At 42.9% G+C, this 72,089-nt stretch overlaps 1 long non-coding RNA gene across 2 annotated transcripts; it reads left to right on the top strand.

The window, feature by feature from the left end:
• Positions 1-34,492: 34,492 nt before the first annotated feature.
• On the top strand, positions 34,493-71,195 carry LOC308578342. Of its 2 annotated transcripts, XR_014003887.1 has the most exons (5): positions 34,493-34,784; positions 62,884-62,986; positions 63,302-63,375; positions 67,453-67,586; positions 70,685-71,195. It is a non-coding gene; the product is annotated as an uncharacterized lncRNA (long non-coding RNA). The 2 variants fall into 2 exon arrangements; XR_014003888.1 differs by lacking the exons at positions 34,493-34,784; positions 62,884-62,986 and adding an exon at positions 63,097-63,200.
• The last annotated feature ends 894 nt before the right edge of the window (positions 71,196-72,089 follow it).

Here is a 72,089-nt window from a genome sequence, read left to right as displayed (position 1 = left end):
CCGAAAGGTCGTCATTGCTCCCTCCTGCGGCGGCGTTACGGGGGCGGCCATCTCTGCTTGAACATATGTTCTCCAGAGCCGGCCCATCCCCCCCACACACACTGGATAACCCTGATGCTCCCTAGGTCCCCGGCTGGGGACCGGGGAGGGAGAACGCCCAATGCCTGAGCCAAGGTCAACCCACATTTGAAATTTAATAAAGTTGTGGCCAATTTAATCCCATAGCACGTTGTCTTGAGTCGTTATTCACATGACGGGGGGACCGTGCAGGATCTGGGGACTCCGCCTGTCCACGCAATGACCGCTCCCCGCTTAAAATGGGGGGCGCCCTTTGCGTGGACGCGTGCAGCCCCTAGATCTGGAGCGGCTCCAACAGCATAGGCTTGGCTTTGCCTTCCCTCAGGTGGGATACCTGGAGGTCTCCACCTACCTCAGTCAGTTGTCCAATCCCACCTGGGGGAAGCGTTGCCAAGGAGACCAGGCCAGGTAGGGGAGGGATTACCTGCCCACACAATAGAGGGAGGATCTTACCTAGGAATCCACACTTGGCTCCAGAGCTTCTCCCACCCTACCCACCCTCAGTTAAGGTCTTATTTTGCAGGTTAACTTTTCTTCACAGGTTTTGCAGGTTAACTTTTCTTCACAGGTATGCGGGCGCTGCTACGTTAAGGTCGCTGTTAAAGGGCCGGAAAGGAATTTCCCTGCATTGGCAGGTTTCGCCTTTCCCGTAGCAAAACGTCACAACTTTGGCGGTATCAGGCCTTGGGCGGAATCCTTTTGTCCATCTTCCTCTTGCGGCGGCGATACCAGGGTTCCCCGTTAAAGGGGTTTTCTGGAGGGAGGCTTTGGCCGTACACCGAAAGGTCGTCATTGCTCCCTCCTGCGGCGGCGGCGTTATGGGGGCGGCCATCTCTGCTTGAACATATGTTCTCCAGAGCCGGCCCATCCCCCACACACACACTGGATAACCCTGATGCTCCCTAGGTCCCCGGCTGGGGACCGGGGAGGGAGAACGCCCAATGCCTGAGCCAAGGTCTACCCACATTTGAAATTTAATAAAGTTGTGGCCAATTTAATCCCATAGCACGTTGTCTTGAGTCGTTATTCACATGACGGGGGGACCGTGCAGGATCTGGGGACTCCGCCTGTCCACGCAATTAACAATACTTTAACGGAAAGAATTGAGATAACGAAGGGGACAAGGCAGGGCTGCCTGCTATTGCCATTATTATTCATAACAACACTAGATGTTCTGCTGGAAAAAAAACTGAAACAAAAAGAGTAAAAGGTATAGAAATTGGTTTAAAAGAATACAAATATAAAGCTTTTGCAGATGATGTAGTGTTGACGTTGGAACAACTAATAAATAGTTCAATTGAGGCAATGGAAAAAATAGAAGAATATTGTCATCTTGCTGGATTTAAATTTAATAAGAGCAAAACAAAACTACTAACAGAAAACATGGATAGTAAAGAAATAGAAGAGTTACAAATGAAAACAGGACTGACAATTGCAAAAAAAAGTAAAATACTTGGGGGTATGGCTAATGACAAAAAACATCAACTTATATAAAGATAATTACGAAAAGGTGTGGACAGAGATTAAACAAGACCTGGAAATTTGGACCAGAATGAAATTATCGTTGATGGACAGAATTGCTGATATTAAAATGAACATGCTTCCGAAACTGTTAATCTTATTCCAGACCATTCCTATTATATGTGGAACGAAACAATTTGACATCTGACGAAAACTTATTTCTAAATATATCTGGCTGGGAAAGAAACCTAGGATCAAATATAAAATCCTGACTGATGCAAAAGAAAGAGGTGGATTCTCCCAGCCAGATCTAAAAATTTATTATGAAGCATCTTGTTTTTGTTGGTTGCGTGATTGGATAGCATGAGACAATGAGGAGGTACTAGATTTAGAGGGATTCGATAATAGATACGGGTGGCACGCCTACCTGTGGTATGGAAAGACAAAAGTTCACAGAGGGTTTCTGCACCACATCATTAGAAAATCCTTGTATGAGGTATGGACTAGACATAAAAATCTCTTAGAACGTAAAACTCCGTGAGGTCTGACCAGAGCAGAATACAGTAGCACTATTACTTCCCTTGATCTAGATGCTATACTCCTATTGATGCAGCCCAGAATTGCATTGGCTTTTTTAGCTGCCGCGTCACACTGTTGGCTCATGTCAAGTTTGTGGTCAACCAAGACTCCTAGATCCTTTTCACATGTACTGCTCTCAAGCCAGGTGTCCCCCATCTTGTATTTGTGCCTCTCATTTTTTTTGCCCAAGTACAATACTTTACATTTCTCCCTGTTAAAATTCATCTTGTTTGTTTTTGCCCAGTTCTCTAATCTGTCAAGGTCGTTTTGAAGTGTGATCCTGTCCTCTGGGGTGTTAGCCACCCCTCCCAGTTTGGTGTCATCTGCAAATTTGATCAGGATGCCCTTGAGTCCATCATCCAAGTCGTTGATAAAGATGTTGAATAAGACCGGGCCCAAGACAGAACCCTGTGGCACCCCACTAGTCACTCTTCTCCAGGATGAAGAGGAACCATTGATGAGCACCCTTTGGGTTCGGTCAGTCAGCCAGTTACAAATCCACTGAGTGGTAGCATAGTCAAGACCGCATTTTACCAGCTTCTTTACAAGAATATCATGGGGCACCTTGTCAAATGCCTTGCTGAAATCAAGGTAGGCTACATCCACTGCGTTCCCTTCATCTACCAGGCTTGTAATTCTGTCAAAAAACGAGATCAGGTTAGTCTGACATGACTTATTTTTGAGAAATCCATGCTGACTATTGGTGATCACAGCATTCCTTTCTAGGTGCTCATAGACTGTTTGCTTAATGATCTGCTCCAGAATCTTCCCTGGTATTGATGTCAGACTGACTGGGCGGTAATTATTTGGGTCCTCTCTTTTCCCCTTTTTGAAAATAGGGACAACATTTTCCCTCCTCCAGTCTGCCGGGACTTCGCCTGTTCTCCAGGAATTCTCAAAGATGACTGCCAGTGGTTCTGAGATCACATCTGCCAGTTCTTTTAATACTCTTGGATGCAGTTCATCTGGCCCTGGAGACTTGAATACATCTAAACTAGCCAAGTATTCTTGTACTATCTCCTTAGTTATTCTGGGCTGTGTTTCCTTTGCTGAATCATTTGCTCCAAATTCTTCAGGTCGGGCATTGTTTTCTTTATTGGAGAAGACTGAGGCAAAGAAGGCATTGAGGAGTTCAGCCCTTTCTGTGTCCCCTGTTTGCATTTCACCATCTTCTCCTCTGAGTGACCCCACTGTTTCTTTGTTCTTCCTTTTGCTACAAACATACCCATAAAAGCCTTTTTTGTTGCTTTTAACCTCTCTAGCAAGCCTGAGTTCATTCTGTGCTTTAGCTTTTCTGACTTTGTGTCTACACGTGCTGGCTATTTGCTTGAATTCCTCTTTGGTGGTTTCCCCCCTTTTCCATTTTTTGTACACATCCTTTTTTAATCTTAATGAGGTCTCTGTTATTCTTCTCTCCCTTAATTTTGACCCAAATGCTCTCACTTTGGCTTTGAGGTTCTAAATCTTGGATCTCTTCACAGGTATACACATCCCTGACATATAACGCCACTCCTCCTCCTTTCTTGTCTGGTCTGTTTCTCTGAAATAGATTGTATCCCCCCATTATTACATTCCAATTGTGGGACTTATCCCACCAGGTTTCAGTGATGCCTATTATGTCATATTTAGTTTGCTGTACCAAGAGCTCAAGCTCATCTTGTTTATTTCCCATGCTTTGCGCATTAGTGTACAGACATTGAAGTCCATTAATCATTCCCCCGTGTCTCTTATTTAAGGATTTTTTCCTCCCACCACTAGGTCTGCGTGCTGTTTGCTCCATTTGGTCTATGACATGTTACTGGAGGGGGATGGTAAAGTAAAGTTAAAATCATTCAAAGAATTGAGAGGATAATTAACCGATTGGTTACAATACCACCAATTACAAGATATCTTTAAGAAAGACAATAAAAGCAATGGTTTTAGTAACATCCAATCAGAGATTAAGACAGAACTGCTGGGTAGTAATAAGAAAATGATATCAAAAATGTATAAGGTACTACTAGAGTGCAAAACAAAGGATGAGGAGGTAAAGAGTGTGATGATAAGATGGGCACAGGATCTGGGGCATAATATTGATTTTGAGAGGTGGCAGGTAATGTGGAATAAAACAATCAAATTTACGGCATGTGTGGCACTTAAAGAAAACTGAATGAAAATGATGTACCGTTGGTACATCACACCAAGTAAATTAGCCAAAATGTATAGAAGCCAAGATAAATTATGTTGGAAATGTAGGGAAGAAGAAGGGAATTTCCTACATATGTGGTGGACTTGTATCAAAGTTAAAATCTTCTGGGATACTATTTATAATGAATTTAAAAAGGTCAATACCTTTTAAAATTCATTATAAATAGTAAAAAGCCAGAAGTATTTGTATTAGGATTAATTGACGAGGAAATCCACCAAAAAGATGTTAACCTATTCATGTACTCCACAACGGCGGCAAGAATCCTTCTGGCCCAAAAATGGAAACAGCAAGAGCTCCCCACTCTAGACGACTGGCAGATAAAGATGGTAGAGTACGTGGAACTGGCAAAGTTGACGGAGAAAATTAGGAACCGACCCGCTGAAAGATTTCAAAGGGACTGGAGCAAATTTATAAATTATTTGAAAGAAAGTTGTAAACACCTAAAAACGTTTGTAACATTAATGTGAAATGTTTTGTAATGTGGAAAGAAGGAGCTAATTTACAAATGAAAGGGTGATTGTTAAATGATTATATATGGTAAAGAAGTGATTATAGAAATGTGACAAATATGTTAAACTAATAGGAAAGTCAGAAAGAATGATGGAAGGAAGTCGATGCTCGCTTGGAGCAGTAATATAAGCTTGGGATATGTATTATAAAATGAAATGAAATATGGAAAACTCAATAAAAACCATGATTTAAAAAACAACAACAACAGAATATCTGTCCGCATAGCCCTGATGGGGTCTCAGGGAGTGACAATTCTTCCCTAGTTCTTATTTAATCAGAGATGCCAGGGAAGGGACCTGGGACCTTCTGCATGCCACCGAGCTACAATGTTTCCCCCTCAAATACATAAATATGTGGTGAAGAGATTAGTCATTTGAAGAGAGAATTTTCCATGTTTGTGTCCTGATAATCTGATCAAGTGACCAGAGCCTGATTTCATGATGGCTCAAGATAGACTCAGCAGACCATTGGGGGTTGGGGTGTAGCATGAGGACACAGCCCAGGAAAGCCTGTTACTGTGGTTTCAGCTGACAATGACAGTCAAGGCCAAAGAAACGGATGCTCAGACTGATACAAAGTAATGTGACCATGGCATGTGTTGCCTCACCACTTGTACCATGTATCTCAGAAACAAAAGAAGCCGACACCATTCTATGTGGCCAAAGAATGGAAATGGAGATAAGCACAGCTGTGGTCACCTTGTCAAATATCAACGCAGCAGTCTGTTTGTCTTATGCCCACTCTAGCTGTCAGCTGAAATGTCCCGTGCTGCTATTATGTCATCCTGGCCACCCCAAAAGGTAGCCTGAGCTTGTGGGGACTCGCGAAGCGGGCAGTTCAGTTCAAGGGTGGCTCGGGGGCCGGTTAAACGACCCCCATGGGCTGCTTAGAAGCCACCCAGAGTGGCTGGAGAAACCCAGCCAGATGGGCGGGGTACAAAGAATAAATCATACAATGTTTTTAAACAAATAAAAAAAACCCCCTAGTTTAATCCATGGTAACATTAGCACTGTATACAGCAATGGGCTCCTTGAATATCTTTATGTATTTATTTAAAATATTTTTACTTTTGCTCTTGTTACCGGAGAATCCGAGGGCTCCCTTGGGCAGAAATCAAGACACCAACCAAAGCAATTTGGAGCAAATCAGCAGCCTGTAGGCTCGGTCTTTATTGAAGAAAGACTGTCGCGACAGGACTCCCACCGCCCACGAGGTGAAGCAAGATGGAAGCCCAGAACAAAAGAAGACCCCAACTTTTATTAGCTTCTAATCCCCTGAGTTACACCCCTAGAAATACATCGTAACTACATCATGACTACATTAAAAACAGGAGGAGTCAGGGGAGGGGTTGCTCAGGTAATCTGAGTACCATGACACCTGGCCAGAGCCCCTTTCCCCCCTCCCCATGAGTCATTTCCAGAAGACAAAAGGATAGGCGCAGTTTCCTGCCCCCTGAGGGGAATCCGATCACTGTCCCTTTGTCATAGTCCGTGTTGAATCCACTAGTGTATGCAGTTCGTTGTGTTCTTGATAGTCTTCTGTCTGAGCCCATCAGGATGACTATCAAGGTTGCCATGCCAACTGGGAAGGGCTGTAGTGTACGTGCCTCCTTGCTTGAGGGATTATGGCCACCCCCCTTTGATAGTCCTTGTGATATGAAGCAGAATAAAAGTGGTCCGGTGAAGATCCGATGTACGGCTGATTTATAGTGAATTTATGAAGAAAACTGTCCTAGAAGATCAAAGCGCTTTCGCTTTTCCGGAAGCTGGTTGCAACATTTTGATTAGATCAGTCACAGTCAATTGAACTCGGAAACTTTGTATTTGAGAGCTGTCAAAGTATAGGGAAGCGCGCCTTTGCCTGCAGTACCTGCGTGGCCGCCACAAGGGGCGCTGTTCGGTAGCACTGATTGGTTGAAGCGGCAGCCGATTGACCTCGAGTTCGGAGAGTTGGTCAACCCATAAGAATAGGGCGAGGTAGAGTTTCACGGTCTACTCAGGGAAAAGATATGAAAATAACAGGGGCAAGCTGCCAAGAGATGTTTTTTCTGTCAGAAAACGGGGCACTTTGCCAGAGTGTGTCCAGAGCGTCGTAACTGGCAGGGTGTGATGGCCTGGGAATCTGATTCAGAGACTGAACCGGAGGAATCCCAGCCTGCACAGGAGTCCCCGCCTCCAAGGCCGGCTGAGCCGGGGCAGGGCCTTGAGTCTGAAGCGCCTGCACCTGTGTCGGATCCTCAGGAGCAGACACCAGATGAATCCACTCTGGCTCCGGAGGTGATTGAGGACCAATTGCCTACAGGTGCGCCTCTCCCAGCCCTGTCAGGGGAAGGTGAGCCTCCCCCTGGGTCCAGTAACCCTCCAGCCTCTCCTGAGCTGCAGAGGCTCAGGGCAGAGAGGCGGAGGGAACTGGGTTCTCTCAGGAGGAGTGCTCGCCTTAAGGCCAGGAGAGGCGGGTCACCTGTGGGCCGGGACCGCCCCTGGCCTCAGAGAAGATAAAGGCCAGGTTGCGGGAGCAACGTCGTTGGAAACCTGTTTCTGCCAGCACCCAGACCTGTTCTTCCAGAGCTCCCGACCTTGCCCGGCCCCTCGCTTTGGACCCCGCTTCACCCTTGGGTGGACAGTCTCCAGACCCTCAACCCAGGACCGGACTCTGACCACGCCTCACTGTAACCTCCCCCTGGGACCAGCACACAGGGAATGGTTGGGGCCACCCAGCAGGCAGAGGCAGAGGAACCCCAGACTTCAGGAAACGGGGAAGCCTGGCTGGTGGTGAACCGAGGCAACAGCCAGGCGGGAGCAACAGCGAAAGTCCTCGGCTCGGACACCCCAAAGCAAGCATAATGTTGAAGGTGGTCTTAGAGCTCCCGAATGGCCACGCGGTGGAGGAGTTGGCTTTGGTTGATTCCGGAGCTTCGGCGTCATTTTTGGAGAGCCACTGTGGTGTAATGGTTAAGAGCGGTAGTCACGTAATCTGGGGAACGGGGTTCGCGTCTCCGCTCCTCCACATGCAGCTGCTGGGTGACCTTGGGCCAGTCACACTTCTCTCTGAAGTCTCTCAGCCCCACTCACCTCACAGAGTGTTTGTTGTGGGGGAGGAAGGGAAAGGAGATTGTTAGCCGCTTTGAGACTCCTGAAGGGGAGTGAAAGGCGGGATATCAAATCCAAACAACTCTTCTTCTTCAAGGAGTTTGCAGAGCAGCACCAACTGAACCTGAGGCCTTTGGATTTTCCGCTGCAAGTCACTACAATTGCTGGGAGAGAACTGTTGGGAGGTGAAGTGACCCATCAAACGCCTCCCATGAGGATGCGGGTGTCTACCCACTCCGAGGTCATCGCCTTTCACGTGGCCACATTGGCGGGTCCGCCTATCATACTGGGCATGAGCTGGTTGGCCTTTCACGATCCGGTGGTCTCCTGGCATCAACGGTCACTGATTTTTTTTTTTCTTCTGAAAAGATCAAGGCAGTTAACAAAAAATACAAAAATCAAGCCATAATTTAGCAATTTAAAATATTTGTTGGGAAAGCAGAAGCAGGAAAAGAAACCTACCCCGTACCTCTCCTAGCAGAGAAGCTCCTATGACAGCAAGGACCCCTTGCAAACAAAAAGATACAAGAAAGATCCTTCTTCTGGGGCCTGCCTGGTGTTAGCCTGTGTGTAGTTCAGATTCGGAAGTTTGATTGCATTTCCTGCCATTTTGGGTGCAGAGTGCTCTGTGTCAGAGCTGGCCCACACCTCCTTGCAGGCATGTCTTAAGCAACTGTCCAACTGCAGCAGCCCCATTTCCTTTGTAAAAGACGATGAGGAACCCAACAGAGGATGAAGTACCAAGGCACTGATGCCCCTGCTATTTGCAGAATTCTAATGATCCCAGCAGAGCTGATTCTCTACTGAGGACTTGTTGCCTCAGTTGGCCGGAATGACTGACTGCAGGTACAAGGCAGGGCAGACCTCGTAGATACCCAGGGCTTTAGCCCCCTCAATATTTCTAGGAAGGGTGCTCAGTCCCCCCAGTATTGAGGGGACCGCCATCCCCCACCACCAGGCTGTTGCTGTGGCCACAAATGACTGTCCCCAGCAGCCGTGGGAGGCCAAGGGCCCTGTTAGCCACGAGGGACATGCGAGAAATATGAATGGCCACGCCTGGCAGGGGAGGCGAAGATGGAGGAGAGGAGAGGGGAGGGGGAAAATTTGATTTAATCCATTTGCATTCTGCAGGGTATCATAACAGGTTTCCAAACAAATAAACAACTTTTAACCAAGACGAAGGAACCAGAATGATTGGCAACTCAAACTAGAGCAAAATCCTTAGTTTTTCACCCCATCTTAATGCAGCCTATGGGACCAAACAATTCATTTGGCGCCGGGCGTAGGTACCTGAGCGGGACGTACGACAGGTGTGGATGAACACATCTAGGTCACATTGAGTAATTTGACCACACAGATGGGCCAGTGAGTGAAAGATGAAGGAGAATTTGGAATGTTAATAACTCCTCCCACCCATCTCAGGCAAACTGGTGGGGCAGCTACATGCATTCTCGGAAAACACAAGATTATTAAATCCATTCCCAGCTGGATTAAATCCTGGCCATGGGGGCTCAGCCCGCCCCCCCCCCCACTATCCCCCATCGCCAGGTTGTAGTTATGGGGCTGCAAATGACAGTCACCTACAGCTGCAGGAGGCACACACCATAGGTAGCCGAGTGGGACATGAGAGAATCAGAACAGGTGGAGTCTTCACCATCTATCTCCTATGAGAGAAGCAACTGTGACAGTAAGGACCCCTTTCTAAACCAAAAGATACAAGAAAGCAGGGGTAACGGGTATATGGGGCTTCAGCCCCCTCAATATTTCTAGGCAGGGGGATCAGTCCCTCCGATACCGAAGGGGCCGCCACTGGCCACCGCTGGGTTGTTATGGGACTGCAAGTGGCCGTCTTGAGCAGCCACAGGAGGCATGGGATGTAGGTAGCCAAGTAGGACATGCGATGGACGTGGATGGACACGCCTGGGTCACATCCAAGGAATTTGACTGCAATTTGGCAAAAAGCTGATTACAGAATAGCAGCTGCCTCTTGAATTGTGCCCGCCATCCCTTCTCCTGCCTGTGAGTAGCTGCTTGGTCTGCCTATGCAGCTTCAGTCAAGTTAGCCTTGAAAAGTTTGTGCATTCTGGCCCCACCATTCTCCCCCCACCGCCGCCACTGCTTACCTATTCGCCTACTTTTCACCTTTGAATCCCTGGATTAGTACATGTGGAATGTGCACATAAGCACAGAGAGTGAAATTATGTGAACAGTCAAGTCCACAGTAATTTGAAATGAAGCATTTCCAGGTACAGGAGGTAATTATCCCTCAGGTGAGAGACAAATTTCTTTCAAGAGGAATTTCTTGGTAGGCTGAAGCAGTATTTGCCTTACAGCGCCTGTCACCAATATCTCCTGGAACTGAATCATAGGCCTTCTAAGCACCGATCATTGCAGGAAATTGTCAAGATCTAGTGGTGACCTGATGCTTAACAATGTAGCAGAAAATGTGATTTATTGTTTTTCATACCTCATTATCTACCACAAGATTCTCTGCGGGTCATTATGCCATCCACATCCTTCTTTGGAGGTCCTTTAAGCAGAGGCTTGACAACCATATGTCAGGAGTGCTCTCATGGTGTTTCCTGCTTGGCAGGGGGTTGGACTCGATGGCCCTTGTGGTCTCTTCCAACTCTATGATTCTATGGAGCCTGGCAACCCAACAAAGCAAGATGCATACGCGAGGGCACTAACAATGAGCAAAAAAAAGAGGCGAGAGCACAGTTTAGCCTTTTGAGAAGCAGAGGGGCTTATGGAATCTGTGTGTCAAGTTTTGCAACCTCTGGGGAACTTGCTTGTGATGCTGCAGTTACTTGGCACAGAGAAACGAAACATCACATCTCTCTTAACTGAACCATCCTACAGACTGGAAGTACTGTACATTACGAGTGCATGGCGAGTTGCTGCCAAATGTTTGCCTGCTTGATTTCCCTCGCACATAAGCAGACTTCAGCTGAAATCACATGTGGGCATGTAAGCATGAACTGAACTACTGACTGAAACACTGGCAGGCATTTCTGTGGACACAGATGTAATTTTCTTCCAGCTATGATCATGGGGACAGCTGTACCTGACTCTGTTTACAGTCCAAATTGCATTAACATTTCCCTGGTTGGAAAGACAGACACAGCCGAAGAGGGTACATCTGGTCAAGTGTAGAAGGAAGTCAGAAAATGGGTGATTGATACCCAAGTCATTTCTTTCCCCTGGGATGTAAACAGGTTTTGCCTTCTCACCCACGCCCCACCACTTTCATGTGACAAAGAGTGTTCTCCTTAATGGAGAGCGCTGGTTGCGGTGGGGTCTATCAGGCCACACACCCCCTCCTTGGTTGCCAGGCATGATTGAAAAGTTGGCCTGTGGCAATGATTAGTTGGTTGAGTTGCTGGGGCAATTTATGTGTTGCAATTTGGTGGGAGGGATCTAATGCTTTATACTCTGTGCACGCAGCTTGGAAACTTTCTCTTTGCTGTGTGCATCGGAACACCCGCCCGCCCTAAATTTAAGGGTTTTCTGCGTCGACCTTGCTATGCCTGTCATGGGGTCATCTGCTGTTGTGGCAGGGGACTGGTAGGAATTTTGTCCATCTGGCTGATTTGTTTTTTGCCTACTGCAAATCGTCACAACTTGTAAGTTGCGGTTAGGCATTGGTTATCAAATTGTTTGGAACAGGGGCAAGGATTGGCTGGGCCTGCCCCTCCAACGCTGCTGCGGAAAGGGAATTCCGTTAAAGGAACCCAGGGGCTTGCCATGTTTTCGTCCGAATCCCTGGAATGGGGCTAGGACCGGCAAGCCCTAGGGAGCATGCGGGGAGAAGTGAGGGCCTGTCGCTCAGCTCCATTTCTCCCCAATATTGTTTTCCCTTACTGGCTTTCGGTGGAATCCGGAAGTAAGTTCTGTCCCCAGGCGGGGGGCGGGGGGGGAACAGATAGTCTTAACCAATGCCGCACGTAGACAGGATTGGAATGAGTGGCACAGGGAAAGCAAGATTGGCTAAAACGAAAGCTAAACAACTGGTACAAACAACCTTGACTTCTCCGCCACGCAGATCATCTGTCCCAGCTGTTTTAGGGACACAAGAAGGGGTAGCTGAGCAAACACCATTAGAGGATATGGCTTCAGGAGGATCTGCAGCAGTCTTAGATCAAATTTTGGGACAATTGGAAATTTTAAATAAGAAGGCGGATGAGCATTCGTCCAAAATTGACCAAGCCACAGCCACTATAAGCAAACTGACTGACCAAGTTGCTCAACATACACAAGCAATTGGGAATCTCCAGGAAGCAACTGCAGAAAATCGCAAATTGGCTGAGGAAGCTAACCAAAAAGCCGTGGAAGCCAATCAGAAGCTTGAGGCAATAAAGGTGGAGGTAAAGCCCTTGCACAAACAGATTGGTGAACAGCAGGCCTACCTGTCTATGGTTGAACTGAGAAATAGGGAAAACAACCTTAGATTGAGAGCAATCCCAGAACTTGAACAGGGAGATTTGATCGGCTATTTGACATCGGAATTCTCAAAGTTCTGGGGGATAGAAGAAGATAAGGATTTTAAAATTGTAAGTGCTTTTAGATTGGGAAGAGTGGTGAGGAAGGACAGATCCAGAGACTGTTTGATCATTTTGAGATCCAAGCAAGAGAGAGATAAAATACTAGGCCTTCATTTTGGAAAATCACTTGACATTCAAGGCAACAGAGCAGAAACTTACAAAGATATTCTGAAACAACTCTTGGACCTTAGAGCTACATATACGGAATTAACAAAACTACTGAAAGGCAACTCAATTCCCTTTAGGTGGGAATTTCCTCAAGGATTATCCTTCAACTTCAAAGGAAAGAAAGTTAAAATTAAGACAGCAGAAGACCAACAAAAGTTTTTGAACGACCACAAAGAGGACCTTCAGAAAGGAGCAATAGCATCCTGGCCACCACCTCCGCCGGTACCTGCACCTACACCTGCACCCTGGGGACCAGAGGATTCAAAGGAAGAGACGCCACCACCAAAGGAATAACAGATTGATCCAGGATGACTCTGCAGCTTCTTAGTTGGAACATTAATGGCGGGAATTCCCCGGAAAAAAGAAGAAGAATATTTCACATATTGCAAAAAGAACAATTGGACATTATTTGCTTGCAGGAAACGCATGTGACTAGGCTCCATAGGAAAGTGTTAATCAATAAAAGATTAGGCCAAGAATTTATCTCATCGGAGAGAGTTAAGAAAAGAGGAGTGGTGATTTATGCAAAGGAGAGCCTGTCACCAAAATTTTTATTTAAAGATGAGCAAGGAAGAATTTTGGCTATTGAGATACAGACTCAAGGAGAAAAGTTTTTAATTTTAGGAATCTATGCACCGAATGAGGGGAAATCAGAATTCTATAAGAAACTGCATGAGACAATGCTGGACTATTTGGACTATACCAACATCATTATGATGGGAGTTATGAATGGGGTGGTCTCCACAAATATGGACAAGTCACAAAATCAAAACTTAACAAAAGACGGCAGACTACCTAAAACCTTTTTTGAACTAATTGACAATATGGACTTGATTGACATTTGGAGGACAAAGAACCCCCTAGGTAAAGAAGGAACATTCTTTTCTGAAGCCCATCTGTCTTGGACAAGATTCGACCAAATATGGATAACTAGAGGGCTGGCACCTAAGACCAGAAAAGTGGAAATCTGCCCCAAAACCTGCTCCGACCATAACGCTATGAAAGTGGAAATGAGACTTACTCCAATTGGTTCCTTCAGATGGAAAATAAATGACACCCTATTAAGAGATCAGGAGATTGTGAAGAAGGCCCAAAAAACTTTGAAAGACTACTTTGAAATAAATTTGAATACCACGGTGGAAAAAAGAGTAATCTGGGACGCAAGTAAAGCTGTTATGAGAGGGTTTTTGATACAACAGAACACGATAAAGAAAAGACTTTGGAATGAAAAAAAGATAAGATCTTAGAGAAGATAAGAGATGGTGAGAAAAAATTGAGATCAAAACCAAAATCACAGGAGGTTCTGAGAGAAATCAAATTCCACCAAGCACAATATGCTAAATTGATAAATCAAGAAGTTGAGTGGAAAATTAAACAAATGAAACAAAAATCATTTGAATCAGCGAATAAGTGTGGGAAACTGCTAGCATGGCAGTTGAAGAAGAGACAAAAATTGAATACGGTTACAAACCTAGAGATTGAAGGGAGAAATATCCAGAAACCAGAGGAAATTAGAAAGTGCTTCCAGAGATACTTCAAACACCTTTATACGCAAGGGCCGCAAAATGAGACGGAGATAGACCAATTCATAAAAATTAATGGGTTACCGAAATTATCTCAGGAAAAGAGAACAATCCTGAACTACAAGATAACACAACATGAAATTGAGGGTGCCATTCAGAATATGCAACTAGGCAAATCTCCAGGGCCAGATGGTCTTACCTCCAAGTATTATAAAACATTGAAAGATTTTTTGATACAACCACTATTGGAGGTTTGTAATCAGATCATGGAGGGGAAGAAGGCGCCGGAATCGTGGAAAGAAGCTTTCATCACATTGAAACCTAAATTGGAAACTGAAAAGACTCAACTTAAGAACTACCGTCCCATCTCACTCCTAAATGTGGATTACAAAATTTTTGCAGATATCTTGGCAAATAGACTCAAAAAAGTGTTAAATGAAGTAATTCATAAAGACCAGGCAGGCTTTCTCCCAGGTAGACATTTGTTTGATAACACTAGGAACATTATTGACATTTTGGAACTTTTGCAAACCAACATAAATACAAAAGCAGTGCTAATTTTTATTGATGCAGAGAAGGCCTTTGACAACATTTCTTGGAAATTCATGAAGAAAAACCTTGAAGGGATGGGAGTGGGACGGGGGTTTGAAAATGGAACAGAGGCAATTTACTCAGAGCAAAAAGCTAAACTGATAGTTAACAATGTGGTGACAGAAGAGTTTAAAATTGAAAAAGGAACACGACAAGGTTGCCCCATATCCCCTTTATCTCAGTCCTGGAGGTGTTTTTGAACATGATTAGGGAGGACCGGTTGGTGCAAGGAATACAGGTCGGAGTGAAACAATACAAACTGAAAGCTTTTGCAGATGACTTGGTTTTAACATTACAGGAGCCAGAATCTAGCACGAAAAGAGTTTTAGAATTAATTCATGAGTTTGGTCGTGTGGCGGGGTTTAAACTGAACAAGCAAAAAACCAAGGTTTTGGGAAAAAAATTGACAACTGAGGAATCAGAAAGGTTTCAGAAAGAGACAGACCTAAAAATTGTAAAGAAGGTGAAATACCTAGGGGTAAATTTGACTGCTAAAAACCTGAACTTATTTAAAGACAATTATGAAAAATGTTGGCTAGAAATTAAAAAGGATCTAGAAACTTGGTCAAGATTGAAGCTTTCCTTGTTGGGTCGAATTGCAGCTATAAAGATGAATGTATTGCCAAAGATGTTGTTTTTGTTTCAAACCCTACAGATTGTGGACAGAGTGGAGTGTTTTGGAAAGTGGCAGAAAGATATTTCTAAGTTTGTCTGGCAGGGCAAAAAGCCCAGAATAAAACTTAAGATTTTAACTGATGCAAAGGAAAGAGGGGGATTTGCCCTGCCGGACTTAAGGTTATATTATGAAGCCGCAGCCTTCTGCTGGATGAAGGATTGGTTACTGTTAGAGAACACTGATGTCCTAGATCTGGAAGGGTTTAATAATGCTTTTGGATGGCATGCATATTTGTGGTACGACAAGGTAAAGGTTCACAAAGGATTCAAAAACCATATTGTCAGAAAAGCAATATTTATTGTCTGGACAAAATATAAAGACTTATTAGAAAACAAGACCCCGAGAATGGTTATCACCAATGGAGGCGAAGGCCCGAAAAAGACTCAATATGGAGGCCGGTTGGCCGAAATATTGGGAAATAATAGAAAAAATCGGAGATAATTGGAGGTTGCAGAGTTTGGAAAAATTAAAGAATAAGGTGCAAGATTGGTTACACTACGCTCAAATTCAAGAGGTATTTAAATTGGATAAAAAGATAGGATTCCAGGTGGAAAAATCGAAGTTAGAGACAGAATTGTGAGAACCAAAGACTAAGGTACTTTCAAGAATGTATAACTTGCTGCTTAAATGGAACACTCAGGATGAGACAGTCAAATCAGCCGTGATAAAATGGGCACAGGATATTGGGCATAACATTATGTTTGAGGACTGGGAAAGGTTATGGACCACCGGAATGAAATTCACGGCATGTAATGCCTTGAAGGAAAACATTATGAAAATGATATATAGGTGGTACATGACCCCAGTCAAGCTTGCAAAGATATATCACCTGTCTGATAATAAATGCTGGAAATGTAAGGAGGCTGAAGGGACATTTTTTCACCTCTGGTGGACTTGTCCAAAAGTGAAGGCCTTCTGGGAAATGATCTACAATGAGCTAAAAAAGGTATTTAAATATACCTTTACCAAGAAACCAGAGGCCTTCCTTTTGGACATAGTCGGCCAGAAAGTGCTAAAAAAGGACAGAACCTTTTTTATGTACACGACTACAGCAGCAAGAATACTTATTGCAAAACATTGGAAGGCACAAGATTTGCCCACACTGGAAGAGTGGCAGACGCAACTGATGGACTATATGGAACTGGCTGAAATGACTGGCAGTATCTGAGAGTTGGGAGAAGAAACAACGGAAGAGGACTGGAAAAAATTTAAAGACTACTTACAAAAACAATATAAGTTATATGAATGTTAAGAAATTGCATGGTCTAGAAAAATATGGCTCCAGTAATTTGATTGTGAGATATAGAAACTAAGTTATAAGTAAGATAAGGTCGAAGTTTAAAGTAATACAATGTTTAATTTAAGGTACAAATAACTGACAAAAACTACTTTAAAATTAAAAAATATAACGTTTGAAAAGTACAAAATAAGATATGAAATAAGGTAACAATTTGCTGGTATTTTCTATTATAAAGAACGCAGGGTAAGGGAGATGTGAGGAAGTCCAGTTAGTTATATAAAAAAGTTTTTGAATAGTTATGTTTTTGTTTTTCTTTTTTCTTTTTTCTATCTATAGTGTTTGTTGGTGTTCTTGCATTTGGTGTTTTGTTTGTTATTCTGTTTGGTGAGGGGATTTTGTGTGTTTACTCTTTATTGTGTGTTTTAAAACTTAATAAAATAGTTTATATTTAAAAAAAAAAGATAGTCTTAACCAATGCCTAAGCAACCACTAACAATCATGTATGTTAATAAAGTTGTGGCCAAAATTATGCCAAAAACCTTAAACAAAAATTATGTGTGTGTTGTGAGTTATTTGAGGGGTGGCTTGGGGACCTTGACACGCAATTACACTTATCAAGTAATGGCAAGGTTGTGTGAAATGCCTGCAAAGCACATAGGGTGTTTCCCACATTCAGTACCAGAGAGAAAAGCAGGAATGTGTTTAAGCTAAAGGTGTACTGCAATGTTTCGTTATAAAGCTTCTGAATTTCATGGATTAGGAAGTACTGAAATTTTCTAATATATATAAATGTTTTAGCTGGGCTTCTATGGGTGAAAGAAAATCAAAAGCCTTTCTGCCTCGCCCCTTTCTCCTCTAAGAACGCTGAAGCCTCATTATCAACAGCTGTGTCTTTCCCCAGCTACCGTAAATTTCGCTCTATAACACGCAGATTTTTTCTCCTAAAAAGTAAGGGGAAATGTCTGTGCGTGTTATTGAGCGAATGTGTGGTCCCTGGAGCTGACTCGCCGGAGCGCAGGGGCAAAAATAGGCAAAAATCAGGCAAAAATAAGATCGGGCGGGCGGGCGGGCGGAGGGAAGGCGGAAGCTGCTGCTTTCCTGCATTCTGCCTCAGGGTCCTACTGCCCACCTGCTTCTGTTGCTGCGTTTGCTCAAACTCAACAAAGAGAAGGGAATCCCCTGCCCTCCTGGCAAGCAGAGGGTTAAGGAAAGGATCGAGTCCTTCCTTCTAATTCTTTCCGAGTCACACTGCGTGCAGGCTCCAGCCCACCACCTCCTCCTCTCCGTGCTCTAGGGACTCGCAGGCAGCCGAAAAACATGCAGGTGGGAGAGAGAGGGGGGGCTGGCTTGGGGGGGCCTTTTGCTTTCCTTTCCTCCCCCCCACCCCGTTAAACCCCCTCCCCTGCATTCTTAGCCAGCTGCTTCTCCGCACACCCCTCTTGTGCTCCTTGTCCCTTCTGTGTTTTTCCTTCCCACCCCATTTAAAACGTGGTGACAAAGCACGGATCCACATGGATCCTCAGGATTTTTGCACTGGGTCACCCCAAATTCACCATCAGATCACATTACATGTCCATGGCTACAGTCTGTACCAAAAGAATCGCGCACCCACTGTTGCCTGGGGCTGCAATGGTGCAAAAACGTGGTTACAAAGCACGGATCCACATGGATCCTCAGGATTTTTGCAATGGGTCACCCCAAGTTCACCATCAGATAACATAGCATGTCCATGGCTACAGCCTGCACCCAAAAAATCACGCACCCACTGTTGCCTAGGGTCGCAGTGGTGCAAAAACATGGTTACAAAGCATGGATCCACATGGATCCTCAGGATTTTTGCAATGGGCTACTCCAAACTCACTGTCAGATCACATGTCTGTGGCCACAGCATGAACCACAAAAATCATACATCCACTGTTTCATTTAGAATATTTTTTTTCTTGTTTTCCTCCTCTAAAAACTACGTGCGTGTTATGGTCTGGTGCGTGTTATAGAGCGAAAAATACGGTATTCCTTTTCCAGCTTCTCTTCCAGCTGGAGTCCCAATAGCATCCAAAAGAGTCACAGATTCTCCATTACTATTAGCAAACAACTATGGGAACTGTAAGTGACGATTGTTTAAATGTTTTCACACTTAATATTAAAACAGCACAATCTTTTGGAAACATTGGCTTTGAAATTTTGGGTCCGGGCCTAAAGCTTAAGCTTGAATAACGCCTAAACGCAATAGGCTATGCAAAGCTGCCTTTGCTTTTTGCTACTATAAAAGTTGTATTAATATTTGGTTTTTATGTAGTAGGAAAACTGATAAACCAAATGTTAAGTAGGTACAAATATTATGTCTAAGTAAATAATTCCCCCCCCCCCCACACACAAACAAAAAAGATAGTTCCCGTCCTCAAGTTTACAATCTCATTGCTAATCCTCTTTGGGTAGTCTGAAAGCTTTTTTTCTTTCTTTTTTAAGGTGGGGGAAACCCGAGATGAAAGTAGGAATGTGTTTAAGCTAAAGTTGAATTGTAATGTTTGTTTATAATGCTTCTGAATTTCATGGACTGGGAAAAGCCTCAATGACCTTGCTCCCAGCCCTCCCCTTGCTGCAAAAAATAAAATAAAAATATCTACAACCACAGGAGTTTTACCCCACATTGCCTTAGATGGCTAAGCTAACATGTTTAATTAGAGAAAAATCATTACTAGCATTTGTTAAGGATTGGAAGTTTCCTATGGACCTTTTGTGTGAAAGAGAAAATGAACTTGCAGTATCTGAATTTGAAGATTGAAAAAAAAATACTCTCTTTAACATTCTATTTTCTATAAACCAGTATCATACGTAGCTACTGAGACCCAGAAGTCCTTTTATTCTAGTCTCTCCCTTTAGTTTTCTTTCTTTCCCTTTGTCTTCTACTTTTGTTTTCTCTTTTTCTTGTATTTTCTTCCTTCTGACTTTCTTTCTGCTCTTTCTTAGCTTAAGTAGCTGTTTTAACTCAGTATATTATAAAATATATGTTTATAATGAATATTATTTCTGTCTGTCTTAGAATAAGTATCAATCAATAAATACAAACTTTTTTAAAAAAGGATTTTTACACCACAAACTCTTTCCCCAGTGTTCTGTCGCAAACTGTTCCCCCAAGGAAAACACCCTAGCAGTTTCTTGCTGCAGCCTCACCCTGCCAACCCCACAAATCCCACTCCCAGCCAAGTTCTGTATGCCTCACCCCTTCCTTCTCCTCTGTAAGTACCCCGAAGCCTAATTTGCAACAACTGTGTCTTTCCTCAGTTGCTCCTAATCCTGCAGATATCCTCCACCTGCTGTCCAGGGACCCAATACAGCATCTATGCAAGAGGGAAATCCAGAGGCCTGACATCAGCACACCCTGTGGCATGACTGCACAGCCTATAGTGGCAAAGGACTGAGGACCCCCGAAATTTTAAAGAAGGGGTGGGCCCCTTCAAAATTCCCTGGGACAGTGAGACTTTAACACTCCCTATGGTGTGCTTGAGATATCTAGGGGATCAAGGTACTCCCAAAATTTTCAATAGGCGTGGGCCCCCTCAAAATTCCCTGGGATCACACAATGTCAGCACACCCCCATGGTGTGCTTGTGACATATACAGGATGGGGAGGCCAAGGACTCCAAATTTTCAAGGGGGTGCCCCCCTCAAAATGCCCTGGAGCGGTGTGATGTCAGCACATGCCATCTAAGGGGACATGGGCTGAGTGTTAGTTTCTGCTCTCTTCACTGTGCAGCGAAGTGCTTGTCACAAGACAATGTTCACATTCCACAGTCAGAGTACTGTTGGGTTTTCCCACGGGAATGGGAGACTGGATGTGACGTACACTGGTTTCCTGTTTTTCACTGCTCTCTCGGTGTTCTTCGTTCCGAGGAGAAGGACGGTTGCTTCTCTGCTCCCGCAGAGGCAAGATGCATGTTTGTAATTTCTCAACATTGAACTGAAAATAAAGCAACGTTAAGCATGTGGCACGTACTGCTCATCATTCCGCTGAGTACAGGACTCTGCAAATACAACATTTTTGGTTATGGGCCCAGAAAGACGCAATCAAACTGAAGAATGGAGACTCCAGAAGCCGAGTCGGAATGCCGGCAGAGGGACAGAGAAACGGATCGGAGTTATCTGCTCTGCGCGTCGAGTTTGATTGATGAGAGGTATGTGCTCATGCTCCGGGCAGCCTGCCAGCTTCTAGTTTATGGTTTTATGGCTGGACTTTGTACTTTTAAAGCCGTTTTGCCGCGATACAGGCAAAGGCTCTAAGGCAAAGGCTTGGAGGCTGGGAAAGCGAAAGTACTTTTTACAAGTGCTTTTGGAATGAGGTTTGAAAGCAGCAGTGACGCAGCTTGTTTAAAGCAGCAATGATGGCTAATGCAAAGCTGGTTGATGCTTTTGGGATTCCTAAGCTCAATAAGAAAAACTATACGAACTGGGTGCAGTATGCAGAGGCTGTTCTGCGGAAAGAAGGTCTGTTTAATGTTATTACAGACAACCCCTCAGCTCCAATTACAGATGAATGGGCTACTAAGGATTCAAAAGCAAGGGGAACGCTTACGTTGATAGTATCCCCAGAAGAGCTCTGTCTGTTGCGTGGAAAGACCACAGCCAGAGAAATTTGGGACACTTTAAGAGAGGCTCACTTGAGGACGGAAGCTGGTTCCTCAATGTACTACTATGCCAAGCTGCATGGTATGGCTCTTGCTGAAGGTGGAGATGTGCGTACACACCTGATGGAGATGCAAAATCTGAGACATGAGCTGCAACAGAGAGGACTCAACTTTCCAGAGGCTGTGTATTCCTTCATGATACTACATTCTTTGGGTCCAAGTTGGGAGTCCGTTGCCACTCAGATTGCTGTTCAGCCAACTGCTCAGCTCACAGTAGCATATGTTACTGCCGTGATCCAGAATGAAGCAGATCGCCGGGGTGCTAGCTGCATGGGTATGGGGGAGTCTTCACAGACGTCATCCCAGAGTGCAGTGGAACCACCAGAGGGCGCCAAAGCTTTGAAGGCAGTGAAATGCTACTCGTGTGGACGTCTAGGCCATATGAAGAGGGAATGCAGATATCCCAAGGCCAAGACAGAGCAGCGCAGCGGAAGTTCAGCGCGTGGAAAAGGCCAAAGCAAAGGCAAAGGTCCGGTCTCCAGGACAACGCAGCACAAGGCAATGGTCTCACGCTTCACTCCAAACGTTGCAAAGGTCCAGAAGACGTCTAGATCTTTCTTCGTTGTTGATTCAGCAGCTACCCACCACATGTGCAACGATAAGCGACTGTTCGTGTCTTTTACACAGCAGGAAGGTGCGATTCACCAGGCGGATGACCACACGATCCCCAGTCAAGGCTACGGAACTGTTGTACTTCACAGTTTGGACTTATCGATACAGGATGTACTTTATGTCCCAGATGCCACACACAATCTACTCAGCGTTATGCAGCTGAATGAACGGGACATTGACGTTTCATTCAAGAACAAGAAATGCACCATCACAAAGAAGGACGATTTTGTATTGCATGCTGAAAATGTTGATCGTTTGTTTGTTTTGTATTATGATGATGTGCAGAATGAGACTTGTTGCATTGCAGGTTCTAACAAAAGTTTGCATGCAGGATGTATTCATGATTTTCACCGAAAATTTGGTCATTTGCATTTTGAGGCAGTATCTAAAATGCCTGCCTTGGTTGAAGGTATGACTATTAAACCCTGCAGGTACCACATGAAGTGCAAGGCATGCGCAGCAAACAAGGTGAAAATGGCTGCGAAAGGTAAGGTGTCTAGTAGGCAAGCTACAGAACCATACCAGGTTGTTCATGCTGATTTAGTTGGTCCACTATCACCCTCTTTGGGTGGAAATAAGTTCTTCATGGTTCTCATTGATGCATTTTCCAGGTATATTTATGTGTACAATCTCAAGCAGAAATCAGAGGCTTTTCCAAGGTTCAAGGAATTCTGTGCTTGGTTGGAAAATGTGCATGGTAAGAAGATAAAGACTCTTTTCACTGATCGTGGGGGAGAATTCACTTCTCAGCAGTTTGAAGCTTTTCTGACTGAGAAAGGAATTCAACACGATTTGTCCAGTCCTCGCTCGCCATGGCAGAATGGACTTTGCGAAAGGGCAAATCAGACATTGCTTCAAGGGTTAAAAACCTTGCTGCATGATGCCAATCTTCCAGAGAGTTATTGGGCCGAATCTCTCTCGTGTTTTGTTTACAGTTACAATCGCAGGTTATCTTCAGCGATTGGTTGTACCCCATATGAGAAGATGTTTGGCAAGAAACCATACATCAAACACATGAAAATTTTTGGTTCTGACATGTGGGTTCACTCACCACAAAGCTCCAAGTTAGGCAAACGTGGATTGCATGGTATCTTTCTAGGTTATCAGAAAGGTTCTTACAGAATAATGATGACTGACTCTAAGACAATTAAGCTCACAAGAAGTGTTGAGTACAATGCCAAGTGGGGGGAGAATGTGGGAATTTTCCAATGTTATCCTGATGACAGTGATGAGACTGAGGATAAGCAACAGCAAAAGCAGCCGCAACAACCCACACCCACTGATGAAGGTTCTGATTCTGAGTCTGAAACTGAATCGGATACTTCAGAGGATTTCAAGAGTGCGAAAGCCTCTATGCGTCCCTCTGAAAGCTCTGATCAAGAATTGGAAGAACCATTGTTCACAATAGGCCACTTTTCTCCTAAGAAGGAAGAGGAAAGTGTTGAAGACTTAAGGCTGATTCGCAGGTCACAAAGAGCCACAAAAGGCAGACCTCCAAAGAGATTTGCTGATGAATTTGCTAAAACAGCAGTAGCAGCTGTTAAGAGCTCCAAGAAGGTATTTGAACCTTCAAGTTTCCAAGAAATCCAGGATTTGGATTCTAAGGAAGCTGAGCCATGGTTAAATGCCATGAAGGCTGAGCTTGATTCCTTAGAAAGGAACAAAACATGGGAGCTAGTTCCAGTAGTTCCAGGAATGAAACTGCTTGGAAGCAAATGGGTCTTCAAAGCGAAGACAGATCAGAATGGCAAGATAGTCAGACACAAAGCCAGATTGGTAGCCAGAGGTTTTGCACAGGTACCAGGTGAAGACTATCACGAGACCTACTCACCCACTGTGAGGTATGAGAGCATTAGGCTTATGCTCAAGCTAGCTGCAGAGGAGAATCTACACATTAGTCACCACGATGTAAATACAGCATTTTTGTACGGATCTCTAGGTGAATCACTTTATATGCTTCCACCTGATGGCGTACAGGTAAAACAGGGATTTGTTTGTGCTCTAAAGAAGTCCCTTTATGGTCTCAAACAAAGTGCACGGTGTTAGCACACAAAACTCACTGAAGCATTGTTTTCTCTAGGTTTTCAGCAAGGGAAAGCTGATCCATGTGTATTTGTCAAAGAGGAGGGGCAAAAGAAGCTGTATTGTTTGTTTTATGTTGATGATATTTTATTCTTTTGGAAAGATGTCACAATGTACAATAACGCCCTAGCTCAACTGAAAGAGCACTTTGACATGAAAGATCTTGGTGAGGTAAACAACTACCTATCTCTGGAAATAGAGAAAGATCAAAGTGGTAACATTCTAGTACACCAGTCACGGAAAATTGCTGATGTGTTAAGCAAACTGAACCTGATGGATGCTAACCCTGTAGACACACCGATGACAACAGGTTATCAGGTAGATGACACTGAAGAAGCATTTTCTGACACTACACTGTACAGAAGTGTGCTAGGCAAGCTAAACTTCATTGCCAGATGTTCAAGACCTGACATTGCTGTTAGCTGTAATTTGCTAAGCAGACAAGTTAACAATCCTACTGTTAAGGATTGGAAAGCTCTGAAACGCATAGCGCGGTATTTGAAAGGCACTATGCATTACAGACTGAGATTTAACAATCAGAAGTCTGGTGGTCTTGAGATTTTTGCAGATGCTAGTTTTGGAAGTGACACTGCAGACAGGAAAAGTACGTCTGGAGTTTGCTACATGTACAATCAGGGTCTATTTGATTGGTCATGCAAGAAGCAAACAACAATTAGCTTAAGTACTTGTGAAGCTGAACTGAATGCACTGTCTTATTCACTTAAGGATTGTGAATGGTTGTTACAATTGTGCAAAGACATGAGAATTCCTGTCAAATGTCCAATCCAGGTTTACCAGGACAACAAAGCATGTTTGGCTTTGCTGAATTCGGAAGGTTGTAAGCAAAGCACGAAGCACTTGCAATTGAAGGTGCAACATGCTAGGGAACATATTCAGAAGGGACTCGTAACGGTGTCCTATATGCCAGGTAATGAAATTCCTGCTGATGTATTGTCCAAGATTGTATCAAGGGATCAACACTGTACCTATGTACAGAAGTTGGGTTTGTACTGATATTGTACGAACACGCTGCCCAGTGATGTTCACGGAAAGGGGGAGGATGTTGGTTTCTGCTCTCTTCACTGTGCAGCAAAGTGCTTGTCACAAGACAATGTTTACATTCCACAGTCAGAGTACTGTTGGGTTTTCCCACGGGAAAGGGAAGCTGGATGTGACGTACACTGGTTTCCTGTTTTTCACAGTTTCTCTCGGTGTTCGTTATTCCGAGGAGAAAGACGGTTGCTTCTCTGCTCCAGCAGAGGCAAGATGCATGTTTGTAATTTCTCAACAATGAACTGAAAATAAAGCAACTTTAAGCATGTGGCACGTACTGTTCGTCATTCCGTTGTGCACAGGACTCTGCAATATCAACAGAGGCCATCTGTGACCCACCATTTTAAGACACTGATTTTCATGAGAGCATATACTGTATTTTCCCATGTATAAGACTATATTCCCCCCACCCAAAAAAAATTAAGTTTAAAATTGGGGGTCGTCTTATACACGGAAAAATATGGTAACTAGATACAGTAAGGTTGAAGGCACAATGTAAACTGGACTTTGAAAACATATTGTTGAATAATGCATTATCTATAACTAGACAACAATGTAATGATCATCAATAAGTTTAATGTGTTAATTAACTTTCCAATGCCATTTGTGTTTCTTGTGAATGGGTTCCTGCTTCACTTCAGATGTTAATACAAGAATCACAGCAATTATCACCAATCTGCTAATGTAAAAGGTTAAAATTGTACCTATTGAACATATATTTAAGCTCTAATTGTCACCAACTGTGATTATTATTATTATTATTATTATTATTATTATTATTATTATTATTATTTTGCATCTCACTACCATTCAAATCTCACCATACAATTGTTTCATGTCATGCAATCTGACAAAGTGAACAGAGCCCATGAAAGCTCATGCTTATAAATGAAATAGTCTTTAAGGGACCATAGAATTATTTTTGCTGCAAGCTACTCATCTGGAAGCTCTCTCCCAGTAACAATTACGGTATAACTATTCAGTCTTTCAGAGCTAGGGTGTCCTTGTTCTTTTTGGACAGCAATCAGCACTATTGGAGCACTGCATATTTTTTGTCTCAGTTGGGAGATTTGTGAAGAAATCATGAGCAGCATGCAACTAACTCATTCCATCAGCACAACGACTGACACTCAGTTTACGGAACTTCTCCCTAACCTCATGTTTGGAGGTTCCAACAATCTTCCAGAGCAGATTTGGGGGAGGGTGTAGAAGGGGAGGAGAGACAGAGATAAATTTTGTTGTGCAAACATAACTCTTTACACTGATGGAAAGCATTGGCTGGATTGTGTCCTGTCTGAAACGTTATGTGCCTTCTGGGGGGGGGGGGAGAGCTATTTCATCTTCTAACATGTTAAAAGATTTCTGTTGACATTTTGTGCAGGTCATTTTGGCTCATTATTTTTCATACAGTAAAACACCAGAACATCCCTGCTGGATCAGGTGATGGTCCATCTTGTCCAGCATCCTATTCTCATGGCCAACAGATGCCTATGAGATGTGTGAAAGAAGGACTGGAACATAACAGCATCCTCCCCTCCTGTGGTTTCCTAGAACTGGTATAAAGTATTGCACTTGGGCAAAAAAAATGAGAGGCACAAATACAAGATGGGGGACACCTGGCTTGAGAGCAGTACATGTGAAAAGGATCTAGGAGTCTTGGTTGACCACAAACTTGACATGAGCCAACAGTGTGACGCGGCAGCTAAAAAAGCCAATGCAATTCTGGGCTGCATCAATAGGAGTATAGCATCTAGATCAAGGGAAGTAATAGTGCCACTGTATTCTGCTCTGGTCAGACCACACCTGGAGTACTGTGTCCAGTTCTGGGCACCACAGTTCAAGAAGGACACTGACAAACTGGAACGTGTCCAGAGGAGGGCAACCAAAATGGTCAAAGGCCTGGAAACGATGCCTTATGAGGAACGTCTAAGGGAGCTGGGCATGTTTAGCCTGGAGAAGAGGAGGTTAAGGGGTGATATGATAGCCATGTTCAAATATATAAAAGGATGTCATATAGAGGAGGGAGAAAGGTTGTTTTCTGCTGCTCCAGAGAAGCGGACACGGAGCAATGGAGCCAAACTACAAGAAAGAAGATTCCACCTAAACATTAGGAAGAACTTCCTGACAGTAAGAGCTGTTTGACAGTGGAATTTGCTGCCAAGGAGTGTGGTGGAGTCTCCTTCTTTGGAGGTCTTTAAGCAGAGGCTTGACAACCATATGTCAGGAGTGCTCTGATGGTGTTTCCTGCTTGGCAGGGGGTTGGACTCGATGGCCCTGGTGGTCTATTCCAACTCTATGATTCTATGATTCTATTCAGAAGCGTATTGCCTCTAGTAGCCATTGATAGCATTTGTCCTGCATGAATTTTTCTAATCCTATTTTAAAAGTATCAAAGCTGGTGGCCATCCTGAGGGAGCAAATTCCACCATTTAGCTATATTCTATGTGGAGAAGTACATAGGTAAAGGTAAAGGGACCCCTGACCGTTAGGTCCAGTCGCAGACGACTCTGGGGTTGCGGCGTCCATCTCACTTTATTCGCCGAGGGAGCCGGCGTAGAGCTTCCGGTAAGAAAGCTTTAAAGATGCTTCCATTATCATTACAATGGAACTTAGATTATAGAGTCCTAGAAACAAACACTAAAACAGCAACCTAAGTGGTTTCTAAAGATACAAAACAATTACGTGCTATAAATGCAACAGCAGCTGCACTAAACTTGGAACAGTAAATTCCTCGTAAGTCGGGGTGAACAAGTGTTCTGTAACCTGATGTGGAAGCCCAGTAGCATAGGAGCAATTTGCACCTCTAGAAGAAGGGGATTTGGAGTCAGGTGCCACTACAAAGAAGACTATATTCCATGTCTCCCCACAACAAGCCAAACCTTGTTCCATCAACTTGGATCCAAAGTTGCTTAGGTCTTTATGTATCAGCATATGCCAGTGCTATATGTCCTACAGAACTAATGTTATATGACTGCACAGGTATACCTGGTAGCCATGCTCAGGACCAACTGATGTTTCTGGACCATCTTGAAATGTAACCCTATCTAGAGTTTATTGCAGTAGTCTGGACATGAGGTGAGAGTATGGATCACAGCAGCAATGCTGTCGCTGACCAGGAACAGGCATAGCTGATGAATCAGCCACAGCCGAGATAGACAACCCTTGCTACTGATGTCAGGACTCACGTTGTCAATGCTGGATCTAGGAGTACCCTAAGTGTCAAGGACAGCATCTAGAACAGACTATTGAACCACCTCCCAGGCATGAGAACCACCAACCAACAGTAGTTCAATGTTCTCAGGATTCAGCTTCAGTTCATTGGCTGTCATCCAGGCACCAGTTCAGCATGGCTTCATCTAGTTCACATGGTATGGAGAAATAGGGCTGGGTATCACCTGCATTAAACTAACCATAGTTGGTGCTAAACACAGCACAGGCAGCAAAAGCTTCTGAACTCCTCCTACAGGTACTCACCTCAAATGATGAGGGAAAGGGAGTTGGAGCATGTGAGCCCAGGGAGAGATGTGATTAGTGTTTATGCAACACTAATCCATGTTTCAGCATTATGCTTTAATGGAAGCATTATTTGTTTATCATTTGCCTTTCCATTTAGAAAACTTCTGTACTTCAGTTCGGAACAAGATGGTTTAGAACATTAAAAACTAAAACCTTAGGATTGTCCCACTTGCATTAACCTCCCGTCGAAGCTTTGTGATCAGTTTCACACTAGCTTTGCTTCAGTGACTTTGCATTCTCAGGTGGCCCCAGGCCATTCGCTGGGTCAACAATTTTAAGACATAAACAGCTTCAGTAAAAGCACCACTAATAATTGTAGACTAAAAACACAGAAAAACAGCAGAAGCATTAAGAGTGATAGAATAATACAGTGGTATCTCGGGTTACAGACGCTTCAAGTTACAGACTCCACTAATCCGGAAGTAGTACCTCGGGTTAAGAACTTTACTTCAGGATGAGAACAGAAATTGTGCTCCGGCAGTGCAGCGGCAGTAGGAAGCCCCATTATCTAAAGTGGTACCTCAGGTTAAGAACAGTTTCAGGTTAAGAATGGACCTCCAGAACGAATTAAGTTCTTAACCTGAGGTACTACAGTGGTACCTCGGGTTACATATGCTTCAGGTTACATACGCTTCAGGTTACAGACTCCGTTAACCCAGAAATAGTACCTCAGGTTGAGAACTTTGCTTCAGGATGAGACAGAAATCGTGCTCCGGTGGCGCAGCGGCAGCAGGAGGCCCCGTTAGCTAAAGTGGTGCTTCAGGTTAAGAACGGACCTCCGGAACGAATTAAGTACTTAACCCGAGGTACCACTGTACTGTAAAGTCTGGGTCTGGTACCTACAATATTTGGTGTCAGTGTAGCTCCCATTGTAGTGCAGAAGTAGCATCTGGAGCTGAGCATTGTCCCAAGATCTTAATCAGAGATGAATCTCAGTGGTGTACCTTCACATGAAGGGATTGCAGGAGTTTTAATCCTTTCAAGTATGCATTTCAATCAACCACTTTGCACTGAACTCGTTTTTGTTTTTTGCAAAATTATTAAATGGGTAGGGAGCCTCAGGCAGTCTTCCAGGTCTCTCTGTCTGTCCTTTGGGACTCTCCTCAGGCTACACTTCTCACTTGACCTGTTTCACTTTGTCCTTCATTATTTGTTGCCTGGCAGTGATGTGTCCTTGAGCTCAGATGATGACTCTTCTTGCTGAGATGAAGATTGAGAAAGGTGTGTGTGTGTGTGTGTGTGTGTGTGTGTGTGTGTGTGTGGAAGCTAACCTACTGTCCAAAGGAGAAACTTGCATTCATTGTTCCATCCACTTCTGGCCCTTCCCACCACTGGAATGTGGCCCTTGGAATGTGGACCTCGGGCTGTAAAAGGATCCCCACTGCTGCTGTAAAAGGTCATGGTAGTTCTCTATAACAAAAGAAGTGATCGTATGCATACTCCATCTAGGCATGCTGTATGTATTGAACTATTTTCACACTTGTCTGTGTTAGAAATATTCAGTTTGTTTTTTTACCTTTTTCACATAATGCTACATTTATTTTTTAAAAAAAGTTTTGGGGATGTGATATGGATAGAGTTTCTTATGTTTCAGAAAGTGCAGGAAAAGCAGAAAACTGGCATTTGACATGGCTCAGGTCTCTTGCTATACAGCCCCATCTGCTGTACAAAAATATAGTGGCACCTCAGAAATGCTGTCCAACCCAGGAACGGGCATAATTTTACCATTGAAACATGTTTTACATCCTTCTTTAAGCTCACGCTATTCCTTTCATTATTATTATTTTTCAGAAATACTGTATAGTGTTTTTGCAACTAAGCAATGAAAATTCTACAAATAAACCTACAATTTTTTTTTTGCCAAACCTCTAGTTTCAAGCTGGCTATATTTTTTTCCTGGTGGATATAATTGTCCGCCACATGGTTTCAAAAGCTGCGATTTATCTGTGTGTCATTGGAATAGTCAGCTTGGGTATTGGATGATGTAGAACCAACAGGAGGAAGCAGCTTTTGATACATGTGATTAATAAAAATGAAGTCTGGCTACTAATTTACTTATTCATTGATTCATTTGTTGCATTTGTTTCCTGGCCCATCTGAACAGGTCATACTGGCCTAATTCGGATTTCCTGCAGAAGCCTTGGCTCCCCCTACCCTACAGGATTATAAGGAAGAGCTGGGAAACTTTCATTTGAATTTTAAATTACTTACACCATGTCACAATATTCAAATCTGGACAAAACATGGTTAGTCTTAGCTTGCTTCAACAATTTTTTATTTATTTATTTTTTACTTTAGACCACAGTTAATGAACTTGGAATTTTTTTTTTAGCAAACCATAGTTAAGATTAACAAGAGTTTAGGGTCCAGATGACATGTTAGTATGTGAATAATCTAAAATCTATTTTCTTTTAGTCAGACAAAGGTTTGGGCAATTCTCCAGTGGAAAAGGATTTCATAGCTGAGAGGCAGACATTGCACACACCACTGTATGCTCTTGAAGTGTTGTCTTTGTGCGTCGTTGGTAAGCTGAATAATCAATAGTGAGCTTAAGATGCTGCCTATACTAGGGATTGTAATGGGAGACAGAGAGGAGGGCAGTTTAGCAATGGTGCAGTGCTCAAGCCATTTACAGCTTTGGGAATCGTTTTTAGCTGTGCTGTGTACTGTCTTGTTTATTGCTTGTGTCTTCGAAAGATTAAAAAATAAGCAGAAATCATAAAACTACTTCCTTGCTTTAGAATTTTAATATATACTTTCCCTCCCATAGCATCTAATCATATATTTAGAATAGTTGACGGAAGTATCCATGTGAATTTAGAATTGAATTCGAGCTTTTCCTGTTTCTTATTTGTGAATCAAAAGTAGCCTACATATTCTCTTGAAGCATCTTCTGAACACATTTTAGAGATAAGTAAAGCTGAGTTGTGGGGCGCGGGTGGCACTGTGGGTTAAACCACAGAGCCTAGAACTTGCCGATCAGAAGGTCGGCGGTTCGAATCCCCGCGACGGGGTGAGCTACCGTTGCTCGGTCCCTGCTCCTGCCAACCTAGCAGTTCGGAAGCACGTCAAACTGCAAGTAGATAAATAGGCAGGAAGGTAAACGGCATTTCTGTGCGCTGCTCTGGTTCGCCAGAAGCGGCTTAGTCATGCTGGCCACATGACCCGGAAGCTGTATGCCAGCTCCCTCGGCCAATAAAGCGAGATGAGCGCTGCAACCCCAGAGTCGGCCACGACTGGACCTAATGGTCAGGGGTCCCTTTACCTTTACCTTTAAGGCTGAGTTATAATGAGGTTGGGGTGGCTATCATAATTGGTAAATTGTTGTCAACTTACTGGGACTTCGCGATGTCATTTTAAAAATGTTTGTATTGATGAAATCCAAGGTATGCCTTCTCAGAAGCCATAGCTCTATTGCTAAAGAGGAATAATTCGGACGGGTGTAAGAATCACCTCTTTGCTTCTCTCCAACCCCCATTAGGTTGTTATGCCTGTCACTATTTTGAATTTCCTGGTAGTAATCATTCTCACTACTACTGAAGAGATGCAAAAATTCTCTATTATTCATTCCTGTCAACTATAACTTCGCTACTTGGTGAACAGTGATACCATCTGGAAGATCTGTCTGTGTCACTAGAACTGTACTTGGTGTGCTGAATTTAGGTGTTCAGTTCTTCGCTTGTAATAATGTGTCTTAAGAAGAAGAAGAAGAAGAAGAAGAAGAAGAAGAAGAAGAAGAAGAAGAAGAAGAAGAAGAAGAAGAGTTTGGATTTGATACCCCGCCTTTCACTCCCTTTAAGGAGTCTCAAAGCGGCTAACATTCTCCTTTCCCTTCCTCCCCCACAACAAACACTCTGTGAGGTGAGTGGGGCTGAGAGACTTCACAGAAGTGTGACTGGCCCAAGGTCACCCAGCAGCTGCATGTGGAGGAGCGGAGACACGAACCCGGTTTCCCAGATTACGTGACTACCGCTCTTAACCACTACACCACACTGGCTCTCAAAAAGACTAGCTAGGAATTGAGTCAATTCTTGGATTGTATTTCATCCTTCAGTTATTGTCAGTGACTACTGAAATGAATATAGGCTGCCTGAGGCTAAAAAAATATGTTTTGTATAGTGCTTTAGGAAAGTCTGGTGATACAATTTAGTATTACAGTGGTACCTCAGGTTACATACGCTTCAGGTTACAATACGCTTCAGGTTACAGACTTCGCTAACCCAGAAATAGTGCTTCAGGTTAAGAACTTTGCTTCAGAATGAGAACAGAAATCGTGCTCCAGCAGCGTGGTGGCAGTGGGAGGCCCCATTAGCTAAAGTGGTGCTTCAGGTTAAGAACAGTTTCAGGTTAAGAACGGACCTCCGGAACGAATTAAGTACTTAACCCAAGGTACCACTGTACTGAATTGCGGTTCTTGACCCTTCTCTATCCACTCATGCCATTCAAAAAGTTTTTTCCTGACTTTGTCATCTCATATTAGAACCAGTAATTTTTGATAAATTATATTTTAAAGCCCTGTGTACTTTTAAAGGTTCTCTCCTGCACAAGTTCTGTTATGCCGCTGTCAGGATTTCTCTGCATGCTGGTATTGTATATTTACATGGTATAATGAGGGAGGGGCAGATGACAACTAGTTTTGCCTAGTTCATAATGTAATCCTATGTACCTTTAATGAGAAGCAAAATAATTTTTAAAAATATAGTAGGTTCGGTCCAGTGTGTATGTTGGGGCACTCTGTGAACACATTACAGAGAAAGAGAAGCAGCCAGAGTATTCTTATTTTAGTTAGTTGTTCAGGGCTTTGTAGATTGGTACACGAACCTTGTGCAGGAATTTATAGGCAGCTGGTGTATATGTTTTGGCCAAGGTGTGACATCCCACTGTCTCGCACTGCCTCCCACCGTCACCAGTCTATCTGCTGCATCAGTTGGTGTTCCGGGACAATGCCCAAGGCAGTTCTGCATAGCACGTCTCCCAAATTACTGTCGAGCCCTTCCTATAGGTCAGCCTTGCATTATTTGATTGAGCAGGAAGAAGAGGGACAGATGAGGATATGGGAGGAATGTGGAGAGCTCCCATGATGTGCCTGTGAGTATGGAAGAAGGAAAGGAAGGGAAAAGGGATTTGGTTACATTCAGTGGGATCTCCCGCCTCCCCCCCGGAGACTGAATTGAGCCTGCTGCGTGTGGGTTTTTAGGAGGCAAACCAGACCTGCAGTCAGTAGTATAATATCTAGTTATAATATCTAGTCGTATGATTACGAGTTATACTTAAATTATTTTATGTATTAGTGGAGCTGGTGTTGTAGCAGCTTCAAGCGTACCAGTTCCGACTGCATGTTTTCAGTGCTCACTTGTGGAAGAACAATAACAATCCAGCAACTCATCATATAAGAAACTAAGTTGTCAGCAAGAAAAGTAGACCGGAACAGCAGCAGATTGTTACAAAATGATCATCACACAACCTAGGAATTTGTTCCATTTTCTGCATATGTTGTTTAGTTTTATACTCACTAGAATTTGTGTCAGATTTCTTCTTGAACAGCTTGTAATCTCTGCCAGCTTTTGGATGTGCAAACAAGCAGCAACAGAGGAAATGTGGGTGACTCGCATTTCCTCTTTTTGTACTTCCATGTAATATGCAACGTGAGAACTTGTGCACCTTTCCCCTGGTGAGATACTGAAGGCCAAATGTTGAGGAAGAGGCAGAAACCCCCAGTTTGCATATCCCAGAAGAAAAGAGGAAGGGCGAGTGGGGCATGTGTCCTATCTTGCAGTTTCTGTGTAATGCCTGGAGCTCCCTTTTTTTTTTTTTTTTTTTTGGAGTAGCAAGTTTTTATTCTTGGTGTTTTTCAAATCCCTTAATTTTCCAAACTTGGAAGATTTGTGGTATAGAATAAGACTTTGGGCACTAGGGTGGTAGTTTCACAAATACTTATAAGACTTTGGACACAACAGATAAATCATATTCCCTTACAAAAGTCATTCTTTCAAAAAAATAAAATTCAAACCTCCTTCGTGATAGTATGAACATGACATGAGTATGTTAGTATGGGTTTTATATTTTTCTCTGTGTTTGCTTAACAGGTCCATGATGGAATACTCCTGTTCAGTCTTGCTAATTTCCATTAGTTTTCTGCACGGCGAAGCGTTGCGTGGCAATGGGACTGCATCACTTAATGATACAACAACAAGTAAGAAACACTGAATTTTGGGGGTTAGTCTGCGTCAGTACCTTGTTCATATAAATCTTCATTCCTTTGGTTTCAGATGGTGTTTCATGCTTCCTTCTTTAACATTTATAGCACCATGTCACATATCTTATGAAATCAATGTGGGATCAGGCTTGCTTTCTTCTCAACTCATACACGCTGAACATTATCTGTAATATGTATGAGTAATTGACAATTTCCCATTGACAAATATTTTGTTATGATGCTCTACTTTGGAAGCTTCTCTGAGGCTTTTCTACAAAGCGTGTTCTCACTAAAAGAGAGCACGTGTTGCGGATGGGGCCGAACAAAACTCCACTTGGTTGCCAGGCAGTATTAGATTCAAGGGGCCTGGAGCAGATTGGAGGATGGTGTTACTGGGGTAAATTTGATGTTGCCAATTTAGGGGTGGGATCAGTGGTTATTTAAGCAAGGTCCACAGCTTTCTCTTTCTCTTTCGCTGTGGACATCGGATCACATGGAGCACTTGGACTGTCTGGAGGACAGTGATGCAAACTTCTCATTGTCTGGTTACATTTCTTTAATTCCCCCTTCTTTTAATCCTCTTTAGTCCCTTAAATAATTTAATTCCCCTTTTTCCTGTTCAATTTCCCACCCCACCCCTTACCCTGCCCTGTGGGAAGATTCTCCCTGTATCTGTGGCTTGCCTTTCTTTCGCAAAAAGGTTTCCCCCATTTCTCTTGTTGAAATTGTGGGGCTAGTCAGGGCTGTTCTCAGCTTAGCTGGAATCACTTTCGTTCATAGCACCCCGAAGGTTGGCTTTATTTGAGTGTGTGCAGCGCTGTTGGCCAAATTTTAATCTAGCCTTGGGCGGGAGCACTATTTTGAGTTCCTTTAATATTGCTATGAGACTAAGATTCTCAAGAGCAGAGGCATGGAGGCCTATTCGGCCTGGGCATAACTTCCGAGCCTAAGTATGCTACAGGTAGCAGTTAATTGTTAAGTCTCTGACCTCTCTATAAGAATGTACCTGCTTCCAGGCTCAGTTGCTGCTAATGTATATCTGAGGCAGTCAGAGGGCGGCAGAGGCTCTCAGTGCCTCCAATGACTATGAGCACTCTGTATATGCTCTTGAACTATGCTGTTTCTGAACAAGTTTATTTTCTTTAAGTTTGTTTTGCCCTGATAGTGGCGACTGCCATTTTAGAGGCGAGCCATTGTGATTTAGTGGCTAAAGTGTAGGACTAGGACCTGGGAGACAGGGTTCATATCCCCCTCTTAGCCATTGTTATAACAAAACAAAACAAACTGCTCCTTTTGGGCTATTCTGTTGCTGGGTAGTTCAGCCCATTTGTGATAAAAGAACTTTGGGTTTCTTGAAGGGGTGCTTCCCTCTAAAAGGGCAAGCAGGGGTACCTGGACAAGCTGTGGGCTGCCTCAACTCTGCTATTTCACTGGAAACATTTATGCCTGGCCTGGCAGGTGATCCTAGGGCTTTGCCCTAGAATTCGATGGCCTGGAAGCGTTTCCGGCCTGAATAGTGTCCCCATGTGGTCCATGAAGCATTGGTTTCACCAGTTCCTTACATTGTTTAGTTTTTGCGGACTATGACTGGGCTTTTGCAAATGCCTCAAGAGCTTGCCTCTCCTGCAGGGGATGACTTGTGGACGCCCCAGGTGTCTTCTTCCAGAAGGAAGCATCTTCGAAGGCTGCAATCCAGGAGGAGGGCAAAGAGGAGCAGGGATCATGATTCAGACATCACCTTGGACCTCTACAGGGGTCAGGGTGAGGCTGTCCCGGGTCTTTAGGGATCATCCTGGATAGCTCAGCTGGTCAGCGCATAGTGCCGGTAATGCCTAGGTTGCAGGATTGGTCCCTATATGGGACAGCTGCATGCTCCCCCATTGCTCTACCTGGACACTTAGGTCCAGTGTCGAGGGCCTTTTGGTGGTTCCCTCACTGCGAGGGATGTAACAGGCGCCACGTTTGCAATATGCAAGCGGGAGAAAGCACCTTTGTGTGCCCGCACTGCAGTTTGCTCTGTGCGTTGCAGGGCACAGCGCTGCACGGGCTGCATTTGCATTGCATTGCGTGAGAGATTTGCATTTGCATTGCACAGAGGTTGTGCGCATTGCACAGAGGGTGTGAGTGCATTGCACAGAGGGTGTGTGTGCATTGCACAGAGTGTGTGTGCATTGCACGGAGGGTGTAGTGGCATTTGCACAGAGTGTGTGTGGTTTGGTTTTTGTTTTTGTTTTTTGTTTTGCATTGCACAGAGAGTGCATTGCACGGAGTGTGTAGTTGCATTGAACAGAGGGTGTGTGCAGTGCACGGAGTGTGTAGTTGCATTGCATGGAGGGTAGTTGCATTGCACGGAGTGCGTTTTTGCATTGCACGGAGTGTGTAGTTGCATTGAACGGAGTGTGTAGTTGCATTGCATGAAGTGTGTAGTTGCATTGCATGGAGTGTGTAGTTGCATTGCATGGAGTGTGTAGTTGCATTGCACAGAGTGGGTAGTTGCATTGCATGGAGGGTAGTTGCATTGCATGGAGTGCGTTTTTGCATTGCACAGAGTGCGTTTTTGCACTGAGTGTGTAGTTGCATTGAACGGAGTGTGTAGCTGCATCGCACGGAGTATAGTTGCATTGCATGGATTATGTGAGCACTGCACGGAGTGTGTTTTTGCATTGCACAGTGTGTGTCTGAAAAGGAAGCTGGCTCGGCGGCAGTTTTGTCGGGACTTTTTTTAGCGGTTCTGGCCAGCGTCGGCCCTGTAAATTTACGTATTATGATGGCAGCACAAGATGCCCCCTGCCCAAGCGGGGCTGGAAGCTGGCAAGCAATACCTCAATACTTGCCCATATTCCCATTTTATTTAGGGATCCAGTTGGATATCATTGCTAAAACATACCACTTGCCTATGGAGAAGCTGTCTGCCTTGAAGGAAGTTATTTTGTAATACTTCCTCTGTAGCAAGTGATGCTTCATCAGATCCGATCTTGCTGGGTCACTTAATTAATCTTGCATGCAGAGTGGTTGCCCCAGGCCGCCCCTTCCCTTCCCACTAGGCCAGGCTGCCTGCGGCCTGAGGTCCCCTTACCTTTCTCATGCAATGGGATCTCATGCAACGGTTGCAATTCCTATATGTATGCAATAGTAGTTGGCCATGGCAGGATACTTGCACAGGGATTTTTCAGGTTCATGCTGATGCTGCTGGATCTTTGCCCTTTGGTTTTTTATTTCAGGGGCTGCTGGTGTGCAAAGCCATGGCCTCAAGCCCGGTATGGTGAGGCAATCATGTGACCTAACTTTTGAGTTTTCCCCATTGTAGTAGCAGTTCACATGTGGCCCGAGGAGTTCAGTGACCATCGGATCTGCTTTTGGTCTGATAACCAGGTAGTGGTGAGCGTCTTGGCTAAACAGTTCTCACGCTCCAGCAGAGTCTCCGCCCCTCCGCTCATGCTTTTGAGCTGCACCGCTTAAGGTTTAATATTGTGCTTTCTGCTCTCCTGATTACGGGATCCTCTAATGATGTCTCTGACACTCTATCCCATTTTCAGATGGAGCGCTTCAGATCCTGGGCTCCAGACTCAGCTATTGCCAGACTTTTCCAGACCACCTGTGGCATGTTGACAACAATTAGTAATTACAGAGAGCAGCAGCTTCCATTTCCCCTTCTGCTTTTAGCTCTTATGGGAAGGCCTGGATGGATTTCTTAGCCTTAAGCTGGCAGTCCTCGGCCATTCAGATGAACTGGCCCCCATCCTCTGAGCAGATCCTGCAGTATTTGGTCCACCTGCCGCAGATTGGGCGTCCTGTTATAACTATAAGAATTCAGTCCGCTGCAATGTCTGTTATACTGAAGCTTTATTTTTCAGAGACCCTTGCATAAAGTTTGTAATGTGCAGGGCCTTGGAAGGTTGGAATAGGCTCCAACCTCATAGGACAGTGGGCAGGAAGTCGGTCAATTTTACCTATGCAGGATCTGCAACAAGTTAAAACTTTTCTGCTGGTAAAAGATCAAGGCGAGACTCCTTTCAGTATTCCATTGCATTTTGGGCACTGAGGGTTGGGGAAATGGTTGTTGGAGCCAGCACAGGGCTGAGAGTCTGGAGGCTTATTGCTTCAGGACTTTTCCTTATCTGCTTTGGAGCTTGTCATTAGAGTTGGGAACTCTAAAACAGACTTAGTGGGCAGGAGTGCCACAATCAGGCTTCCCATTACACATGAGGAGGGCCCTTGCACGGTTATGGATACCAGAAAAAATTGGCTTTTCATTCCCCTGGGGGCTGGCCCACTCCTAGTGCATGAACATGGGTTCCCGTTAGCCAGGCATTAATGTGCTTACGCCGTGCACCAGTTATTACGGCCTGCGGCTTGCCTACCACTGAACACGCCTCATTCCTTCCGAATAGGGCTGCTGCAACGGCTGCACACTGGGGGCCTGTCTGTAGACAGGATTGTGAATACGGGTCATTGGAAGTCTGACGCTGACAAGGGTTATATCAGGAAGTGTCACAATGATGTCTGTGCTGATGCTTGTCTGTTATTTCCTTTTCTCATAGGAGCAGCGGTGCACATTTGGGCCACAGCATTGTACACTGGGCTGGCAAGCGCGCTGACAAGTCTGGACTGGGGCGCCATCTCAGTCTTCCTGCCCATGTGGACATATACTGGATGTCCAGATGGGGAATGCTTTGGGAGGAGGTCCTTCCTTTGGTGCGGTCGAGTGTGACCTGTGCAGGTCCTCCCGCAGGGCTGGTGGTACAGCTGGGCAAGAATGATTTGCTGTCTTCCTCCAGCATAAGTTTGCATTCCTGCATGCAAGAGGGCTTGGATTGAGTTGATGGCAGCTCTCCCTGGACTCAAAATAATTTAAGGCATTTGGTTCAAGGTGGTCTGGAGGGGGGGTTGGAGCACCTGTCCCCTCCAATGCGCAAAGATATTCCATTACAGGAAACCAAGGATTTGCCATGCTTTGTCAACCCCTTTCGAGGGGTAGGGCCACGCAAGAGTCCCTGGGAGCATTTGGGGTGAGCTTCAGTCTGATCCTGGTTCATTGCTCCCCCACGCTGTTTACTTGTACTGACGATATGGTGGGGCCCAGTCGTCAGTGCTGCCCTGCTGAGGTCAGGTGCAGCTAGTCGGGAACCAATGCCTAGACAAACTACCACCGAGCAGGCCAGAAAGCATGTTAATATGGCGGTGGAAAATAAAATAAATAAAGTAAATCAAATCAAATAAATAACATATAAAATAAAATAAAAAATAAAATAAAATAGGTCCTTGCTTTAGGTGGTTCTGTGATATTGCACCCTGCTATTTTCTTCAAGACTGTTCCCCTCTTTGGGGCAGATGGGGGGTGCATCTTTCCCCTATGGGGAACGACACCTGGCGGGATGCGATTGCCTTGGGATTCATTGCTCCCCCACAATGTTGCTGGTACTGACGATATGGTGGGGCCCAGTCGTCAGTGCTGCCCTGCTGAGGTCAGGTGCAGCTAGTCAGGAACCAGTGCCTAGACAAACTACCACCAAAGAGGCCGGGAAGCATGTTAATAAGGAAGTGTAAAATAAAATAAAATAATAATAAAATAAAATAAAAATAATAAAGTAAAGTAGGCTTTGCTTCAGGTGGTTCCATGATTTTGCACCCTGTGATTACCTTCAAGGCTGCTGCCAGCTTTAGGGTGAATATTTCCCCTATAGGGAACGACACCTGGTTGGCTATGGTTGCTTTGGGATTGAAGGAAGGGTTGCATTTGTGAGTGGTTTGGCGGTGAGCTAAGGCTCTGTGGCGGTTAGGCATTGGTTAAATTGGTTGGTGGAGGGGTATGGATTGGCTGTGCCTGCCCCTCCAATGCTGCTGCTGATGGGTATTCCGTTAAAGGAATTCTGGGGCTTACCATCCCTTCGTCCAAACCCTTGGAGCAGGGTGCGGGCCGTGTAAGTTCCCAAGGAACAAGCAGGGAATAGCTGAGGGTCTGTGTCGCAGTCCCAGCTGTCCCTGGTCTTGTTCCTCCACACGCTGACTCACGGGAGTCAGCGCTGTCCCCAAGGCGGGGGGGACAGATAGTCATAACCAATGCCTAAGCAACCACTCTCAATTTGTATGAAAATAAAGTTGTGGCCAAAAGTATGCCAAAAACCTTAAACAAAAATTATGTGTGATGTGTGAGTTATTGGGGTAGGGGTTTTGGGGGACCTCAGCACGCAATTCTAGATAAGAAGCTACAAACCTCCAGTACTTGTCATTAAGGGCTGCCAGTAGTTCTTTGGTAACTCTAAAGAACAGGGATTGAGCTTCTTTTACTGCTGCCACAAAAGCCTTGATGGTTTCCAATTAACTTCATTAATACATAAAGCAGTAGCTTGAAACTGACTGCTCTTCCTCTTACTGAGTTCCCTTGCATTTAAATAATCTTACTCCAAATGCAAGTTTATTTCTTGGTTCAGGAACCTCTGCTTATCTAAATCAGCAGTCATGCATATTTTCATGTCTGCAACATGGGACCTCTTTTTGTTGTCTGTATCCATTTCTCTCTCTATTTTTTTTTTGCTTATTGCTTTTTCCCAGTGGTCTGGCTTGTATAAAGAAGCTACCCTCTAGACCTGTGGTTCCCAATGTGGGGCACACGCCCCAGAGGGTGCAATTCGATTTTTAAGGGGGACAATTCGAGAATGAGTTATTAACAGTGAATGGCCTTTCAGGCTTCCTCCACATGAATAGGAGCTGACTTTTTGAATAATAAGAATTATATGTCACGGGGCGTGGGGCATCAGGATTTTAGAGATGCTTAGTGGGAACCAGACAGTCTTGCAAGATGTGAATTGTGATCACTCCTCAAGTTTCAGTTTTAAGAATTCCCAAATTGTGTATTTACGGGCCTCAGCCAAGAAGAAAAACGGGACTCTGTGAGCATGACAAAGAAAACACTTCCTGCAGAGCTCAGTCTCATCTCGCGTCTCATGATAGGCCAGCAGATAAACAAAGGTGCATGTAGTGTGCCTTATGTGGGTCAGGGTGAAAAGTAACACAAAAAATAACTTGCAAAGTCAGCAAGCGTCACAACTCAGATGGCAGGTAAAACGGTATGCACTGAACCAAAAGTGAACTGTTCCAGAAACTCTGCAAATGCCATCTTGGTAGTCAAAATAACCCCACAATTAATTGATAGTTGTTGTAACAATAAGGTCGTGTATGTTTATATTAATTTGCTTTGATATAGGCTAATTGGCTTGCTTTGATGTTATCCTTACCTGTGGGCTTGGGATCTATTGGTAAGATTTGGGTATTTGCCATCAACTGGTCATGTGAGGTGATGCAATGGCCTGGCCAAAGTGACATAATGCTGCTTTGTATATAAAGAATGTGTGAATGGTTGCTTGGACGCAGACAAGCCATCTCCATGCTGCAGTGTCTGTCAGTCCTGCGTCTGTAAAGTCTGGGAGATCAGCAGGCTGATTGCTTAAGTCTACACCTTTCCTTCTTTTTTAAAAAATAATTTTTATTGATTTTTGCACAAATTTTCCAACATAACAACTCCAACACCATATAACAAATCTTTGGCTATCACGGCCTAAGACTTCCTTCGACCCCTTCTAATGGTTTTCTAAATTTCTTTTTATTTTTGCATTTTATTACTATGCTTATTGCTATAAGTCCAATCTTGCATCAGTTAATTTTAGTCCCTTTCCCATTAATTTATATAGTCCTCCTTACAAAACTTCTTGTAACCCTACAAGTGATGTTAGGTAATTACAATTGTCTTTCAGATACAACATAATTTTCTTACAATCCTTTAGGAAAGTCTGGTCCTGCTGGTTTTGAATTTTTCCTGTTAGTCTCGCCAGCTCAGCATAGTCCATTAATTTCATTTGCCACTCTTCTTTTGTTGACATTTGCTCTTGTTTCCATCGTTGGGCTAATAATATTCTTGCTGCAGTGGTCACATATAAAAACAATTTTTTATCATTCTTATGAATTTCTGTACCTACCATACCAAGTGAAAGAGCTTCTGGTGTTTTTTAGAAATGTATATTTCAACATTTTAAAAATTTCATTATAAATCATTTCCCAGAAGTCTTTTACTTTTTTACATTCCCACCACATATGGTAAAACGTGCCTTCTTTTTCTTTACATTTCCAACATTTGTTGTTTGTTTTGTACAACTTGGCTAGTTTTACTGGTGTTATATACCATCATTTTCATTATATTTTCTACACCTTTCTTTAATAAAGCACTAGAACTGATCACTCTAGTTTTTTGAAATCCTTCTGTTGTATCCCTGCACCCAACCGTTCCCACAAGTTCTCCTTTGGGCCGGCAGTTCAGAACAACATACCCCTAGTTTTGTTTTTAAACTTTGTTATCTGTTGCCAAAGTTGCCATCAGACCTTAATGTATAATGTTCAGTTTCCCAGAAGAATGCATCCATTTCCCTTTCTGATCAGTTTGGCTTGTTTATAGCTATGGAAGTGGATTGTAGTTTCAGGATGAGAAAGAATTATAACAAACAAACTGGAAAATCGCTGTCGTTTACTGATGAAGATGCTAAAGCATGATAATGCCACTGGTTGGGTGATTTGTTGAGTTTACCTTTGCTTGCATGGTCTATCCTCTTTCACCAAAGTGTAGAAGCTGCTTCCACATGGGGCATTCTCTTGATAGAGAAGAATAAATGTGATGATGTGGGCTAGGCCAGTAGCATAGACCTGAACCACCCAGTTGATACAGGTTACAGATGAGTTACCCTAGGTAAAATCTAAACAAGGTTGGCCACAGAGGCCCTGTGAAATAAAATTAATTAATGGCTAAAATTAACCTGAAGATTGCCACTTGTCCAGTTTTAATTTTAATTTGTTTGAATTAATTCTGGGATGTATCTTAATTTATTGATTGCTTGTTTTTATGCATTGTCTTACTTGTATGATGTTAGCCGCTCTGAACCCAGCTTTGACCAGGGAGGGTGGGATATAAATAAAAAATTATTATTATTATTAAAATTAAGCAGAGTTTGGACACTGATAGATTTTGCTAGATTGCATCCTTTCCTGGTTACCCCATACAGTGGTATCTCTGGATGTGAACGGGATCCATTCTGGAGCACCATTCGCATCCTGAAGCGAACGTAAGATGCAACAGCACGTTTGCACGTCTGCGCGGGTTGCGTTTTGCCGCTTCTGTGCATGCGCGTGACGTCATTTAGAGCGTCTGCACATGTGCGAGTGGCACTCCGTTACTTCCAGGTCACCGCGGAGCGCAACCCGAAAATATTTAAGCTGAAGCGTATTCATCCCGAGGTATGACTGTACACTTAAATAGCTCAGTCAGTAGAGGGTTGTGGGTTCAAGTTCTACATTGGGCAAAATATTCCTTCATTGCAGGGGGTTGGACTAAGTGGCCTTCGTGGTCCCTTCCAACTACAGTTCTATGATGATTCTAACTTTAATATTCTCTGAATAAGAAAAAAATAGAAGGTAGCAAAAGTATTTCAAATTTATTCGTGCAAACAAGTTTGTAGCTACTATCCTTACAAAGTGTTGAAAAAAATATCCCCTAGGAAGATTGGGGGGGAGGGGAGGAACATCCAGAAAGCACTGAAAGAACAGCTATGGGAAGGGGAACCTGTGGCCCCCCAGATATTGCTGAATAGCAGCTCCCACTATCCCTGTCCACAGACCATGCTGACTAGGACTGATGGAAGTAAGTCAGCAACACCACAGAATCCTCTCCTCTGGAAGAAGTGGCCTGCTAATAGAAAGTTGATGTGGAGTTCTCACCTCGTGATATATTGCTTTTCAACATACCAGCGCTGAGTGTGGCTGTGGGGCAAGGGAAGCAAATTGTGCTTGACCGGTGAGGGTCCCCCCCCCCGAAAAAGCAAGGAGCAACTTGGCCTGCTTAGCCCCCAGTCATATTACATATTCTCTCTCTCCCCCCTCCCGTTCCGTGTGTGTGTGTGTGTGTGTGTGTGTGTTCTCAGGCAGTTATCTTAGCAGGTAAAGCCTCTTGGGCTTGCTAATAGGAAGGTTGGCAGTTTGAATCCCTGCGACGGGGTGAGCTCCTGTTGCTCTGTCTCAGCTTCTGCCAGCCTAGCAGTTTGAAAGCATACCAGTGTGAGTAGATAAATAGGTACCGGTGCAGTGGGAAGGTAAATGGTGTTTCCGTGTGTTCTGGCTCTCATAACAAACCTCTGTGCGCCAATAGTGGTTCAGTCATGCTGGCCACATGACCCTAGAAAGCTGTCTGTGGACCAACCCTGGCTCCCTTGGCCTGAAAAGCAAGATGAGCACTGCAACCCAAAGTCACCTTTGACTGGACTTAACCATCCAGGGGTCCTTTACCTTTACCTACCTCTCTTCTCAGCAGCAATAATGTGGCACATTTCCTTCTCCTGTTTCTTCTCTCCTTAAGTTCCTTTACCTCCATGTCCCCTTTGGGATCCTTGCATGCTGAGTATTGTTGAATGCAATTCTTAATGAGTTACTTGAAGCATTTTTTTGCTCAGCAAGAATGCCGACTGTTCTAGGGACTTTGGACAAAAGCCACATAAATGCCCAGGGGAAGCAGGTATGTCACCTGTTCTACAGTAGCTTAAATAAACAGTGTAGCAGTTGTTCTAATAGAGAATGCTCATACACCATACATTTAAAGAACATAACTTCCCTCACAGAATCCAGGGAATTGTAGTTTGCTAAAGGTGCTGGGAACTGTAGCTCTGTGAATGGTGAACTACAGTTTCCCAAGATTCCTTGGGGGGAGTCACGTTGTCTAAATGTGCTTCAAATGCTTGTTGTGTATGCAGCCAAGGTGAGGCACGTGTAAGTTGTTTTTGGCGATACATCGGTTGTGTGTGGGATGGCGGGGTGTTAAACAAAAATACCTTACCTTATTTGCAAAAACGGCAAACAGCAGACAGTACTAAATGTTAGTATTAAGAGACACACAGGCCACAAACGTGTATAATGGTGTCATAGAGGAAAATAAAGATTGCTGGGGGTGGGGTGATACAATAGAGGTTTCTAAAAATAAGAGCATCAATATAGAACTTCCCCCTTTCCTCATAATGCCATAAATGGGTGGCTTTGCCTTCATGCCTTGTTTGTCAGCTTCCAGAGGCATATGACTCTCTGTTGTTGAAACAGGAACTAGAAAGAAGAGCTTAGCCTAATCCACCCAGGCAGTTATCAGCTTTGATGAATGCTACCTTATTGCCACAAAGCCTGCTCAGAAGTGGGGAAATGTATTTGCTTTAATGTACTAGATTTTGAACATATTCCTTCTTGCAAAATTTCACATCCTGGGTTAGAGAGTACCTGCTGGAATTTACCCCCTGGTTGGAGCAATAAGAATCAAGCACCTAAAACCATCCTGTGCAGAACCTGGAAAACAACAAAGTCATGCCTTGGAAACTGCCATGCTTTCTGCCAGTTCCCCCCACCCCACCCTCCTCATTTGACAACCCTCAGGATTTTTGCTGTAGGGCCTGAAAGCAGAAATCCTATGGCACAGCAATGCTAAGATGGCTATCAACACAATCCCAGTGACAGCTGCTTCAGGGTCTGTGGAAACATTTTGAAAGCTCATTCTTTCAAAACCAGAATTGTACATTCAGTAATGTCATAGCTTGTATTACTATGAAATTAAGCATTTAGCTGCCTGTCTAGCAGAGGTGGTGTATGCATGCACATTGAGTCTTGCCCAGGCCAGGTGGAGAAGAGCCCATGTGCTAACAGACCTTTCTCTTTTATATCAAGCAACAATATGTATGAAGCGTTATAGAACGTGGACTTTCTTTGTCCCCTTTTATTATTTATTATTGTTGTTGGCTAGGCATGCATAAAGGTCTGCAGTGATGGTTGAGACTGGTGTCATGGTTGCGGATGCAAAGCAATATTCCATAATCTAGGGGTTAGAGGGCAAGGATGCTTAGAAGAGACATTCCTTTTTTTATTTTTTTTATTTTTTTTTTAATTCCGGTCGGCGCCAGCGTTAATGGCGGTCCTCTTTCCGAGCTTCGGAGGAGGACTGCTCTGCGAGTTCGGGTCTGACCCGCTACGGCAAGCGGGGGACCCCTAAAATCACAGGCGCTGAAGCCTGTGAACAAGGAGACTCGGCGGGCACCAGAAGCGCCCCCCCTTACTGCAGAAAGAGCCTTTTTAAAGGCTCTGGAACGGCATCGGGAGAGCGCGGTGCTGAGAGTCGTTACCCAGCCTGCAGAGTGAAGCCGCGTCGCCATTGACGGAGAGCGCCGATTCCTTCCTGTAAATCTGGGACTGAAAAACCTGTGAGTAAGACTGAACGCTAATTTGGAACCTTTTAAAATTGAAAATTTGGCTGAAAACGGGGAAGGTAAAAATTAAGGAAGTCTGCCTTCCCCCGACTGCATGACAGCTAAAGCAACGGAAATTTAAAGCTGCATCCGTATGAAACATTCCTTGACTATTTAACCTGACATTGGACTTAGATCTCCCCTCTAGCAAGCAGGACAGAGGGAAGGAAAAAGGGACAATAAGAACTGCATTACTTATCTAAAAGGGAAAAATCTTCTGCTGCCTTAATACCCTGAAACAGACTGCCAAACAAGACAATAGAGCACTGAACTGTCTTTAAATTCTTGGGAAAGTTACATGGTTGAAGTTTCCTTTGCTACAAAGTTTTTAGACCTTGTTGCTACAGTATATTGGAGTATGCTGAAATAGTATCCACTGGAAAAAGTGCTGTAACATATATTTACAAGCCTCCTGATATACTTGTCTTTAACTTCTTTGTCTCCGTACTCGGACATTTTGCTTTGCTCCCCCTAGAGGGCTTAAGTAACGGTTGTAACAGTCTAGGACAGTGGAATTTTCCATCAGGGGACTGTTTTCGTGGGAACGTCCTTGGGACATGAGTGGCCCAGCAGAAGAGATAACCACCAGAGCCAAAGCTAAGCAGCAACAACACCAGCAACAGCAACAAAAGAAAAGAGGCTCAATTACAGGCGTAACTCCTACAGGAACATAAGGACAAGAAAAAGTGACAGCTGCCTCCATGGAGTCAGTGACACAAGCGTTACTCAAGATAAATCAATCTTTGGAGACCTTGACAAAGCAGAGTACAGAAAATACACAGAAATTAACAGAACTAACAGCAAGACTGGACTTGAACACAGAATCTATAAACAGGCTGATTCAAGAAAACTCTGCAACACGTAAGATTCCAGAGGAAGCTAGAACTATTGCTGGAGAGACACAAGAGAACTTAGAACCGATTGCTAAAAAGGTTCATGAACATGATGCAACTTTGGCTTTGTGGGAATTACAGAGAAAGGAAAGAAATCTGAAACTGAGATTGATTCCCGAGAGCGAAGGAGACAACCTCGTGGAGTATTTAACACAAGAGTTTGCTGATTTCTGGGAAGACTTGGAGGAGGAAGAATTTAAGATAATAACAGCATTTAGACTGGGCAGAAGACTGAACAGAAAGACCCCGAGGGATTGCCTGATTACCCTTAGATCTAAGGAAGAAAGAGATAAAATATTAAAATTACACTACCAAAAGGCCTTGCAAATTGAAAATTCATCTATACAGATTTTTAAAGACATCCCTAAATATATCTTGGAGTTGAGAACCTTCTATAAGGATCTGGTCTACCTGCTGAAGAAGAACATCATTCCTTTCAGGTGGGAGTTCCCACAAGGACTGTCCTTTGACTACAAGGGAAATAAGGTGAAAATAAAGACAACACAAGACAAAGAGAGGTTCCTGGAAAGAAACCAAGAGGACCTACAGAAGGGAACTGTGGACCCAATCGCAGAACAAAGGAGAGCACTAGATATTTTGAACTTATCGTTTGGACTTAATCCACCACCATCAGAGGAAGAGCAACAACTGGGAGCAGTTGGAGGAACAACGGAAAAGTAACAAGATGGCCCTGCAATTCCTTAGTTGGAATTGTAATGGGCTCAATATGCCTTTGAAGAGACGTCAAGTTTTTCATATTTTGAAAAGAGAACAATTGGATTTGATATGTCTACAAGAACAGTGGGGTCACTCAGAGGAGAAAATGGTGAAATGCAAACAGGGGACACAGAAAGGGCTGAACTCCTCAATGCCTTCTTTGCCTCAGTCTTCTCCGATAAAGAAAACAATGCCCGACCTGAAGAATTTGGAGCAAATGATTCAGCAAAGGAAACACAGCCCAGAATAACTAAGGAGATAGTACAAGAATACTTGGCTAGTTTAGATGTATTCAAGTCTCCAGGGCCAGATGAACTGCATCCAAGAGTATTAAAAGAACTGGCAGATGTGATCTCAGAACCACTGGCAGTCATCTTTGAGAATTCCTGGAGAACAGGCGAAGTCCCGGCAGACTGGAGGAGGGCAAATGTTGTCCCTATTTTCAAAAAGGGGAAAAGAGAGGACCCAAATAATTATCGCCCAGTCAGTCTGACATCAATACCAGGGAAGATTCTGGAGCAGATCATTAAGCAAACAGTCTGTGAGCACCTAGAAAGGAATGCTGTGATCACCAATAGTCAGCATGGATTTCTGAAAAATAAGTCATGTCAGACTAACCTGATCTCGTTTTTTGACAGAATTACAAGCCTGGTAGATGAAGGGAACGCAGTGGATGTAGCCTACCTTGATTTCAGCAAGGCATTCGACAAGGTGCCCCATGATATTCTTGTAAAGAAGCTGGTAAAATGTGGTCTTGACTATGCTACCACTCAGTGGATTTGTAACTGGCTGACTGACCGAACCCAAAGGGTTCTCATCAATGGTTCCTCTTCATCCTGGAGAAGAGTGACTAGTGGGGTGCCACAGGGTTCTGTCTTGGGCCCGGTCTTATTCAACATCTTTATCAACGACTTGGATGATGGACTCAAGGGCATCCTGATCAAATTTGCAGATGACACCAAACTGGGAGGGGTGGCTAACACCCCAGAGGACAGGATCACACTTCAAAACGACCTTGACAGATTAGAGAACTGGGCAAAAACAAACAAGATGAATTTTAACAGGGAGAAATGTAAAGTATTGCACTTGGGCAAAAAAAATGAGAGGCACAAATACAAGATGGGGGACACCTGGCTTGAGAGCAGTACATGTGAAAAGGATCTAGGAGTCTTGGTTGACCACAAACTTGACATGAGCCAACAGTGTGACGCGGCAGCTAAAAAAGCCAATGCAATTCTGGGCCTCATCAATAGGAGTATAGCATCTAGATCAAGGGAAGTAATAGTGCCACTGTATTCTGCTCTGGTCAGACCTCACCTGGAGTACTGTGTCCAGTTCTGGGCACCACAGTTCAAGAAGGACACTGACAAACTGGAACGTGTGCAGAGGAGGGCAACCAAAATGGTCAAAGGCCTGGAAACGATGCCTTATGAGGAACGGCTAAGGGAGCTGGGCATGTTTAGCCTGGAGAAGAGGAGGTTAAGGGGTGATATGATAGCCATGTTCAAATATATAAAAGGATGTCACATAGAGGAGGGAGAAAGGTTGTTTTCTGCTGCTCCAGAGAAGCGGACACGGAGCAATGGATCCAAACTACAAGAAAGAAGATTCCACCTAAACATTAGGAAGAACTTCCTGACAGTAAGAGCTGTTCGACAGTGGAATTTGCTGCCAAGGAGTGTGGTGGAGTCTCCTACTTTGGAGGTCTTTAAGCAGAGGCTTGACAACCATATGTCAGGAGTGCTCTGATGGTGTTTCCTGCTTGGCAGGGGGTTGGACTCGATGGCCCTTGTGGTCTCTTCCAACTCTATGATTCTATGATTCTATGATTCTATGATTCTATGATTCTATGATTCTAAGAAACCCATGTAACCAGAGCACACAGGAAACTACTCATAAATAAAAGATTAGGACAAGAATTCATTTCATCGGACAAAGTTAAGAAAAGAGGAGTTGTGATTTATGTAAAAGAGAAATGGGTTCCAAAAATGATGTTTAAAGATGAACAAGGAAGATATTTGGCAGTTGAAATACAAGTGCAAGGAGAAAAATTTCTAATAGTTGGAGTTTATGCACCAAATGAAGGCAAGGCGGAATTCTTCAAGAAGCTCCATGAAACTTTGATGGACTATTTGGATTATAATGTGATAATTATGGGAGACATGAATGGTGTGGTTTCTACAAATATGGACAAAGCACAAAGACTGACAATTTCAAAGGAAGGGAGACTTCCGAAGACCTTCTTTGAAATGACCGAGAACATGGACTTAATAGATATATGGAGAACGAGGAACCCTCTTGAGAGAGAAGGAACATTCTTTTCTCAAGCAATGATGACCTGGACCAGAATTGATCAAAACTGGATCACTAGTGGGATGGCTCCAAAGATTAAGAAGATAGAAATCTGTCCAAAAACTTGCTCCGACCATAACGCCGTAAAGATGGAAATGAAACTTACAACAACTGGTCAATTTAGATGGAGGATGAATGACACCCTGTTTAGAGACAAGGAGATCCACATGAAGGCCCAAAAAACTCTAAAGGACTATTTTGAAATAAATCTAAAGGCCGATGTGGAAAAAAGAGTGATCTGGGATGCAAGTAAAGCTGTGATGCGAGGTTTTTTGATTCAACAAAACTCAATAAAAAAGAGAAAGCAGAATGAGAAGAAGGAAAAGATCCTGGAAAAGATAAAAGGAGAGAAAAAATTAAGATCAAAACCAAAGTCCCAGGAGATTTTGAGAGAGATTAAGCTATACCAGACACAATATATGGAATTGATGAATCAAGAGATTGAGTGGAAGTTAAAGCAAATGAAACAAAAGACATTCGAATCGGCAGACAAATGTGGCAAACTTCTGGCATGGCAATTGAAGAAAAGGCAGAAACTAAATACAGTTACAAGCCTAGAAGTGGATGGAAAGAACATATCTAAACCCAATGAGATTAGAAACTGTTTTCTGAGCTACTTTAAAAAACTTTATTCTCAAGGACCACAAAATGAAGAGGACATAGATAAATTCCTTAATAAACATGGATTACAAAAAATCTCTCATCAAAGCAAGGTGGATTTAAACCAGAGAATAACAGAACAAGAGATAGAGGGTGCCATTCAGGACATGCAATTGGGCAAATCTCCAGGGCCAGATGGACTGACTTCCAGATATTACAAATCTTTGAAGGAGTGGTTGGTTCAACCGTTAAAGGAAGTCTGCAACGAGATCTTAGAGGGAAAAAAGGCACCAGAATCGTGGAAAGAAGCGTATATTTCACTCATACCAAAGACAGAGACTGAAAAGACTCAACTTAAGAACTACCGCCCAATATCATTACTTAATGTGGATTACAAAATCTTTGCAGACATTTTGGCGAAAAGATTTAAAAGAGTGTTGATGGAGAAGATTCATAGGGACCAAGCAGGCTTTCTCCCAAAGAGGCATTTATCAGACAATGTAAGGAATATAATAGACATTTTGGAACGGCTAGAGGTGAATATAAACACCAAAGCAGTGTTGATTTTTGTGGACGCGGAGAAAGCCTTTGACAATATTTCTTGGAGCTTTATGAAAAAGAATCTTCATGGGATGGGGGTAGGCCAAGGTTTTGAGAATGGTATGGGTGCGATATATTCTGAACAAAAAGCTAAGCTGATTGTAAATAATGTGATAACGGAGGAACTTAAGATAGAAAAAGGAACACGACAGAGGTGCCCAATTTCCCCATTGCTTTTCATTTCTGTTCTGGAGGTGTTGCTGAATATGATTAGAAATGACCAGCAGGTTAAAGGTGTACAGGTCGGGGTTAAACATTACAAGTTAAAGGCCTTTGCAGATGACCTAGTATTGACTCTACAAGAGCCAGACACTAGTACGAAAAGGCTGTTGGAGATAATCCAACAATTTGGTCAGGTAGCCGGATTTAAACTGAACAAACAAAAAACTAAAGTATTAGAAAAAAACTTAACAGATACGGAGAAGGAGAAATTTCAAGAAGAGACAGGTTTGACAGTGGTTAAGACGGTGAAATACCTAGGGGTTTATTTGACATCTAAAAATTTGAACTTGTATAAGGACAACTATGAAAAATGTTGGTCAGAAATTAAAAAAGACCTAGAAATATGGTCAAATTTGAAATTGTCAATGTTAGGCCGAATTGCAGTGATTAAGATGAATGTATTGCCTAGAATGTTGTTTTTGTTTCAAACTTTGCAGATTCTTGACAAGATGGACTGTTTCAAGAGGTGGCAGAAAGATATTGCGAAATTTGTCTGGCAGGGCAAAAAGCCCAGAATAAAATTTAAAGTACTTACAGATGCAAAAGAAAGAGGGGGGTTTGCCCTGCCAGACTTAAAACTGTACTATGAAGCAGCAGCGTTTTGCTGGCTGAAAGAGTGGATGCTCCTCGAGAACACAGATATCTTGGATTTAGAAGGTTTCAATAATACATTTGGTTGGCATGCATATCTATGGTATGATAAAATCAAAGTGCATAGGGCCTTTAAGAATCACATTGTCAGAAAAGCGTTGTTTAATGTATGGATAAGATATAAAGACTTGTTGGAAAATAAAACCCCTAGATGGCTGTCACCTTTGGAGGCTAAGGCAGTGAAGAAACTCAATATGGAGGCCGGATGGCCAAAGTATTGGGAAATTTTGGAACAAGATGGAGATAAATTGAAATTACAGAGTCATGAGAAATTGAAACCAAAAGTACAAGATTGGCTCCATTATTATCAAATAATGGAGGTTTACAAACAAGATAGAAAAATTGGCTTCCAGGTGGAAAAATCAAAATTAGAGACTGAACTGTTAGAACCCAATACCAAGAATTTGTCAAGAATGTACAATTTGCTGCTGAAATGGAATACACAAGATGAAACAGTCAAATCGGCTATGATTAAGTGGGCACAGGATATTGGCCATAACATTATGTTTGCTGACTGGGAATGGTTGTGGAACACCGGTATAAAATTCACGGCATGTAATGCCTTAAAGGAAAATATTATGAAAATGATTTACAGGTGGTACATGACCCCAGTCAAGCTAGCAAAAATTTACCATTTGCCTGATAATAAGTGTTGGAAGTGTAAAGAAACTGAAGGTACTTTCTATCACCTTTGGTGGACATGCCCGAAGATTAAGGCTTTCTGGGAAATGATATATAATGAAATGAAAAAGGTACTTAAATGTACTTTCCTTAAGAAACCAGAGGCCTTTCTCTTGGGCATAGTCGGCCAATTGGTGTCAAAGAAAGATAGAACTTTCTTTATGTATGCTACAACAGCAGCAAGAATACTTATCGCAAAGTATTGGAAGACACAATATCTACCCACCCTGGAAGAATGGCAGATGAAAGTGATGGACTATATGACATTAGCTGAGATGACTGGCAGAATCCGCGATCAGGGAAAGGAGACGGCGGAAGAAGAATGGAAGAAGTTTAAAATTTATCTTAAGGACTACTATAAACTGGATGAATGTTAGAATGTCGAGGTTTTGAGAAAGAAAGGGTTACAGCGATATAAGATTAGATTAAAGGAAAGATTAAGAGGACAGAGGCTTGACAGAACTATTTAGAACTTGCTGAAAAACTTTGGACATTGGGATACAGAAAGGGGAGGTATGGGGGAGTCCGAGAAACAAGGTTTATGAAAAAAAGGGTACGAAACTATACATGTTTGTATGTCTTTTTATATGTTTGTATTGTTTTTAAAAAATTTGTAAAACCAATAAAAATTTTTTTTTAAAAAAATAGAAGAGACATTCCTAGGCTTACAGATTCCTTGGCCACAGGATCTTTTCCCTTACTCACAGCTCTTTGACAGTGGCCTGGTTTGCATATTACACCAAGCCCAAACCATGGTTAAGGATGAATGTGCAGGCTCTCAGGGAGGGGGTAATGGATGCCATGCTCCTTCCTGGTCATTCATCTTCTTCTGAAGCTTTTCCTGTTTATAAAATTTTATACAGGGAGAAGATCTTTTTTAAGACGGGGGGCCGGACCTCTGTTTTATTTAATGCATTTCAAGTAGGAAGAGGGTGAGTGCCATCTAATAAGAGGCAATATTTGCATATTGAACAGGGAGGTTATTTACAAAGATTGGCTGGATCTGATTATCCAGACGATAACTGAAGCTTCTCATAACGTGGACCCTAAATTACTGTTGCTACAGCTCTCCAAACCTTTCAAACCACATAGCCCACCGAGTGTCACATGTTTAACAAATTGCCATACTCTATTTTAGGCCTGTACTGCTGCGGTTGACTATTTGTTGCAATGAAAAGGACTGCAGCAAATAGATCTGTAGTTCATTGCTTGTGTTTGCTTTTAGTATAACTGCTGAGTATATTTATTATAAGAATTGTTAAATTATTATTATTCAGGTTGCATTTATATGCTTCTGTGCATTTAAAGTGCAAAGATAATTCACTTTCATAAGAGTATTACAAGTTTGTATGCATATGGAAATCAGAAAATCACTAAGTAGCTTTCCCCAGTGTGGATTTTTGAAAATTCTGCTCTTGTGCATATTATTTCCAGTGGTGTATCTAAGAGACTAGGTTGCAAATCATGAAGTTCCTGGTTTGAATCTTTTCTCAGCCATGAACTTAGTAGGTGGCTTTAGGCAAGCTGCTCTCAGCCTCAGTCCTCCCATCCATTGTAAATGGATAATACAGTACTGACTAACCTTTTCAGGGATGTTACAAGACTGCAACTAGATAATAACTGGAAGGTCCTGCCCAAATGTTTTAATTCAATGCCATCTGTAAGTTCATAAGGACAAAAAGTTACGTGTTCCAAATACTTTATGAAAAATGTTCTTCTCTTTACCCCACCAACACCAAAAAGGGATCCATTAAATATTACAGTATCATTTTCAGGGTTTGCAGAAGTATACACTACCCCTGTTAAAAAAGACAAACCAGCCCAGGGTGAACTGTGCATTCTTAGTAGCTGCAGAATGTTGAAAGATAGGAAACAGAAAACTGGTTGTGTAGAGTAGAATGCCCTCCATGATCCTCTGACAATTTACAGAGTTGTATGCTGGAGAAGGGTGTGGTGGATGGGTGGGTGGATGGATGGATCCCTAAGCAGGAACATTCCTTCCATTTTTTCCCTTTTCAAATTATGAAGCTCAAAACAGGAAAGCAAATATTGTGAACATACAAAGTTTTAGTAATAGCTTCAAGAGAAAACAACAACATCGCCTGAAAAATTAGATGTGCATGTTCTGTTACACACATGACACGCTGCAAAGAACATCCATAACAAAGTGAAAGTTGTTGTGATAACACAGGGTGATGATGATGATGAAGTATCACTGTTTGGATTCAGTACAGAGCTAGGAGTCACCTTCAGTATCTACCTATTATATGTTACAGTCGCACTGCCAGTGTTGGTAAGGTGGTCCCTGTTGCCCTTCTTGCTTGGCTTCACTGGATGGCTATTTGAACACAGGAAAATAAATTTTATGGAAAATATGGGTGACCTTACAAGACATTGATTCTGATGTCCATCATTCCAAAAACACATATTTTCAAAGTAAAAAATTCATAATAGTTCATAGTAGTGAAAATTCACTCACTTAAGAGATGTATTTTATTGTGTGTGTGCTTTTATGTTCACACACACTACACCTGAGCTGTAAGAGTATATCTCCTGGAGTTTTGCAAACTTTTATATGCATACAATAGTTTTCACCTGCAGTGTGCAGCTTGTAGCACCCGTGGTCCATAAGTGCATAAGTAATTCAGTGTCATTTGTAAGTAGAACCATGTGGAATGGGTGCGACAGCCTAGTTTCTTCCATGCCAGCAGTGTGTTGTCTCAGTGGCATGGAAAGTAACCACATAATTGCACTCATTTCATGAGGCATTTCTACCATAATAATTATTAGTTTTATTATTGTTATTTACCGTATTTTTCGCCCTATAGGACGCACTTTTTCCCCTCCAAAAATGAAGTAAGGGATATGAAAAAAAGGTTATGAAATTATACATGTTTGTTTGTCTTTTTATTTGTTTGTATTGTTTAAAATTTTTTTGTAAAACCAATAAAAAATTTGCAAAAAAAACAAAAAACAAAAATGAAGGGGAAATGTGTGTGCGTCCTATGGGGTGAATGCAGGCTTCAGGAAGCTATCCGCAAGCCTTGGGAGCCCGCGGGAGTTCCCGCCGGGCTCCCAAGGCTTGCACATAGCAGCCTGTTCTGGGGGCTGGGGTCGGGGGAAGCTTGGGCTTCCCCCACCCCAGCCCCATGCCTGGGGGGGGGGGAATAAATTATTTTTCTTTATTCCCCTCCAAAAAAAACCCCTAGGTGTGCCCTATAGGGCGAAAAATACGGTACATACAGTGATGGTTCCAGGAGCACGCCCAAACTGCAACCTGCCTCTTTAAGGGGGATGCCTGGTAGATGGCGGCGCAAGCACTTGCAGCGGCTCGGCACTCCGAAGACCGGTATTCAGTGATTTGTGTTTTATTTTTATCTGTGAACTTATTGCTGCTATGGACTGTGAATACTCAGGCACAAGTAATTTATAGTCGTCAAGAGCTCTTAAGTATCGGCAGAGGGGAAGGCTGCAACCAGGAGGTCTCAACCTACAACATTCCAGCTGAGCTTATCAGAGAGCCTCCATATCTTGCACATTCTTGGGATACTCCCCTTGCTCTCCTTGCCAGAAAGAAAAGGAAACGGAGAGGGCGCAAGCAGAAGAGGGGTTGCAGGGCTGGACTACGAGTGAGGCTAGGTAAAAACCCCCACAAGCCTGCATTGCCAAGTCTCCTTGTATCAAATGTGAGATCCTTACCCAACAAGGTAGAGGAGTTGGAACTTATTACCTCTCGGCAGAAAAGTATCCGGGACTGTTGTGTTATGGTCCTTTTAGAGACGTGGCTGGATCCCTCCTTTCCACAGGGACTTCTGCAGCTAGAAGGACGCTCAGTAATTAGAGCGGATAGAACCGCCAAATCCGGGAAGAGCAGAGGAGGAGGAATTTGCGTTTATATAAACAACAACTGGAGCTCAGACATTAAACAAATGGACACGCATTGCTCTCCTGACTTGGAGTACCTAGTGGTGAAGTGCCGCCCTTTTTACTTGCCACGTGAGTTTAATGTTGTTATAATAACAGCGGTGTATATACCTCCCGATGCAAACACTACTACAGCTATGGGCCACCTGCTGACTGCTATTAGCAGACAGCAGCGGGCCCACCCGGATGGAGCACTTGTGGTTGCTGGTGATTTCAACCGAGCCGATTTAAGGACTGTGCTCCCTAAGTTCCACCAGTATGTTGATTGTCCCACTAGGGGGGGAAACACCTTGGACCGAGTATATAGTAACATCATGCATGGATACAAGACCAAGCCCCTGCCCAATTTGGGGCAGTCAGACCACATATCCTTACTTATGATACCATCATATAGACCTCTCGTACGCAGAATTAGACCATCAACTAGAGAGATACGAGTGTGGCCAGTAGGTGCATCTGAGCAACTCCAAGACTGCTTTCGGAGCACCGAGTGGTCGCTTTTTGAGGAGAATAATGTGGACACATATGCTTCAACAGTACTGTTTTACGTTAAAAGCTGCATTGATGTTGTCACTACCACCAAACAAATACGGGTGTTCCCTAACAACAAGCCCTGGCTAAACAGGGATGTGTATCTTCTGTTAAAGGCAAGAAATGCTGCTTTTCACTCTGGTGATGCGCAGCAGTATAGAGAAGCTAGAGCCAAATTGAAAAAGGGTATTAGGAACGCCAAAGCTATGTACTGCCGGAGGATCGAAAAACATTTTGAGAGCTCCGACCCTCGTCGAGTATGGCAAGGCTTGAGACAAATTACAGGGCAAAATACTAAAAACGAATTGGCTAGCAGCAGTGCGCACCTGGCTGATCAACTGAATCAATTTTTTAGCCGCTTTGAGGAGGGAACCGGAACTATCGTCACTACAGCATTGGCCACCAGCACATCATCAGAAACTACTACTGATAGACAACCACTTTTATTACAGACCTGTGACGTACAACATGCCTTTCGGAGCATTAACATCAGGAAGGCAGCTGGACCGGATGGAATCATGGGACGGGCTATTAGGGACTGTGCTGCAGAATTAGCCGGCGTATTTACGGACATTTTCAACCTATCCCTGTTGCAGGGTTATGTCCCTACCTGCCTGAAGACATCGATTATAGTGCCAGTCCCCAAGCAGTCAGTGGTGGTATCTCTCAATGATTATAGACCAATAGCCTTAACATCTGTTGTTATGAAATGTTTTGAGAGATTGGTGCTAGATTATATTAAGGCTAGTCTTCCATCCACTTTAGACCCGTTCCAGTTTGCATACAGAAGAAACAGATCTACTGATGATGCTATTTCCATCGCCGTCCATACTGTATTGAGTCATCTAGAACGACAGGGAACCTACGCAAGGCTGTTGTTTGTGGACTACAGTTCTGCCTTCAATACAATTCTGCCAGACAGGTTATTTCTTAAAATGACCAACTTGGGTATACATCAGAAGATCTGTCTCTGGGTAAGGAATTTCCTGACTGATAGGCCGCAGACAGTGAGAATGGGACCTTACTATTCTTCTACTCTAGTATTAAGCACAGGAGCCCCTCAGGGATGCGTGCTAAGTCCCTTTCTCTATTCTCTGTACACATTTGTTTGCACCCCACTGTATAAGTCCAACACAATCATCAAATTTGCGGATGATACAACAGTGGTGGGGCTCATCAGTGAGAACGATGAGACTGCTTATAGGAAAGAAGTACAGGGGTTAATTCAATGGTGTAAAGAAAATAATCTTATGCTTAACACCAAAAAAACCAAAGAACTCATAATTGACTTTAGGAGAAAGAAAAGTGTATTGTTACCATTGCACATAAATGGCGAGGAAGTGGAGAGGGTTGGTAGTTTTAAATACCTGGGCATTTATATCTCGGAGGACCTCTCATGGACTGCAAATGTTAATATGGTTGTGAGGAAGGTGCAGGGGAGGTTGTATTTCCTGAGAATGCTCAGGGGACTGAATCTATCCCAGCACCTACTCCTGTCCTATTATCATAGTACCATCGAGAGTGTCCTAACCTATAGTATATTATCGTGGTATGGGAGCAGCTCTGAAACGGATAAAAAAGCTTTACAGCGAACAATTAAAATTGCCCAGAACGTTATTGGGCTCCGACTACCAACCCTGGATGAGATCTTCACGTCTCGCATCTTGAAGAAGTCACATAATATTCTGAGAGATCCCACCCACCCTGCTCACAACTTCTTTGAACTATTGCCTTCGGGCAGAAGATATAGGACAATGAAAACACGAACCACACGCCTTCTGAATAGTTTCTATCCAAGAGCTCTGATTGCACTAAATAATGATCTCAGGGCCAGTTGCAAGGTTTAGTAAGTAGGGAGTGGAAGGAATGAGATAGGTTTTAGGTTATGTTATGTTTTTAATAGGTCATGCTATATTCTGGATTATGTATGTTTTATAGATTATGTCTAAATAGATGAGAGTTCGGAGATACGTGCAAATGTATATGTGAACCCGGTCTTTGGGTGGGTGTTTGATTTTCGTTGTTGTGTATACTGTGTATATACGGACAATGACAATAAAATTATCTAAATCTAAATCCCATCCAGAGCACACAACTTTGTCATCTGCACTTTTGCTAAAGAGTAGTATGAATGATCTCAAGCTTATGATAAGCTTCTCCAAGTTCTGATATTAAGGACCACCTGTCCCCATATGAATTAACACAGACCCTACAACCATCATCTGAGGCCTTTCTCATGTGCCTGCTCCCCGAGAGGTCCAGAGGGTGATGATACAAGAGCAGGCCTTTTCAGTGACGGATCCCCGTTTCTGGAATGCTTTCCCCAGGGACGTTCGTCTGATGTCTTCATTACATATATTTAGGCACCAGGCAAAAATGTTTCCCTTTAACCAGACGTTTGACTGATTAACTTGCTATGTCTTTTTAAACGTATTTGGGGGAGGGGTTTTATTGGTTTGTTCTAATTTTTATTATGTATTCTGTGTTTTTATGTTGTGAACCGCTGTTGTGCTTTGCAAGAGAGTTGTTGTTCAGCAAAAGTCTGTTGCACATGCACAATCTCGTGTGTTCCATGTAAGGAGATCTGCTGCTCTATTTAAAGTTCAGAAGCTGTGAGAAGGAAACAATGGGTGGGGAAAAGAGGGGGGAACCTTATCAATTAAAGTAAAATAATTAGTTTGGATTCCTCTAGGTTATGAGGCAGAATGAAGTATGCTTAGTCCTATGGGTATTTATTAGTTTTGTTGCAATGGATGGCATTGGATAGAAAAAGTATTTCATTATAAATAGAAGAAATCTGTAATTAAAGCTTCTGGAACTAAATATTTAGGGTGGTTCTGTGTCTGAAAAGCCCTAAGGATTCAGCAGACAATAATACTTTTGTTTCTACATAAGGAATGCCTGTCGTCTCAGTATTATTGTAAAAACAAAAATGTTATGACTATACACTTTTTTATCTCTCATATCTCATCGGCCATCTTTTCTTTCTTCCTCCCTCTGAAATATGATGTTGGTATTTTCTAAGATTATTACTCCGAGTATTTTTATATGCCTAATGTCAACACACATTTTTTCACCTTATATTATCCCTTCTTCATTTGCATTTGGTTTTAAACAGCAGAGGTTTGAGAGAGCCAGTGTGGTGTAGTGGTTAAGAGCGGTAGTCACGTAATCTGGGTAACCGGGTTCGCGTCTCCGCTCCTCCACATGCAGCTGCTGGGTGACCTTGGGCCAGTCACACTTCTTTGAAGTCTCTCAGCCCCACTCACCTCACAGAGTGTTTGTTGTGGGGGAGGAAGGGAAAGGAGATTGTTAGCCGCTTTGAGACTCCTGAAGGGGAGTGAAAGGCGGGATATCAAATCCAAACTCTTCTTCTTCTTCTAAAGCACAGTGGAAGGAAAACTGAAAAGAAAAAGTGATGGCTTAAAACCATGGCAAAAGTTTGAGTAGAGTGAGCAGGGGTGAGGAAATGGCAATTTAAAAGAGGGTTGGAGTTGTGCCCATCTCTGCTATTTTCCTTGTTAAAACTGACTTGTCTGGGTTTTCTTAATTTAAAAAAGTTCAGCTTCGCTCCATACCTGCTTTGCTTAAACCTGTGGCATTGTTTAAATCCACAGTTTTCATCTCGGGGTGGCTCTACCCCCAATTTACTTAAACTTGTGTCCCTGTTTGAGTACAACGAGAAGACAGGAACACTGAAAGGGGGAAAGTGACTGTTTTAAACTTCTCCCTCTTCCATTTCTCACCTAGCTCTTGTCAAAGAGATAACAGATGCAAAGCCCTGACATATTCCATGGTACATTCCCACAAATATGTATTTAATTCCTGGTACCACAAAGTTCCAGATTCAGTGTAGCACAGGGGTCAGCAAACTTTTTCAGCAGGGGGTCGGTCCACTGTCCCTCAGACCTTGTGGGGGGCCGGACTATATTTTGAAAAAATAATAATAAACAAATTCCTATGCCCCGCAAACAACCCAGAGATGCATTTTAAATAAAAGCACACATTCTACCCATGTAAAAACACCAGGCAGGCCCCACAAACAACCCAGGGATGCATTTTAAATAAAAGCACACATTCTACTCATGTAAAAACACGCTGATTCCCGGACCGTCTGGGGGCCGGATTTAGAAGGCTATTGGGCTGGATCCGGGCCCCGGGCCTTAGTTGGCCTACCCATGGTGTAGCACGTTAGCAGAGATTGTTGATGAGGAAGTAAGAACTGGTGGTGGTTTGTGAGTGGGGAAAACTTACTGCCCTTTTAAGTTTAGGATGAAAATCAGTTGGCATCCACCTGTTCCTGGTGGTCAAATATTCCACAAAGCTCAGAAGGGTACATGAAGGCCATTTATGGTTTGATGGCGTTGTCTGACAACAAAGAAGCAAATAGCTGTATGGCAAAACTATTTTGGAAGTGACAAGGGAATTGTTGCTGTCAGGATTCTCATTTCTAGCCAAGAACTTCAAAAGAGATTATAACTTGCTCAAAATGCTATGTGGCTAATTCGTGTTAAGTAATTTGTTAAGTAGGAACTGTGTGTATGCGATTTTATCTGTTAGAGATTAAGAAATTCGTTGTTTCCCCACTTCTTACTTCTCTTTTTAAACTCCTAGGCCCTCCAAAAGAAAACAGTCCACCGCCACATCTGTTGACTTCAATGCTGATCCTGATTCTGGTGTTTATAATTCTGATCCTTTTAGCTGGCTATTTCTTCAGGTAAGCAGACATCAGACGCTTAGCTTGGAACTAGTTCTGTCTTGTTTCCATGTGATCTAATGAGGAAATGAAAGTGTGTTGCGTGCAGCTGTGCTGGCTGCACTCACCCACATTAGCGAGGGCAGCGGAGGATGTTACACACACTGTTTCTCTCCACCATCTGAAGCTTTTACAAACGGAAGATGATTAGAAAGAGTTTTTCCAGAATTACATGGTTTGTGAGACAAGCTGCAGTATTATACGTAAACAGGTAACTTATTTATTCACAACAGATCTGCACTATCCCCCTAAATTTATCTTATTATAATTATTAAGGTTCAGGAAACACAGAAAAGCAGTGGTGACTTCAAGTGATAAAAAAATACCGAATGGAATCTTAGAAGAGCAAGGTAAAATATAAATTTGATTTACTTAATATTGAAAATCTTAGGTTTTTTAAAGTGGTAAATATAATGCTGAATGTAAATGTTTGGTTACTGAAATGTTTGTTACTGTTAGTTGTTGTTTTTATTTTAAAACTTTCTTTACTTTTTAAAGCAACTTTCGCTTTTGTAGTAATATGCTGCTTACAAGTTTCTATCTATAACAGGGTGTAGGATCCAAGACAAAGACTGGAAATTGAATATATTTATATTTAAAGTCTAGTTAGACTTGGGCCACTTTTTACATATTATAAATGTTAGGTATAGAACCGAGAGATCTTAAGTATACCTTGTCCTAAAATTAGGTTTGAAGAAGGGTATATAAATATTTTAAAGAAATAATTACACAAGAATGTTTTGTGAATGTGAGAAACAGTAGTTTTAAAACATGTGTATCATACCTATTCATTTGTGAAGGAGACAGAAATCACTGTACAACCCAGCTGAGTGAACTGGATGTTTTTATTTCATGTATTTAAAAAAGCCTTGAAACAGAGCCATGAACTGGACTTGCAGAAAGTTGCAGCTATTGAATAATACTTTTGTTTAAAAGTAGTGGCTCTTAAGCATCTTTATCTCTGCCCTAGATCAAAACCAGTGTGATGTTGCTAATACCTATCAATTAGATATTGCATTCCAAGTGTTCAGGGCACTTAAGACTGCAATCCTGTACACACTTACCTGAAGTAAGGTCACATCCTTTAAATCACTTGGCTTTCCCCAAAGAATCATGTGAACTTCAGAGACCTCAGCAAACTGCAGCTCCCAAGATTATTTGGGGGAAGTCATGTGTTTTCAGTGTATGGCGTGAATGTGACCAAGGTCCTACCAAACTTAACAGGACTTGCTTCTGTGTTGCTGTGCTGTGATTGTGCTGTGAGAAACATTCTCTTGGTGTGAAACTACAGTTTGTAACTGGAATTATAGCGGGTTGGTTAAGCAAGTATTTTGCTTTCCAGATATAACACCCCAACACCCGTAGTGTGCCCCTTGCTCACAAAATTTCAAGGCTTAGTTTTTAAAAATAAATAAATAAAATAAAATAAAATATGCGATTATAGTCCATTGTAGCTAAGGAAGGATGGAACATGCCTTACTCCAGGTATGCTGTGTCCCCAATAATACCCCTTCCCCTGTGAATGAAAAGCAAGAGGCAGCCACATGTGACATTTGTGTAGTTTAACTCTCAGTGGCTTGGATCCAGAAACTCGGTGAGCAGAACTAGGGCACTCCTGTGAGTGGAAGGAGGAAGTTACTATTTTGTCCTTTTCCCTGGAACTGCCAGTTCCCACTGAGAATCTGCTCTCAAAGGTTTCAGGCTCTTTGAAACACATGAGATTGCTTGGAGGAATGCAGGAAGAAGGTGAAGCTGGCAAAAATCTCTGCTCCCCCCCCACCTCACCCCCTCCCCGTTCTTCCAGTGGGAGTTTATACTAGGTTACAGTCTCTCTTGTGAATAATAATAATAATAATAATAATAATAATAATAATAATTTATTATTTATACCCCGCCCATCTGGCTGAGTTTCCCCAGCCACTCTGGGCAGCTTCCAATCGAGTGTTAAAAACAATACAGCATTAAATATTAAAAGCTTCCCTAAACAGGGCTGCCTTCAGATGTCTTTTAAAGATAAGATAGCTGCTTATTTCCTTCACATTCCACAGGGCAGGTGCCACTACCAAGAAGGCCCTCTGTCGTAAGGTCGTAAGAACAGCCTTTCAGAATCAGGCCAAACGCCCATCTAGTCCAGCATCCTGGGCTCACGGGGGTCAAGCAGAAGCCTATAGGAAGTTCACAAGCTGGATGTAACAGCATGTCCCCCATTTTTTATTCCCAGCAGCCTTGCATTCAGAGGCATACTGAGGGCAACTCGGGCTTCAACCCGTCATTCTTTCAATAGTCCTGTATTGTAAATTTCCATTTCATGGGCAAGGGGCTATGAGCTTGCCCAGGCGCAGCTGGTTTATAGCTGAGTTTAATCCTTAAACTGGTTGGCTAGACTCACAATTTACATTACTGACCACTGAGCTGCACCTGATTTTATGTATAAATAAATACAAATACATTAATAGAAATACAGTGGTACCTCGGCTTACGAACTTAATCCGTTCTGGAAGTCGTTCTTAAATCAAAACTGTTCTTAAACCGAGGCGCGCTTTCCCTAATGAGGCCTCCCACCACTGATGCCCTTCCACCGTTCGGATTCCGTTCTTAGACTGAGGTAAAGTTCTCAAACCAAGACACTATTTTCGGTTTTGCGGAGTTTGTAAACCAAATTGTTCTTAAACCGGACTGTTCTTAAACCGAGGTACCACTGTATAGGCATAGTAAGTGTTACACAAGAATACACCATCCAGCTGTTATAGCAGACCTATAGCAGAAACATATAATAAGGAAACAAAAAGAGGGGGAATCATAGAATTGTTGGAAGGGACCCCAAGGGTCATATAGTCCAACCCCCTGTCATGCAGGAATCACAGCTAAATTGTTTCATGCCTTTTCTTCATTACAGCTTGTATTAATGCTCATTTTTTCAAATGCTGTGCGTATTTTTACAAAACCAATATATACGGCAGTCGTCTGGAGAATTAAATGTCTTTTATTGTGTACGTATTTATTTAACACATAGTCCTGCTTTCCTCCAGTGAGCCCAATGTGATATATGTTGTTCTCCCCTTCCCAATTTATCCTCCCCCAAACCTGTGATGTAGGCTAGGCTGAGAGAGATGGTGGCTGGCTCCGAGGTTACATAGTGAGCTTCATGGCTGAGTGGGGATTTGACCCCTGGTCTTCCAGGTTCTACTCCAATGCTCTAACCACTACAACATATTGAAAGCGTTAAAAATGAATGACACAATAGTCAGCTTGTCAGATTCAGCAGAATAAATATTGGTGGGTGTTTCTAGATGTGGGGCTTCCCTTCAGAAGAGCTCATTGTGAAATTGAGCTCATTCAGCTATGAGTTCAGAATTACTAAACTGAAGCATCTAAACTGTTCAGATGTGTGATTCCCTTCCCTTCAGTCCCTCCCATCCCAGAAAGGAACCCCCCCCCCTTTTTTTTTTTTTGCTTTGGCACTAATATTCCTGCTATGGGATATTTTTTTCCTTTCTTTCTTCTTAGAACTTATAGCCCACCCAGCACCAAATGATCTGAAGTCAGGTGATACAACATAGTTAAAACAAGTACAATTTACCATATTTTTCTGTATATAAGACTAGGTTTTTCCCCTTTAAAATGTCAAAAATTAGGGGGTGTCTTATACACGGATACATCTTTCCCCATTTTCTTAAATCTGAGTCCTCCAAAATTCCGTCTTATAGATGGAACAATACGGTACATTAAAATTATAAAATAAAACCACAAAGTAACAAACCAGCAGCTTCTACTGACAAACTTCTCTTTCAACAGTGTCTCATCCTTTTCCCCGCTGTTATTGTGAGGCTTTTGTTTTCATCAGCTCCCCTTTGTATGCTTTTATGCCTAGTGTTTACTGTTTGATTTATTTATTTTTACTTGTGTAAAGTATGGTAAGTGTTTCCATTTTGGAATTGTAAAGGTTTGCTCTGTATTTTAAGAGGATTAAAGGTACATCCCTCCTCTCAGCTAAATACTCCATTGATATTCACTGTTAATTATGAGCATGCTGGCTAAAAACGTAGTGAGATCCCCCCCCCCCCCCGCTGTGTTTCAAGTCAAATTTGCACAGTACAGTATTGTACACATTGCTTGAGTTTGATGTGTTTCTATTCCACCCACTGTCTGTCCCCAATTTCCCAGTCTCCCCACCCACCACAGCTCCTATTGGTGAAGCTTTCATCCACCCCAACCCCCTCCCAAATCATCATCTTAGGAACACACCTGAGAGTTGAAGATTAAATTCTTCCTTAGCATTACTAGACTCTTTTTACACATTATCTTTTTAAAAGCCAGCACCCATCTTCTTCTTTTGGTGAGCAGGGGATTCTAAATGAACATTTGAACTGCAGTGTCATTATTCATACCATATGTAATAATATATATTATGTTGGCATTCTATCCAGCAGAACAACAGATGCTTCTCAGAAGGTCTCCTTCTGGCCCAAAAAAGTATTTTCCTATTCCAGTGGAACATCTGGAACATGAAATACGGATAAGAGCAGCTGATGATGGAAAGTTGTTTCGGGAGGAATTTAATGTACGTCTTCATATTTTGTATTTAATGTTGCGTTTTCTTCAAAGACACAGCAAGTACAGGTAACAAATTGTGTGTAATACTTTTATTTTATTTTTTATATCCTGCTAATCTGCCTGGGCTCCCCCTGCTACTCTTCCTCTAAAAGAAGAAAAGGTGTAGGACCTCATGTTTAAAATTTACATGTGTGCATCAGTTGGCATTTGTTTCAGGCTAAGGTATGGGCCTGTACTATGTAAACCTTACCATCTTTCCTTTTTGATACCGTGCCATTTAGAAACATTAAAAATCTTGCTGAGGCATGACCAGGTTTGCCAGTGAAGCCATGTAGGGGGCTGGCCTTGTATTCTATTTACAATCCATGATGTGCCTGAACTCAAAATGGCTCTTCATTCTCAGCTCCTGTGTGCTTAACTATGTTTCCTTTTATCAACTTATCTCATACAAAATAATCCTGAAGAGGAATATAGTGCCAATAAAAAAACACAATAGAGTTATACAGTCCAGCTGTCAATAAACAACAAAGCAGGAAAGAACACATAGGTAGTTAAAACACCTGTTTGCAAAGTGCAGCATTCAACCAAAAGGCTGGGTGAATAAGTAGGTCTTCCGTTCACACTGATAGTTTATAAGGCTCCTTGCCAGCTATATTGGGGGATGGGAGGAGTTCTGCAGGGTGCCTCTATTGAGCAAACACCATCATAGTTTTACTCCACCTGGCTGGTTCAGGTTCAGGGCAGCTTTGCTTCCAGTCTGCCCATCCTGACTGGTCATTCAGCCACCCCTCCAGGTTCTCATGTGCCAAGTTCCTGTACATCATTTCCAGCACACACAGAGCCACTGTGCTACAGCATAAACAATTAAGGGCCTTGGCAATTCTCTCCTGTAGAAATACTGAAGAAGGGGGAAAGGCAGAAAAAGCAATGTCATTTCATAGTGGTGTTCATATTCTCCAAACCTAGGGAGTTTCTCCCAATACTTACATATCTGAGCGACATTCTGTCCCGTGTGCCACAACTTTCCGAAATCCTATCTCCTATCAAACATTCTGACCTTTGCCTTAAAAGCTATGGAGTTTCCCACTCCACAGTGCCTTGTTGCAAGAAATGGGGATTAGCAACTAGTTATTGTGGAGAAAAGAGATAAATAATCACCAAGCTATCCCACAACTCAGAATAGCGTGCAGGCATATGGGTAGGTGCCGAAAATCCGTGAATCTTGCTGAGGCCTGAATTGTGGTAGCAACTGTGCATCATTGTGCTGTTATTTGCCGCTTTGCGAATGGGATGTGGAGAGAACTGAAGCTTCTCAGATACCTAGGGAAATCTACAGCTTTCCCCTTCGAATCAGTGACCTGTGATATCCTGACCTTCCTACCGATTAAAAAATATATGACAATTTTGAGGAAGCAGAGGCATGTTGTTAATCTGAGCACAACCCAGAGAGGAGTGTATGTTGCTACTCAGGAACCTTTCCCCCAAGTTCTGGCTCCCTATTAGCAGTAGTCCCTAAATATCTGCTTTTAATGGTGCTGAAGGTTTCTTGTAAATACGATCCTCACCTCGTTCAGTAAAGCAGGCTTGCTCTTTCGTTTCCTGCTACATTGTGGTTGCATACAGCAAGGCTTTCTTTTTCCTGGCTGCTCGCTCACTAGCAGAAAGGAACATACTATGTTGGGTTTGCTCTCTGACCTCATATGAACAGTTCTGTGAAGCTGAACTTACTCCTTACATCAGGTCTCATAGATGCAGCCATGGCAATGAAGGAACAGCATTAGTTTAGATTTGAGTTCATCTAAGTGAAAAAGCAAATGCCAATTAAACCGTCTCTGTTATGCAGCAGTGCTATAATATAGGAGGAGGCTATAATTGTCAGGATTGCATGTCAGCAGTTTTTATTATGATTATATGCTTAAAATGTGCCTTTTTAAAAGTAATAGTGCATCTCTGTCAATTAAATGTTTTATCTTTGCATGTCTATAAATAAATAAATCATAAATAATAATAATTAAATACATCCTGATGCCTTGGCACAGTGTGGATCTCCTAAATATATTAGGTGATTTCATAGTAAAAAAAACTTCTCCTTCACTAATTATGTTTATTACTTTCTAATGGTAATTTACCCTGCCTCCAAAATGGAAGAATGTACCAATGTACCTATTTTAAATGTAGTAATGCAAACTACATGAAACCCTATTTTAAAACACGGAAGTCCTGGTCCGGATAGAGTGATGTATAACAAGGTGTTGCATGTTACTACTGGCTTGAGAGAGAGTGTATTTATTCCTACTAGGATTGAATGATTTGACTCCAAGGATATATTGTGGTACAGGTGTGCACACTTTCCAGTGCAGCTGGAAATCTGTTCATAGAAGCATGCCTCCAGGTGCATTTCTGCCCTAATTGATTGGGACATGAACCTAGTGAATATCAACGCTGCCTTCTGGCGTTGATGGTCAGATGGTATGTTATGTATTTGATGGGCATGTCTAAGGCGCAAACTACATGTGTCACTTAAATTGTAAGTGAGTGCAAGTTTTCTTCCACAAATTACAAGCACAAGGTCCTGGTGTGGATTTGGAACCTGGATTTCTATGCAGACATATCTTCTTTAAAAACTTTAAAAGTTTATAGTCATTATAGTTTCTAATGAGCATTTATATGTGGATTGAAATAGATTTCTAAAAACATAGCACATTAAGTTAATCACATCACACACACACTTTGATTGTCCTATTGCCTTGCATATTTTGAACTTCTTATTTTGGATTCACATGACTGGGATTTTGAGTCCTTCATCCATACTCGATAATCTCGTTCATTTTCAATGTTTATGCTTCAGTTCTTAATGGCATGGTCACTACATGAGTCATTTTGAGATTGTTATTTCAAGTTGCCAGTGCAAACAACAAACACACATCTTTCTTTGAAACTGGAACTTATTCCTGGGGTTGATGGATTCAAAGAATTTTGTTAACCTTTTCATGTGGGCATTATTGAGCTCCATGGGATACAACTGTTTTACTTAAACCATCTCCTCTATGTAACTACTCACTATAGTATGCTGTTTTGAACTGACACTACATATTTTTCCTGTAGTCATTACCTCCTGGATATATGCAAGGAACACTTGAGATGGCAAATAAAGAGGAAAACAGAGAAAAGAACAGATATCCCAACATACTACCTTGTAAGTATTAATGATTTGTTGATTTATTATAAATAATAAGGTTTATATTAGGAAGGACCAAATTCTTATTAAAGTAATAGTGTTTTCCATGCAAGTACCCATCTTAATTTGTTGCAGAAAGAAACAACTGTATTGTGGCATCTAAAGGCTACAAGCTTTAGCCCTAGCTTTTATCGACTAGAGTCTCCTTCAACAGATCCATGCATTGGTACTATTCTCAGTTGGCAGATACAAATGCGCATGGATAAAGTGAAAAATAGTAAACATTTCGGCCAAATGACCAAGATGTACAGTGACTGTTGTGTGTTAAGCTTAAACGTATTTACAGTGGAGACCTGTCCCATTTTGCTACCTGAGGCAAAACAGGAATTGCCTCCTCTCCCCCTCCTCCACTTCCGCCATCACCACTCCCACCTCTCACCAAACTTGGTGGAAGCCAGGGCACTCCTCAAAGTGTTGCCACTTGCTTGGCAATGTCACATGCCAGAACACCTCCCTATTGGCGGCACAAGCAGGCGGACGGAGCTCTTGCACTTCTGCCACCTGAGGTGGACTCTTCACCCCCATCATGGGTGGGCTCTGTATATTTAAGATAATCACATTGACAATTCACAACACTGATAACATGGTTTTTTCTAACCTTTGCTAAACATATATAACTGGGGAGGTAACCATTATGGTTTGATTATGGTCTAAATAAATGGACTCAAACTTCCTGAGTTCTCCTTCAGCTTTGTCCTTGTTGGTAGGTGATACCAGGATGACAATCGTTGCTTTGATTTCTTTCTTGCCCTTCATCATAAGGCCTCAGATGACCTGCAGCAATTTAAAAGTACAATATTAAAATCAATTTAAAATAAATTACAGTCAAGAGAATAGGGTGACTGCACATGAATGAATGAGTTCCTGTTGGTGTTTATCTGATGCCATTAGGTCCTGTAACAGTTTTGCCTGAGTGCATTTGGGGACAGAGCTGGTATCAGGGTTTGTAGCAGTGCCCTGTCCCAGGGCTTCTGTCTCTCCGTTAGGCTGGGTCACCTTTTTACACGAGGGGCTGAATGTAAACAAGGGAAGGCCTGTCACCCCAGGCCTGTGAGAGAGAAATATAATTGTTTAGGATGGCTGTACATCACTGATGATACATTGGCATGGTTTTAGCTGGTTGCTGCTGGAGGCAACAGTAATAGCATCAGCCATATTAAGGCTGTTCATATGCTGATCCCGGACAAGTATCACTTCTAACCTGCCCTTCTTCTGTCTGCGTAAGACAAACAGGTCAGTCTCTACATGAAAATTATAAATGGACAAATATTT

The sequence above is a fragment of the Podarcis bocagei genome (assembly GCF_964188305.1).
Source record: "Podarcis bocagei genome assembly, chromosome: W".
Classification (NCBI taxonomy): Eukaryota; Metazoa; Chordata; class Lepidosauria; order Squamata; family Lacertidae; genus Podarcis; species Podarcis bocagei.
This window is presented reverse-complemented; position numbering and strand designations above follow the sequence as displayed.